Source organism: Lissotriton helveticus, chromosome 11 (genome assembly GCF_964261635.1).
Source record: "Lissotriton helveticus chromosome 11, aLisHel1.1, whole genome shotgun sequence".
NCBI lineage: Eukaryota > Metazoa > Chordata > Amphibia > Caudata > Salamandridae > Lissotriton > Lissotriton helveticus.
The window spans coordinates 736,798,512-736,870,600 of NC_136072.1; positions in this window are offsets into that span (position 1 = coordinate 736,798,512).

Sequence of the window (72,089 nt, forward strand, 5' to 3'; positions counted from 1 at the left end):
ATAGATAGTGGAACTGGCTACGGGCATGTGCGCTCGGCCCCTTTTTATTACTAGAGTCACATGTCCAGTGATGTCTGTGCTGGATGCGTGTGGGGTGAGTGAAAGCCAGCCCTCAGAGAATGGTTGGTGCTGGCAACAACTACAACAGTGATCATCAGATCAGACACAGAGATGCAATCATAAAGGGTCCATGACTTGTGGTGCACTAGGGTAGGGGCACCAGATCTTAAATCACACTCAAAAGATTGTATTTGAAAGGGTCCATGACTTGTGGTGCACTGAAGTAGGGGCAAAAGAGATGAGCAAGCTCATGTGAAGAAATTGTTAATGTCCCTTCGGGATATTCCTGCTGCCTGAGGTGACATTGTTGTGTCCGGTGTCTACTGCACAAAAGTCAATCATAAAGGGTCCATGAGTTGTGATGCACAGAGTTAGTGGCACCCAAAGAGCTCAGCATGTGCGCAGCCAGCAATGATGACATGTCCTTGCAGGACAGGATTGAATTGGATATATATGAGACCTACTGACCACAGTGTAGGCCGGAGGCAGCGGTCAACAAGGGCCCACAACCACGTGGTGTTGACTTGTGGTGCACTGAGTTAGTGGCATCAGAAACATTCAGCGTGTGCTCAGCCAGCGATGATGCATGGTGCGGGCGACTCGATCTGAATTATGAGCCCTGCTGTCCACAGTGTAGATGGAAGGCAGTAGTCAGCACAGACATTGAGGAATGCCTTTTGTCACTTCCTCTTGACAAAATCCGAGGACATAGAGTAAAATTCACTCTGCAATTAATAAATCAAGACTGAATTCAAATTGTGAGCCCTGCTGACCGCAGTATAGGCGTAAGGAACAAAAGATGAAATATGTATGGAATACATTGTCAAATTATGTAGGTTTCAGGGACGTTATAGTTAGTTGCCGGCTGGACTCTGAAATTAATGAATCAAGACTGAATTTGAATTGTGAGCCCTGCTGACCGCAGTGTAGACCAGAGACAGCGGTAAGTAAGGGCCACAGGCACGTGGCATTGAGTTGAACTGCACAGTTAGTGGCACCTGAAGCACTCAGCGTGTGCACAGCCAGCAATGATGCATGCTCTGGGCTGACCGCACTGGTAGCAATGTCTGTAGCCTACTGGACTGCGTCATCTGCAATCGCGACTTGATCTGAATTGTGAGCCCTGCTGTCCGCAGTGTACATCGAAGGCAGTAGTCTGAACTCTGCGGTGCTGTGCCGCTGGGTTCGCAGGGGACCTCTGTTTAGGAGGCTGGTGGTCATGGCGGTGGCCTCATGGCAGGTTGAGGGCTGACTCTATGGCAGATGCGTTGGCCTTACTAGAAATGAACCACACCCAGAGACCTGGCCTATTTATTCACACTCCTATGCTGGAGTGGCGTTCATTAGACCAGCCCACTCCGCTTCCGCATACAGGGGGGCCGACACAGCTACATGACTGAGATCTTCCCCAATGCATGAGGTAACATGGTTGCGTCCACTGCCACAACACTAGAAGCACCAGCAGTATATGCACACATGGAGAGGTCTGTGTTCTACATAGTGAGGTCTGTCTAGCACATTACCGCTACACTTGGCTTTACGTGCATTGTTATTGATGGGTGACTTGCCTCCTTCACACATACTTGGTTCCCACCTCGCCCAACATTCAGCTATCGTGTGGCTGAGGGGCCATGCCGTTTTGGGAAGGTTTGCTGTCCTGATCTGCGCTGGCTTAGCGATAGTGGGGGGTGGTCCGGGGGGAGGTCCTGGGGGTGGTGGCGGTGGGTGTTGTGGACTTCTTGGAGGTCATAGTGGCATGATCAGTAACTCTATGACATGTGTTGGTCTTCAGATGTGTCTCTGGTCTGGGTTCCCTTTCATACTGTAGGTAGTCGTTCTGCTTTACACCAGTAAAAGGCAGACGTTGAATTCTTACTGCTAATACGGTGTATTGCCTGTTTTTGTATCACATCGCAGATTTGGCTGGTCGTTGAAAATATCAGGAAGTTTTGTTTTCATGTTTTTTTTGCACGGGAACGCCTCCCCTGCATATCATTAGCGTCAGTTGTCGCTCTCATTCGTGGCGATATTTTTTGTAGAAGGTATCGCTTGAAACTGACTATATTAGCAGTTTTCACCAGGTTGAAAATGGGATGATAATTCTTTCACAACTTTTAACTCAGTGATAAGTCCTTGAGAATACACCCTATAAGTTTTTTTGTCCAGATTTGTGCAACAAGCCGCTTTAAAAAAATAGTAATGATTTTTGGGCCCTGGGGGTTTTTGTGGGATCCCCTGAGCAGGCCTAGGGGGTCAGGGTGTTTGTACCCTGCCCACTTTTCTTGCTTTTTCATCATTTTTTCTTGGGATTCACATGTAGCTACAACAATGTCCTAATAAACACATGGGCTCATTTTAGAGTCACCCTATAACCCAACAGTGGGGACTTATCGCTGAGTTATCGGCACTTTAGCACAGCAAAAAGTGGCGAAAGAAGTATCGCTCCATTCTCAAGTTGGTGGACACTGCCACATTGCCCACAGGCTTACAGTATCAATACAGAGGACAATCAACATCCTTCCACAGACAAAGCTGCTGGCTGTGCTGCATATGTTGGCTTCTGGTACCTTCCAACTAACAACTGTGAGAGTCGTAGTAGTCTCCTAGCCAGCCTAATTAAACTAAATCACACGTCTTGGATGCATGTCCACAAAAGCAACGTAGGGCCCCTGTATCCTCACCACCCGCTTGTCCCAATTTGTAGTATTCCTGCACAACCAACCCCAACACCAGCGGTTGCTTGACGCTTCTGTGCTCCAGATCCAAGATTGTAGTCACTGAAATGGGGGTGCGCCAAGTCATGAAGTCTAGTAGTCAACAGTAGTGGAAAAACAGTTCTTCATTAGAAAAACATAAATTAACAACACAAAAACATCAAAGATTGAGTGACATTCCCAACATGGAACATCAACTTGTGGATCGAAATCACTGTAGATCGTCCTGGAAAGGCCAAAACTCTGTATTCAGAAACCTGCTGGAAAAGGGAAGACAATGGTCAAGCGAGAGTATGGTCACAAACGTAATATGGTACAATGTATTGCACTTGGACAAACGGGAATGCTTACAGGTATGATCAATCCTGCACAAAATGAAAACACAAACTTCTGTTACGGTCTCATTATGCAGGATTTATCATACCTGTAAGCATCACGGTTTGTTTCAGCTTGATACGCCTGCATGTTTACTTCACCCACACTGCTTACGAACAGCTGGAGACCAAGCAAGGGAACCATGCCATTGCACACTTCCTGCACATGTTGGGGGCAACTGACTGAACACATGTACTACTTGTGTCCCCTGCCAATACTGCACACAATTACCGCAACAGAAACCACAAGCATTCCAACAATATGAAGGCAAACTTGGACCACTGGGGCCTGTACACTACTGTTGTCGCAAACTTTTCAGGCAGTGTGCATGATTCCTACATCTTTCACAAGCATTGCAGCCCTGGTCCCCAGACGAGTCCGTAGTATACCGATGACTGCCTGACGCTGCGCACCCAGACCTCAATGCTCACCTGCCGCTACCGGCGTGTCTCCCAGAGGGCCCACCACTTGCCAGAGCAACTTCCTCAACCGTCGCTGGATTCCGTGGCACAGGCCCCCAGCACATCCTGCTGTACCGCGCCAAGGAGTCATGTCTGTACAGAGAGCTGCCTTTGGCATACACGCAGTCCAGCTGAGCTCACAATTCAAATCGTGTCTTGATTGCCAGGATGGTGTATCAAAACCTATGCATCATCGCAGGCTGCACACCCGCTCAGCTCTGGTGTCGCTAACTCAGTGCAGCTCAAGTCATTGCCAAGTGGCGGGAGGCCTGTGTCAGCCAAAATGCCTCTGCTGCCACCAACTCTGTGCACCTCAAGTCATCGCCACGTGGCAGGAGGCCAGTGTCGGGCAAAGTGCTTGGGCCGCTACCAACTCTGTGCACCTCAAGTCATCGCCACGTTGTGGGAGGCCTGTGTCGGCCAAAGTGCCTCGGCTGCCACCAACATATTAACCACAGGGATACACCCAAATAAAGAGTGGAAATGGCATTGAGAACGTGCACCCTGCCCTTTTTATTGGCAGGGTCACATGTCCTGTGATGCCTGTGCTGCATGGGTGTGGTGTGCGTGTAAACCCGCGGTAAGGGAGTGGCTGTGGCATGCTGACAACTAGACCTGTGATCAGCAGATCACTACAGGGAAGACCTGGGACATGTAGCATTGTAGTTCCCTCCCTGTAAGCGTGAGCATAGTGGGCTGGCTGAAAAGCGCAAACTTCACGACTTTACCAATATGGCGGTTTGAATCTGCACACCCGAGGTACACGATGAGTGTGCGACTCCACTTTTTCTTCCCAAAAAATATATATATTACTATTTAGGAAAATAGAAGACATTATATTATTTTAATAACAAACAAAAAAAATTACAAGAATAATTTTAAGCATATTAAAGTTACAAAATGTCACAAAAAAATTCTACATTACTGAAAAAAACATAGGTTTAATGAACATTACAATACAGAATTAGCATGTAAAAAAAACTTTGAAATTCAATGAAAAAACCATAAGTTTCAGGCACGTTTTATAGTTAGAAATTAGCATTTAGAAAACCTTAGAAATTCACTGAAAAAAGCATAGGTTGCAGGGACGTTATAGTTAGTTGGACATTTCTCTCATACAAAACCATAACAATTCCCCCGTTATAGTAACTCGTGCCCCCACAATGCACTGCTGATGATGAAGTCACATATTCCATCATTCATGACATGGTCATGACCTCACTGATGACGTCACTGATGACATCTCAAATGTAGTCGGTAGTTATAGTTAGGACTTAGTTTCCATAGAAAAAGCGTTTTTTGTTTTCCCAATAACTTTGGCGCTGGTTGACGAATCTTCGCAAATTTTCCAAACTAGTGATCAGCTCCGGTCAGCTCCTGTTTTGACAGTTTTGGGGTGATTCACCAAGCGAGGGGCGAGAAACAAGGGGGGTCCTAAAACGCGTTTTCCCCATGTTATTTTCCATAGGAAACTTTAGACAAAGCTACAGCCCGAACTGCTGAATGGAATTACACCAAATTTGGCAAAAGGCAGCCCTTGGTTCAGAAAGAGTCCTTTTTGTTAAATAGTGTAAATCTGTTCAGTAGTTCCTGAGAAATTTGAAAAAGAAAAAGTTTCGATATCTATGGACGCAGAGGAGTGCGACCCCTCCCGAGCACGAGCTTCACTCTGATTGGCTGCCAACACTCCAAACCAGGAAGTGTTGCTAACCATTTGGTGACTCAGTAGAACCGATTCACAAGAAAACAGTAAAATAAATATTGAAAAGCAAGAGAAGGGGGCAGGGTAGAAACACCCTGACCCACCAAGCCTCTTCAGGGGGTCCCACAAGGACCCCAGGGCCAATAAAAGCATTTATTTTTTTATAATTTTGGCGGACAGCGCAATGGGGCGCAACTCCTGCCGATATGTAAAAAAAAAATTAGGCCCTCGGGTGGGCCAGGTCCTCTATTCAACTACTCATATCTCACTTCAACTGTTCCAAAATCCTGGAAAGGTTCTATTCTGTGTCCAATATACAAGAAGAGTGACCATTCGAACCCTTCCAATTACAGGCTCATAGCCCTGATTGACATTGTAGCAAAGATCTACGCCTGCTTACTATTAAGGGACCTAGAAGACTGGGTGGTCAAAAACGGCATCCTCCCGTCCTATCAAACTGGCTTCAGGGCAAACAGCTCCACTATGGACAACATCTTAGCGCTATCCTACCTCTCGAAGCAAGCGACAACAAGCAACAAGCCCCCCCCTGTTTTGCTGCTTTGTAGTCTATTTCATGGCCTTCAAACGAGTTAACCCCGGTCGATTATGTGCAAAGCTTGAAACCTGGGGGATCCACTCCCCCCTTTTAAAGGCCATAAAACCCCTTTATGAGGGAACATGGGTTTTGGTCAAACTCAGCACAACATCGGTAACCTCAAGAATCGGCACCAACACCGGGCTAAAGCAGGATTGTGTTCTGGCCCCTCTACTATTCAATCTGTACATGGCAGACCTGGGGCCCGCTCTGAAAGACGCCTGCTTAGTACCTCCAAGATTGGGCCACATGACTATGGGCACTCTCCAATATGCAGATGACAGAGTGATCATGGATCACACTAGGGTGGAGCTCCAAAGAGCATTAAAAAGTCTGGCAGTCTACAACCAGGAAAATAGTCTGCAAATCAATGCAAACAAAACAAAGATAATCATCTTTGGTAAATATCCCCATAAAAAGCAAACAACATGGTCCCTTGGCAAGTATTGAATCAGAACATCTACTGCCTATAATTATTTGGGGGTCTGGTTAACAGAGGGGGCCACAACCTACAAACATTTAAGGGAGCGAAGGCCGCAAATCAACAAAATAATTCTGGCTCTTAGACGACTGAGCTATCATCTAGCTAGTCCATTGATGGAGCCCATGTTGACTGTACTCAGGGCCAAACTAATACCCACAATAACTTACGGCCACTTAGCCTTTCCAGTCGCCTTAACGAATGTTATCAACGCAGCTCAGGTAAAAGCATGTAAAACAGTACTGCAGGCACCTAGACATGCTCGAAACACCAGGCCAAGTCCGCAGATAGGCCTAAACAGACCAGACTTGGTTCTTCAGGGGGACCAAATAAAATATTACTTCAGAGCATTGAAAGTGTCAGAAAAGAATCTTACCACTCTTTAAAGCTGATCTTTAGGGCAGAGGGTCCCCTGTGGCATGTGAAGCTGGACCAAGCCATACATTGCTAGAAAATAGAGGTATGGAGCATGCCCCTCCATGAAATCCATTATTCCACTAGGGCCAAAGCCGTGAAGCACCAAGTTCATACTCTCTCCTTCGAACTGGATCAATCCTCACTCTGGTACAATTCTTTCACCTTGCTGTTAAACAACTCATACACCCTTGGGAAAGCTCAAACTTACATGCACGATTGCGCGATCCTCTCTCAGCCCAAGATAGAAGGAAAATTCATTTTTTTCATCTCACCGCCCTCAGGATCCTGTACTTCAACCCAAAATGGGTGTGAAATGACAATAACATCTTTTGTCGGTTATGCAATTACCACATGGAATCCTGGCTACACCTTCTATGCTGTTGCCCAAAACTAGTCACAAACTGTCATCGTCTGTTGCGCCCAGCATTAAAGGACAAGGGCCTGAGAACGTGCAGGGATGCCCCGGAGTGTTGCTTTTCAGAAAAAACTACTTGCCTTCTTGCTAGAGTTGGCAAATTCACTCATCAAATCAGAATAGTACTTGACCCCCAGCAACTGGTTGCAGACCCGGGGATTCAACTTCCCAGTAATTGAATCAGCTGGCGCTCCAGCCCTGGTGGAAGTTATCTAACTTACCTGCCCTCAGTGTGGTCAAACAGACTATAAGAGAGAGCGGGTCCTAGAAGGGGGCTCAATTAGAACTGGCAACAATGACTGATGAATTCTATATAAATAGGAAGCTTTACAGGACAATGATATCATTGGTATGTTCAGGAATGTCTTCATAATTTTAAATTATTGTAACGTAGTCTCTTTCAGGAGCATATTGCTAAAAACTGCGTCCATGCAGGCAGGGTGTACTTTATTTTATCCTATTTAATGTGTTTTACTGTAAAGATTTTAAGTAATCATACGGTTAATAAAGAATTTCAGAATATCTTCAGGCGATGGCTCGGCACCTGAAAAGTTTATTAGTTCTAGATTTACTGATTCATCTATTTGATTTTTATCAAGGTTTCTTTAAACCTATTAAGTGCTCCATGAATGCCGTCTGCCTAAAGTGAAGATAAACTAATTACCAATTTCAATTTGGATACAAATTTCAATTTTGCAACAGCTGTGCACGCTTATATTTGAACATATGCTGGTAGCCGCGTTGGCTTGTCTTTTCCCGGATGAAAAGCCTCCGTAGCAAACCCATCCTAGAGGGTTATTTAAAAAGTGATTTGTAATGTATGTCAACCTGTTAGAGGTAAATTAACTACGTCTTCAATTAGGGGGGAATCTGCTGTTCTTCTAAGGATTCTGCTGCCCTTTCTTTTGTTCCATACTGAAATGTAAGCATGATTTAGCAACAAATAAGGGGTTTAAAAGAGTTTTAGAGTTTAAGTGACGCAACAGCTTTTTACTGAATGCACCCTGTAATTGGCATAGTTGTTTATTTTTGTTTGTTTTAGTTTATAATAAACAAATTCAACGTCTAAAAACCTGCTGATGACAATGGTGCCCCCTTACTCAGATGAATCTTTTCTTTCGTCCGATTATGGTCACATTGGTGAAGCTTCACTTTTTAATTGCATACATTTTAAGTTTGATGTAACGTGTATAAGCACCTGGCATATGCGTAACTTCATGACTGTGTCTAATTACAGACTTTGATCGGAAGATTGTTTTTTAGTTGGTATTACTTCTATCAGGAGAGTCGTTAACCTGGTGCATTTTTCGTCAAGAATAGTTATGCTAATTAGGTCTTCTTCATCATTCAGGGAGTGGTGTGGCGCAGCGGACAGAGCGGTTGCCTCCGGAACGTGGGGCTCACATTTGGATCCCAGGCTCAGCTTGTGACTCCGGGCAATTGCTCAAATAGGGCCTTGTGTCACTTTTATGCTGCTGGTGTGTCACTTTTTGTGACGCACCAGTGGCGTAAAAAATACAGCATGTGGTGCCCTATTTAAAAAGTGACGCATCTAGGCAGATGCGTAACTTTGTAAACCCTTGCGCTACATTATACCTGCATCAGGATTAATGTATGCAGGGTGGGTGTTCCCCCACATAAAGCCATGTAGAAGTGGTACATTAAAACCTATAAGATTTCAGTGCGCCACTTCTAGGACGCTACTGTGTCAATATCTTACGCCTGCCTCATAGCAGGCGTAAGCTGACGCAGGTCCTTTCACATGGGGCTTGCCCCAGGTGAAAGGAACATTGCTGGAGTTGTGTCATGCTTCCATCACAACACCAGCAATGAGTCAGTTTTGCGTCAACATATACGCCAGTAATACTAATGTATCTGTCATTCCTTGCGACATGATGCGTCATACATTAAATATGATGCATCAATCATGTCGCAAGGAGGGCGCACTGAGAAGTGACGCATCGCCGTTTTCATGCAGCGATGCGTCACTTTTTATAAATAAGGCCCTTAATCTCCCCTATGGTCTACAGCACCTTGAGACATTTAGGCGCTTTACAAATACCTGCTTGATGTATTTATTTATAGTTTTCAAAAGGAAACAAGGTCTTTTTCTCCCAGTTTACATTTTATGGAACCTATTCATTGTTCGTAAAAAAATGTTCAATTCAACATACGGAAAATCAATATAAGATATACAAACTCTCATGCAGAAATCATGACAGTAAAAATGTCAGTTTCAGTTTTAAATGCTTTTTTCGGTTTATAAGACATAACCATATAAGCAAGATAAGTACATAACATTTCAATGAATGAATTATTAAAAAAAGTCATCAGTTAACATAAAGTAGATATTTCATTTATAAATCTTTTTAACACGACATTTCATAAACAATTTTCCATTTGATAATCAAAAAGCAATTTATCTCGCGTTAAAACCCTGGAATACATTGAAATTTGTGTCATACAAATGTAAAAAATCCAAGAAATTGCCAAAAGATATACCCTAAATCAAAATGTACATACAATTTAGAATGTACAGACAGTAAACATGTCAAATTAGATAAACGTTGTAGTGCTCAAACAAGTTAAACCGAAAGGCCCGGTTCGCTTCCGACTAAATCAACAGGTGGTAATCATGGCATGAAACTAGACATGATGTACGATCATCGCTGAGATGGGCAAAGAGGACGGATGCAAGTGAAAAGACTTCTGAGGTAAAGAAACATGAGAAAACACTGATATATGGCCAGAAGTTCAAAAGCCGCACAGCCAGTATGGTGCACTGTATCATCAACCAAATTTGGACTTCCAAGAAATATTCTATAACTAGTAAATTGAAGATTCAAAAGTTAAGCTGTCTTCCATGAATGTCCAAAGCAAAAAGTCAAAATGATGAATTGTGGAATAACCACAAATACCAGAGATACAAGTTCTAACTGAAGAGCAAAAAAATCAGATAACTCATGCAAACCAATCTAATCCAACAACACTTAAGACCAATGAATAATTTGAGCCTGTGCTTCCAGTTGGTGTGTATGGACACTAATTTTTGGGGGCGAAATAATGAATCGGCATGATATATGGTAAGATGTTAGAAAGTTAATCTCACTGTGGAAATCCCAGATTTCAAGCGTATTTGACAAAGAGGATAAAGTAAAAATTTGGTTGGAGGGCTAAAAAATTATTTTAGTTGCTAATATCTTTGAATCTGTTTCATGTACAAGTATGAAAAGTGGTAGATCGTATGCATGTTCAGCTTGCAATTAGTATTTTTGGGTTTCACACAAATTAATTAACAGGGGCACAGTTTTGGGGTGCGAAAAAGTGTTCTCTGCCTAATAATTTGGAAAACTACAACAGAGTGGCAACCCCTGGTGCTCACAGCCTTCAAACATTCATAGTACGGGTTGGTCATAGAGCTTGGCACGTGGGCCAGTCAGATATTTTAAAAAATATTTTTCAAGATTTTCTGGACCCTGTTCTAAGGGTTTTTTTGTGCCAAACCTTTGTACAATTGACTTGAAATTGACAAGAGTAGCTAAAAGCTTCTTGCCAAAATGGCGGCTGCTGCAGCGCTCACCCAGAAATATCACCAACCCAGGGTCCAGGTCACTCCGGTGGGGCCCATAACACCAAAGTACAACACACCTAGTCTCACACACACACTTTTACCCCAGACCCTTGCAAATATATATACACAAAATGGGTTGAGTGTATTCTTTCCTATGACGGGATACCTCTAAGCACAGATTTTTAACACCAACATTTGTTTTCATCAATAATCCTACTAAACTAATCTATGCATCAATGTACCCCGCCAATTAGGTCGATGGACCAATTAGTTGAGTAAGTTGATGGTGATTGTCAAGACCAGCTTAACCTCACTACAACAATACATTGATTTCCATAATTAATTGACTCACAAACACCTGAAATCATTTAAAAGATTTTATGTAATTAATTTGCATAAAAGAAAATTAGCATTTATTCTGTCATTATTAATTCTCACTGAGCATTGCTATTATTTCAGGAAATAAATCAAGAAAACTGTTTAATAAAAGACATTTATTTATTTATTTATTTTATTTTATGCAATTTTTAGAGCGCGCAAATACCCTTGCGGGTGTCTCGGCGCTAGTGTTGCGGAACTCTCTCATGTGATGAAAAAATGATAGTGCTTATGCTGGGAACAACCAAGTTTTAAGTTTCTTTCTGAATTGTAGAAGCGTGGGAGCAGTTTTTATATGGAATGGTAGTGTGTTCCAAAGCTTGGCCGTTGATGTGGTGAAACTTCCGTCTCCCCAGTTAAACTTTCTTGTACGTGGGACTTTCAGCAAGTGGGCTGATGCCGAGCGTAGAGTTCTTGAGTACTCAGGCGGAGCAAAAGCTTGTTGTAGGAATAGTGGTCCTTGCTTATTGGTGGCTTTATAGGCTATACATAAAGCTTTGAATTTAATACGGCTCCTGACAGGGAGCCAGTGTAGCTGTCTAATATAGGGGGAGGTCGATGTAAATTTTGGAAAAGTTAGTAGAATCCTGGCTGCGGTATTTTGCACGGTCTGCAATCTATTGAGGACTTTTTCTTGGGAGTTCAGTAGGAGTGAGTTACAGTAGTCTGTTCGTGAGAACACTAGTGTACTCATTAGCATTTTTCCCGCAGATGGAGGCAGGTATGGGAGTAGTTTTTTTATCCGTTTTAGAATAAAGAAAGCTGATGATACCACCGAGTTGGCATGTTGGAGAAAGGTCATCTTGTTGTCAAAGATGACTCCCAAGTTGCGTACCTTAGTTACCGGTTGGGGGTGTGCACCCATCTGTGTTGGCCACCACTGAGGGGACCAGGTGGGTTGCAAGTTCCCGAATGTCATCACCTCTGTTTTGTCAGAGTTTAATTTTAAACAGTTAGATGACATCCAGGAACTTATTGCCAGCAATCCCTCTTGGAAATTTGCTGCGACCGAAATACCGTCATTGTATACCGATAACACCAGTTGGGTGTCGTCAGCATAGGTTGTTAGGGCAATTCCATATGATTTTATAACCCTCGCCAAGTCCGCAACATAGATATTGAAAAGCGTCGGACTTAGCGAGGAGCCCTGTGGTACTCCGCAGGGGAGGAAAAAGGTCTGGGAGGTGTAATTGCCCATTTTAACTGTCTGAGGCCGGTTTGCCAGGAACGAGGTAAGGAGCTCTTTGGCTTTGTTTTTTATTCCTAGTGCCGAGACACGATCGATCAGAGTGACATGATCGACCGTGTCAAAAGCTGCGGAGAGATCCAGAAGTATCAGAACCGCTGATCCTCCCTTGTCCATTGTGGCCCTTATCTCGTCTGCTGCTTTAAGCAGCGCTGTCTCCGTTCCGTGGCCTTTTCTGAACCCGAATTGGGTATCATCCAATAGGTTATTATCATCAATGAATTTTGAAAGTTGCGTATTCATGATTTTTTCAAATATCTTAGCTGGGAAAGGGAGACAGGCAATAGGTCTATAGCTGGCCGGGAGAAGAGGGTCCAAGGAGTTTTTTTTTAAAAGTGGCTTGATAATAGCCTCCTTCCAGACAGATGGATAGATGCCTGTTAGGAACATTGTATTGCAGATTGAAGTTAGGGCAGGTGAAATAGCTTCCGGGATGCAATTCATGATCGTGGGCGGACATGGGTCAAGAGGAGAGCCCGATTTAGTGCAGGCCACAAGTTGTCGAAAATGTTCCTGGGTGGTTGGTTCAAAAGCTACGAAGTTTGATACTTTGTGGGTGGGGAGTACCTTAGGTGAAGGGGCAGGAGAGGGGTGAGAGAAAGTCGAAAAGATGGAACTAACTTTCGCCTCAAAGAAGTTGGCCAAGGAGTCCGAAAGATCCAGAGATCCTTCTAAACGCGGGGCCGGGGGATTAGACAAGCGGGTGACAACCTGAAATAGTTCTCCTACCGAATTTTTCGCCTGGTTGATTTGAGATGTGTAGTATAGGCTTTTTTTCTGATGTAATACGCTTTTTATAGTTGGAGAGAGCGTTTTTATAAGTTATTTTGTCGGCGGGACTAAAACTGCGGCGCCACTGCCTCTCCAGATTCCTGCAGTATTGTCTCTGTATTCGTAAGGGTTCCGTGAACCATTGTGCTGAGGGGCGCTTTCTCTTGCAGTGAAAGGTTTTGACCGGGGCTAATTTGTTGCATGCTGTGTTTAAAATGCTCAGAAAGTTGGAGGATGCTAGTGCCGGATCTTGTGTATCTGGGAGGATGCTATCAAGCAACAGCTCTTCTAGTAGATCAGTGTTAATGTGTTTCCAATCCCTAAACGAGACTGAACTGGGGGAAGTGGCTGGCAGTATGGTGGGAATAATATTGACAGAGAAGCAGACAGCTGCATGATCCGTCCAGATTAGGGAAATTACCTGGGTGACGTAAATATGCGGGTTGCCCATCTAAGGTATGACCCGCTTGATGGGTGGGTTCTTTTACCATTTGTAGAAGACCGGCTGCTTCTAGGTCATTAATTAGGAGTGATGTGTCTGGATCGTTTAGAGCTTCAAGGTGAAAATTGAAATCTCCCAGTATTGTGAAATAAGGGGATCCTATAGAAGCCTCAATTAGGTTGCCTAAGTTCGTAAGAAACTTTGATCTAGACCCGGGGGGGCGGTAGATTAGGATACCCTTGAATGAAGTTTTACCTGAGAGGCCGATGGTGAACAGAAGCGCCTCACACTCAGGGTGTTTTGCTTCTACCATTGTGAGTTTAAAATGGTCTTTGTAGATGATCGCTAACCCTCCACCCTTCTTTTTAGGTCTGTCAAGTCTGCATGCACAGTAATTAGGGGGAGTAGCAGCGCTGAAATCTGGCCCAGAAGATTCGTCACTCCATGTCTCCGTAATAAATAGCAGGTCCAGTTTATGTAGATCGATAAACTCGGATATTTCCACTTTATGTTTGGGAAGTGATCGCACATTTATTAATGCTGCACGAACTTGCTGCGGGGCAGCCGAAGGAGGAGTAGGTCTAACCTCTGTACAAAATGGGCATTCGTGAGGGCCTATACTGGGGTTTGTATAATCGAATCGTGGTGGGGCGTGAGGTACGTCTGCCCGATACCTGAGGTTAAGGAGTTGGGAGAATGTATAGGTGCGATTAGAGATGTTTTGGCTGAGGCAGGGGCCCGATGTGACAGGGGTGGTGGCCCTAGGCCCGGCCTCGGCGCGGACGAGCGCAGACGAGCTTGCCTTATGCGCGCCTTTGGCGCGCAATCGTCGCGCCCGCTGCGCTCGTCCGCTGCGCTTCCGATACCTCAGCATATTTTATTACACCCGAAGGGAGACGTGGCAGGGGGGCATGGCCAGCGTGAGTGGGCGTGTCCGCTGCTGGGTGTGGCGGCGTTTGTCCAATCTGCGCTCTATCGCGTCAGCCTTCACTCGGCTGGGCGGTGAATTGAGCGCGAGGAGACAGTGGCCGTAAGTGGTTTAGTTGTTAAAATACAAGTTATCACACAAATGCTTAAAAAGTTAAGAACTCCCGGCTTTTCGCCTCAGGAGTGAGTTCACAACACAGAACACTGCGCTCGTGTTCAGCGCGCGTTCTTGTAGTGTGGCAGGGGGCGTGGCCAGCGTTGGTGGGAGTGTCCGCTGCTGGGTGTGGCGGCGTTTGTCCAATCTGCGCTCTATCGCGTCAGCCTTGACTCGGCTGGGCGGTGAATTGAGCGCGAGGAGACAGTGGCCGTAAGTGGTTTAGTTGTTAAAATACAAGTTATCACACAAATGCTTAAAAAGTTAAGAACTCCCGGCTTTTCGCCTCAGGAGTGAGGTCACAACACAGAACCACAGACATGAAGAGAAAATTCAGATTTACATTAATTCCATTATTCTCTAAAATAAAACATCAAACCTTGGTCAACTGAAAGTGAAATTCTGAATGAAAGAATCAGAGAAACCATAGTTAAACATGCATTTCATTCTAAAGATTTTTACACTAAAACCTGCCTACCGAGCATCTCTAAAACCCCAACTATACTTACTAACCCAGCCTCCTCGGACGCAGTCTCACCCAGGCTTAGTGTCCCGCCACGAATCTTCAACCTACCGGGATTTATCAGTGAGCTTTTTGGCATAGTTTCAGGCTCCCAGCATCTCTGCAAACAGCTGCAGTGCAAAGAGCATCTCTCTCTGCGTTCAGTTCCAGTGACATTAAACCCCAATTTTGCTCTAATATTTATACTGTATTTTCTAGCTCTCTACCATCAAATGTTTCAACACTTTCCGGTTTCCTTTCTCTGATTGGTCATGACATTGCAATTATTAGCTTTCAGGATGTTCGTTAATCGACAATGTATTTGTTAATTTTCAGGATGTCCATGAATAACTTGCTGATTAAAAAGCTGACAGATACTAATTTGACTGTCCATGCATTTCTCAAACTTCCAGGATGTCTGTGAATAACTTTGTTTGCAAACTGATAAATAAACGTTCGACAGTTCCTGTTCCTCACAGGCCTTTTTAAATGTTAATTTTCAGTGATTCAGTTGTTTCTACGTGGTCCTTTTTGAAAAGGCACTATTCTTTTGTCCTTGGCAGACATTCAGCTGTTCTCGTGGTTATCACTTTGGCCCTCAGCCACTTCACCAGCATTCATATCAAGTGGCCTCGAATCATAGCTAGCTGAGGTTGCAAAGTGTTCTCAGTGAAGACAGAGCATGGACGAGTTTCTTTCAGCAAAATGATTTAAGCTTTTTGTACTGTGCAGAACCGGGAAAAACGAAGCCATTTTGGAATTGGCAACCCACCAAAACTACGATAAACAGAAAAAGAAAATGTAAATACACAGAATATATGTGGTTTCTGTCCCCCCAACCACCAGTGCTAATATTTACCCTTTAAAACTGTTACCTAGCAGAAAAGCATCACACTGCAAGCCATTAAAAATAAAGCAGAGAAGCAACATGCAAATGCACAATGCACATTACAACACAGACATGCATTATTACACCTCTTAAATGCACAAAATAGATCAAACATGCGTTTTACATCACCAATTAATATGTTATTCAAACCTGTTAGTGCAAAGCATTTCCCACATGTAATGTGTGTGATTTGGTTAATACACAGCAATCAAAATTAATATATTACTTTGTTATGGGGTGATTGATCTGAATGAGGTACACACAAAATCTTCTGTATCTCGCTCCATCACGGCTACTATTTTTCAATCTAGAATCCCGGAAAGGCTGCAAATCTGAGTTTGAGGGCCTGATTTACAGTTCTGTCGATGTGATACATAATATTTTGCAAGTACATTATATCCTATGTCAATGGAAGTACAGAGGATCCATGTAATTGTACCATTGCATGATGTCCTCAAAGATGTCATCAATGATGTCCTTGGGATGGTATAATTGATGTCATCAATTTAGTCATTAAAAATGTCAATAGTGATATTAATCTGTAAGGCGTGAGTGAGTGATGTAATATGTGTGGTTTTCTAAATAATATTCCACCACCTTCCTTGCTGCTCAAGGCCAAAAGCTGCAGGCGCCCAACCTCCCACTGCACAGTCTCCTGTAAGGGCTGCAGAAACATTTTCTCTGGGTTGCAATCAATCAATCCGATGTTTGGTGCTGCAGGACTAGTATTGAATGGACGGACGGGAGAAAAAGCTCCCTTGGCCAATCAGAAGGCCCTGTGTTTTCAGTATTCGGTACTATGGAACTACCTCAAGAGTCCAATCAAACAGATATACCTATTTTGTACCCACTTCATAAATACCTATGGCAATTCTTTGAAACCACATTTGCTGAAAAGACCTCAACAGATTTACACCATATTACACAATACAAGCTTTCTGAATAAACATTTAGCATTTAGGCATATTGGGTGCAATTTCATTCAGTCGTTATTTCTACTTCAGCAACAAACTATTAACAGGGAAACTTAATGTTCTGGGACCTCCCCCATTTTTCTTGACCCCCATGTGGCAGATCACCCCAAAACAATCCAGGAAGGTGGATCCATTTGTTTGGGGGGGAGTTTTGTGAAGATTTGTGAAACACCCCAAAAGTTATTCTAAAAGAAGAGACACACTTCCAATGGAAACTTTGACCTAACTGTACCTAAGATATGTATATATAACTATTACCCAGTGGCAACCGTTATAGGTAGGTCAGCATTTCCATGGGAACTACGTTTATTGTGTTGCTAATAACTGTTGCACTATTTTACAAATCTCCCAAAAACATTCTAAATAAGTCATCCTTTTTGCCCAGTTTGTATATGGAAAGTTTCGAGATGAACAGTCGAGTGGGGGCTGAAAAAAAGAGGGTCCCAAAATGTAAAATCCCCATGCATTTTCCATAGACTTCTTTAAGCAAGGCTACAGAGAAAACTGCTGAATGGAATTACACTAAATTTAGCAGGAAGCTCTATTTTTTTCTGACGATTATTCTTTTTGTGATATAGTGTAAATCTGTTCAGTAGTTTTCTTGGAATTAGTGTTAAAAAAATGTGTTAAGCTAGCAGACTTCAAGTTATACGAAACAGCATTTTTAGCTAAACAGGGTTCGTACTGGCCAGCAGAGTATGCACTTGTCTCACTGGAAATTGAAAAATCCTTGATTAACAATCTTGCTCAAGCAACCCTTCTTACATCCAACGTCTCCAACGTCGAATGCGCAAAAAATCCATATTCAAGCATACAAAATCTGCCCTATTGAAATTAGACAAAAAATTAGACATCAGTATAAAATGACCTAATCTTGAATCACTGTGGGACAATTATAAAATATTATATAAAGGGAAAACCCTTCATAACAAGCCCTGGATCGATACAGGGATGTCCTACCCACACCAACTATTTGTTATACCCCTTTACATTCAAAGACTTACAGGCTAAATATAATCTAGACTCTTCGGAATTTTATTACTTTTTAAAAATAAAGGCAGTAATTTTGAAAGCTAATTTATTGCCCTCACCTCAGTCCCTCCGACAATATGTAGGAAAGATAAATAAATTGGGTCACCAGGTTTTTTGGATCTACAAATTACTCCTGCCACAACAATCTGCCCTTAATAAGAATTTTATTTCTTTTTGGGACTCACACTTTTCCTCCCTGATCTCTGATACTGATTGGAACAAAACTTGGAACTCTGGGGCATATTATCAACAAATAGCGATATTTATCGCTAAGTAGGGTTAGCGGCAATTTTTTTATCGCTGCGCATCGTGGGATTTTATCGCTGAGATAACGTGATATTAGCAACGTTTATCTCAAAAGCGATAAAATTCCCGGCGATAGCGGCAAAATCCGTGAATATTGCTGAGAATACAGCGATATTCACACATTATCGCTAACAGGGTCTTAGCCATTATATCCACCTCCCATTGGATATAATGGCTAAGAACTGGTCTGAGCAGGTGTTAGTTTTTGGAGATATTCACACTTAGCGTGAATATTTCCATCGCTACGCCTGTGTTGGTAATGGGCGATAGCGATGTTAGAGACTGCTTTCAGTCGCTAACAGGATGGGTACGCCCACTTTGCATGTCATTTGCGATAAATATCGCTGACATGTAAAGCGGGCCCCTAACTGCTTGCTATCGCCTACAAGCTGTCGCTAACTGCTGTTAGCGACAGCTTGCTAATAGGGCGATATTATTATCGCCGCTTACGCTAAAGCAGCGAAAATTGCCTATCGCCCCCCCTTGATAATATGCCCCTCTGTCTCCAGGAAAAAAATATCTCCAGAACTCTCACAGATGAAATTCTGGCTCTTACATAAAGCTTACTGGACACCAGCCCGCTTACACTTACATTAGATACGTGAAGATCCTAACTGCTGGAACTATGAGGAAGAGGCTGGAGACCTTGCACATCTGTTATTATTTTGTAATTGTGTGGAACCGTTCTGGGACAGGTTTTTCAACTTTTTCCCCAATCTATTCCCATGATCACTCAAAAGGGAACTCACTACACTGTCATTTGACTTCCTTAGAGTATACTCACTGAACGATAAGGACAGTGCCCTCCTGGACCTGCTCCTGACGGCAGCGGTTAAGGTTGTCTTGAGTAATTGGACGGACACAAGGAAGGTGTCCTATAAATGTTGGCTTAACTGGGTCTCTAACCATAGGAAGGCTGATAATATTGCTCTACATAACTCACCATGGAAACTCCCCCATAGACACATGTGGGACAGCCTGGACCTATTTTTCAAATCACATTAGCCACCATGAATCATGAATCTTAGAGAAGGAAATAGGACCTCTGGCTGTATGCAGCATAGTACACAGGTTAGCTAATTTTTCTCCGATAGGGTCATACCTGGCCAACGCTGTGGTGTAACATTAATAGATGGATACTATTATTAGATTAATGTATTATGGTATTATATGTATTATGGTTTATTAGTGCATTATGGTATGTTTTATTTTAGGCTGGTCATATAGCCATTTTGGTATCACATCTAAGAAATATTACAGTATCTAGGAACGCAATATATAGAATAGCGTGATGCCACCTTATCCATATTATCAGTGTATTCTTCTTGTTTATTATTTATTATTTAATGTTTTGTATATATTTTAATTTGAATATATTTCTTATTGTTTATGGAAACAACTAATAAAACTTATTTGAACACCAAAAAATGTGTACAGCTGGATAATTAGGTCTGCAAAAGTCTTGCAGGACTCTCACGGGAGCGCAAACTAAAAAAAAGGAAAGTTCAGACTGGCCTAGGTAGCTTTGTTGGGGGGTGCGCAAGCACTCTGATAAAGCGGCCAGCAACAGCAGAAAAACTATGCTGGCCGTCATTACAGGACTCACTGACTTAGTCCCCCAAGCTGTAGTTTGAAATAAAAAGAAATAATGGGGCAGGGTAGGGATGCACTTACCCCTGTAGACCCAGCGAGATGCCTTTGGGGCTAAAATTGAAAAAATATGGCAATTTTTGCTGCGATCCAGCATGACTCCTGCGGTATCGTAAAAAACAAAACATGTTTTTTTAAAGCAGAGGGTGCGGGCCCCCTCCCCTAGCCGTGAAAGGCCCCAGGGCCCGATCCCTGAGGCCAATTTATTTAACGGGGAGTGAGGACGTGGGCCCCCTTTCCCAAGCCTTTATAGCCCTGGGAAGCCCACCTCCAAGGTCAAAACTTCCAATAATGGAGGGGGAAGCCAGCTGACTTCTGTGAGCCTTTAAAACGCCGTAGGCTGCCCATCGCCCAGGACTGCTACTTTAATTAAAAAGGACGGAGAGTCATGCACCCCCCCTCCCTGAGCCTTTCATGGCCCTGCAGACCCCATCCTTTGGGGCCATCTCACATACTGTGTCCCAGAGAGGCCCCCTTGGGACAGAGCAGTTTCCATGCCCGCACCTGCATGGGCAGAGAAACTTGTGTTTGCTCCTGCCTGACAGGGGCATTTTTAAATCTCTAGGAAAACGGGAGCAAACACTGAGTCTTCTCCCAACTGTCGGGTGCTTTTAAAATGCTCCGGCTGGCTGGGAGCAGATTTGAGATCGATTTCCCTGCCTGCACTGATTCGAGTAGGGAAAGAGATCAACAGATTGCTTCAGCAAGGAAGGAGCAACACAAATAACTACTCACTGTGGGCAATGTTATCTCTGGTATCATACTGGGAGCCAGTTGGAGATGCAGGGGGGCCTGGGTCTCCCGCCACTGACCCCAATGTGTTCTGTTTGGGTGCCAAAGGTGAGCTCTGTGGCAACAGCCTTGAAATAATGCAGACCCGGGTACGGAGTCTGGGGATCAGATTAGGCTTGGGGAAGGGGGCTGCAAAACCCCTCCTCTTTAAGGCTCATGGAAGGGGGCACGTGACTCTCCTCCCCTTTAAAGTACATAGGGCCCTGGGGAATTAAGTCCCCATTGCTTAATAATGCTCAGGGAGTGGGCCACTCAGCGGCTTGAGGAGGGGGCACCCAGCCCACCTCCCCTTTAAAAGAAATATGGCCATGGGATCCCTGGCCTAATGAGGCTTGAGGGAAGAGCCCATGTAGCACCCTTCCCATTAAAATACATGGGGACATGGAGTCCCCAGGGCCTATTACGGCTCATGGAGGGGGGAATTCATGCCTCCCCTTTGAGAAAAAAAAGTCCCTGGGGGATTGGGTCACTGAGGCTCACTGAGGCCCAATAAGTCTCAGGAAGAGGGGCCATGCAGCCCTCTCTAAAAAAATGGCCCTGGGAGATGGGGTCCCCAGGCCATCATAAGGCTTGGCGAGGGGGGCCACGTGGCCTCCTTCCTTTTTTTATTGACTTGGCCCCAGGGCATGATACAGCTTGGGATGGAGGACTTTGTGGCCCCACTCTGCTTTTTGCTATATTTTGCTACAGGAATAAGGTCGCCAGATAAGGCTCGGGAGGGGGTTAGATGCCCCCTCACCTTAGGTTTTTGTGCCAGTGGATGGGGTTACCGGGGGCCAAGAATCCTTGGGGAGGGTGGCCGCTCAGCCCTCCTCCAATTTTATTTTGAAATTGGTCCTGGGGATGTCGTTCCTGGGGCATATTAAGGCTTGGCAAGCAGTTCAGCATACCATTCTCTCTTGTTTCATTGTATTTGACCCCAAGGGGTTGGTTCCCCAGGGCCAATTGAGGGTCAGGAACTGGGCTGCACACCTTCTTCCCCTTAATATAAATGTTTCGACCCAGGGATACAGGGATTTCCTACCCACAACAACTATTTGTTATACCCCTTTACATTCAAAGACTTACAGGCTAAATATAATCTAGTCTCTTCGGAGTTTTATTACTTTTTAAAAATAAAGTCAGTGATTTTGAAAGCTAATTTATTGCCCTCACCTCAGTCCCTCCGACAATATGTAGGAAAGATAAATAAATTGGGTCACCAGGTTTTTTGGATCTACAAATTACTCCTGCCACAACAATCTGCCCTTAATAAGAATCTTATTTCTTTTTGGGACTCACGCTTTTCCTCCCTGATCTCTGATACTGATTGGAACAAAACTTGGAACTCTGGGGCATATTATCAACAAATAGCGATATTTATTGCTAAGTAGGGTTAGCGGCAATTTTTTTATCGCCGCGCATCGCGGGATTTTATCGCTGAGATAACGTGATATTAGCAACGTTTATCTCAAAAGCGATAAAATTCCCGGCGATAGCGGCAAAATCCGTGAATATTGCTGAGAATACAGCGATATTCACACATTATCGCTAACAGGGTCTTAGCCATTATATCCACCTCCCATTGGATATAATGGCTAAGAACTGGTCTGAGCAGGTGTTAGTTTTTGGAGATATTCACACTTAGCGTGAATATTTCCATCGCTACGCCTGTGTTGGTAGTGGGCGATAGCGATGTTAGAGACTGCTTTCAGTCGCTAACAGGTTGGGTACGCCCACTTTGCATGTCATTAGCGATAAATATCGCTGACATGTAAAGCGGGCCCCAAACTGCTTGCTATCGCCTACAAGCTGTTGCTAACTGCTGTTAGCGACAGCTTGCTAATAGGGCGATATTATTATCGCCGCTTAGCGGCCGAAAACGGCCGCTAAAGTGGCGAAAATTGCCTATCGCCCCCCCTTGATAATATGCCCCTCCGTCTCCAGGAAAAAAATATCTCCAGAACTCTCACAGATGAAATTCTGGCTCTTACATAAAGCTTACTGGACACCAGCCCGCTTACACTTACATTAGATACGTGAAGATCCTAACTGCTGGAACTATGAGGAAGAGGCTGGAGACCTTGCACATCTGTTATTATTTTGTAATTGTGTGGAACCGTTCTGGGACAGGTTTTTCAACTTTTTCCCCAATCTATTCCCATGATCACTCAAAAGGGAACTCACTACACTGTCATTTGACTTCCTTAGAGTATACTCACTGAACGATAAGGAAAGTGCCCTCCTGGACCTGCTCCTGACGGCAGCGGTTAAGGTTGTCTTGAGTAATTGGACGGACACAAGGAAGGTGTCCTATAAATGTTGGCTTAACTGGGTCTCTAACCATAGGAAGGCTGATAATATTGCTCTACATGGGCAGAGAATCTTGTGTTTGCTCCTGGCTGACAGGGGCATTTTTAAATCTCCAGGAAAACGGGAGCAAACACTGAGTCTTCTCCCAACGTTCGGGTGCTTTTAAAATGCTCCGGCTGGCTGGGAGCAGATTTGAGATCGATTTCCCTGCCTGCACTGATTCGAGTAGGGAAAGAGATCAACAGATTGCTTCAGCAAGGAAGGAGCAACACAAATAACTACTCACTGTGGGCAATGTTATCTCTGGTAGCATACTGGGAGCCAGTTGGAGATGCAGGGGGGCCTGGGTCTCCCGCCACTGACCCCAATGTGTTCTGTTTGGGTGCCAAAGGTGAGCTCTGTGGCAACAGCCTTGAAATAATGCAGACCCGGGTACGGAGTCTGGGGATCAGATTAGGCTTGGGGAAGGGGGCTGCACAACCCCTCCTCTTTAAGGCTCATGGAAGGGGGCACGTGACTCTCCTCCCCTTTAAAATACATAGGGCCCTGGGGAATTAAGTCCCCATTGCTTAATAATGCTCAGGGAGTGGGCCACTCGGCGGCTTGAGGAGGGGGCACCCAGGCCACCTCCCCTTTAAAAGAAATATGGCCATGGGATCCCCGGCCTAATGAGGCTTGAGGAAAGAGCCCATGTAGCCCCCTTCCCATTAAAATACATGGGGATATTGAGTCCCCATGGCCTATTACGGCTCATGGAGGGGGGAATTCAAGCCTCCCTTTGAGAAAAAAGAGTCCCTGGGGGATTGGGTCACTGAGGCTCACTGAGGCCCAATAAGTCTCAGGAAGAGGGGTCATGCAGCCCTCTCTAAAAAAATGGCCCTGGGAGATGGGGTCCCCAGGCCATCATAAGGCTTGGCGAGGGGGGCCACGTGGCCTCCTTCCTTTTTTTATTGACTTGGCCCCAGGGCATGATACAGCTTGGGATGGAGGACTTTGTGGCCCCACTCTGCTTTTTGCTATATTTTGCTACAGGAATAAGGTCACCAGAGCCAAATAAGGCTCGGGAGGGGGTTAGATGCCCCCTCACCTTAGGTTTTTGCGCCAGTGGATGGGGTTACCGGGGGCCAAGAATCCTTGTGGAGGGTGGCCGCTCAGCCCTCCTCCAATTTTATTTTGAAATTGGTCCTGGGGATGTCGTTCCTGGGGCATATTAAGGCTTGGCAAGCAGTTCAGCATACCATTCTCTCTTGTTTCATTGTATTTGACCCCAAGGGGTTGGTTCCCCAGGGCCAATTGAGGGTCAGGAACTGGGCTGCACACCTTCTTCCCCTTAATATAAATGTTTCGACCCCAGAGGGTTGGGGCACCAGGGCCCAAATCCCAGCCATACTCTCTGCACACAAAGGCTGTGCATGGTGTAGGATTGGCAGCCTTCTTGGGGTGTGGCCACAGGGCATGGTGGCAGATCAAGCCCTGTGATCAACCTCCTGCTGCTCACAACCAAAGGCTGTGTGAAGCATGGGGCTGGCTGCATGCTAGGAGTTGAAAGCAGGGTCTTGATGCATCACAGGTGCTGTGGCTAACCCCATGGCAAGCATGAGCAAAGGCTGTGCACAGTGTGGGGTTGGCTTCCCTCCAAATAACTGCCTGCAGGGTGTTGGACAAAGGGCATGGCTACGAGCCAGGCCCTGCGGCCACTCCCATTCTATGCACAAAGAAAGGCCATGCTCAGCTTAGTGTTGGCTGCCTGAAGGATGTCTGCTGTCTTCAGGACAGCAAACAGGACAGGAACTGCAGTCAACTCCCCGCTATTCAAGGCTGAAACCTGTGTATGTTGGAGTGTTGGCTTTACTTATGGTAATAAACTATTACTTTATATTAAAAGAAATCACTGAAAAAAACATTGTAAAGGTTGAGGTAACGTTTTTGTTAGCTGTGAAAAGAAGATCCATTTTTATTATCAAAAGAAACCTTAGACATTCACTGAAAAAACAATGACTAAAGTAATATTATAGTTAAGTGAATATTTCAGTGACATTAACATTTTGAACTCAAAAAGTACAGTAAATTCACTAGATATAGTTAGCCGAGCTCACTTGCACTTGCATCCACTACTTATGACCTCACATATTACAACACTCAAGACATGTTCTGTGAAATAATGTATGACATCATTGATGACATCTCAAATGACGTAATTGATGACATTACTGTAACATTGTTTAATTCAGTGAATATACATACATAAATATATGGTTACATGATTGCCACTTTGTTTTCTTAGGAAATTGAAGTTTTGTTTGCTAATAACTTTGGCACTATTTGTCGAATCTCCACAAAACATTCCACAAATGTGTTAAGCCAACACAGCTCCTTCATGAAAAGGTTTGAAGTGGTCTATCAAGTGGGGGGTGACAAACCAAGGAGGGCCCCAAAGCACATTTTCCCTATACAAATTCTCTTAGGAAAAAGTTAACAAACTACTGCCAAATCGGCTGAGCGGAAATACATCAAATTCAGACGAAACTTAGATCTTTACCCAGAAAGCATGTTTTTGTGATTTTGTGTAAATCTGTTTAGTACTTTTTGAGAAATGAAGCTGTTAAATGTATGTTTGTGAAGCAACATAGTACCACTGTGGAGTAACACGAAAAAGTGAGCTTAAAACACGCAATATTTCTGACTGGTCACAACATGAAGAGAAAGTTGCAGATCCTATTTTATGATTCAGTCACTCGGGTGCTGTGTCACAGAATACTAACAAAAATAAGCAATGAAATTGTAGGGTAGAAGTACCCTGGCCATTGTAGGGCATCCCAGATTAATATATATTACTTGTTCTTGTCTTTTAAGGAAATCAGAAGAATGGAATTATAATTTGGAAATATACTGAAAAATGCATTAGAAAGTCTACAGTTTCTATGAAATAGAAAACACCTCTGATCTAGGACTGAAAGTATCTCGGGTAACTGCATACATCTGGAGACGTTGTTGGGATCACTGATCTCAACCTCCAGCCTATCATTCAATTTTTCTTGCGAAACTAACAAGGTGCTTCTTAGTAATTTTCCTTGTAGTAATTTTCCTTTCTGTCTCACAATAGACAGTCGCCTTTCTGTAAATCGCCATAATTGTCGACGTTTAGACAGGAGTAATTACAGTGCTGTGCTTTCTGCATTGCAGTGATCCAGAGTGCAATTATGTGCAGAAGTGTTTTTACAGCTCCTTCCATACACATTTCACAAACTTCAGCAACACAGCTGTCAGGATTAAATCCTTAGCTAATCAGTTTATGAATACATTCAAAAACGTGTCCAAACAAATTATGTGATTTTGAAAAGTCAGTGAGCAGTTGGAGCAGCCAGCGAAGAGGTTGTCCCTGGAGGTAATTGGAGTAGAATTGATTATAAGAGATGGTATCTTCCTCTCTTGTCAAATACCCATGGTTTTATCAGCTTGCTGCTAAAGTAGTTTTTCACTGTATTTGCATCTCTGGAGCCTGGGAAATAGTGTTCTTCTAATCAAAGCCCTCAAGTCATAATAGATAAAGGGGAAATAAATCGACATTTAAATTTCCTACCAAGCCTACTCAAATCATATAATTGACTATTTTTTAGCTCCATTCATTCTCTTCGGTGCTTTATCTAGGTCACCTTTCATTCCTTGTGAAATCCATTTCGATGTTTTTAAACCCAAGCATAGTTTTATAAAACATTTCCTGTTCACGCAGCATAAATTCCTGGTACTTAAAAATTCCATATTCTGAAATTACACTTTACCTGATTTGCTTAATATTCATAACTTGGATGGATTGTGCTTGTACTAGAATCAAATTTTTTGACATAAACATAACTGCTTGGTTGGTGATGATTTTAAGCAAAAATCAATGGGGCATTGTTAGAAATGGGGTCTCTAGGTGGCAGGGGTAGGTACCACTGTCCAAATAGGGACCCTTGCTTCTAGTCAGGGTAAGGAGGAAACCCTCTGAGATAACCCCTGCTCACCTTCTAGATAGCTTGGCACGAGCAGTCTAGGCTAATCAGAGGCAATGTGTAAAGTATTTGTACCAACACTCACAGTAACTCAGTGAAAACACCACAAACTGACTCAACAACAGTTTAGAAAAAGAAAGGTATTTAATCTAAACTACACAAGACCAAAACGACAAAAATCCAACATACACAGTTCAAGAATATGTTTTCAATAGATTTCTTAAGGGTGCGATAAAGTTCTTTAGGTTGCGAAAAAATTCTTTAGGTTGCGATAAAATAATCTACAGTTACGTGAAAAGTTCACAGTTGCGTCACGTTTAGCTCACAGAACCTTTAGGTGCGATGAAGTTCCAAAAGCGGAAGCTGCTGCGGTGGAAAACAAGCGATGCGTTGCTCCTGAGACCCTGGGTAGGCGATGCGACGGCCCCGCTGCAGCAGCGGGCGTGTTGCGACGAATCCGGTCTGTATGGGGAGGAAGGCCACTTGTTTGGATTCCGGTGCGTAGGTTCCGTAAGAAGTTTGCTCTCGCAAAGGCACGATGCGACGATCTTTGGAGTTGCGCCGATCTCCGTGGCGACAATGCGCGGACAAGCGGTGATCTTCTCTTTCGCAGCTCCTCGATGCGATGGCTTCGGCGATGACTCTCGCAGCGGTTTGATGCGGTCCGCAAGTAGGCGGTGCGACGATCTCACCCAGCGACGACAGGCTCTACGACGACACTCGCAGCGATGTTAGGCTTCCCGCACCAATCGGGTGCGTCTCGCAAGCGAAGGGTGTGACGGCGATGAGAGCGGCAACAGGCGCTGCAACAATCTCGAATTTCGTAGCGGCGGGAATTTCCTCGCACTGTCGGGGATGCGCTCCGCAGCGAGAGATGCAATTAATTTTCTGTAGCAAAGTCTCTCAATCTTAGTTTCCAGCTTCCCAACACAGGTACAACTTTCAGAGGCACCACACATGGGCCAAGCACTCCATGAAGGACAGAACTCTCTCAGTAGGGCTCAGGGGAAGCTGGGGGTGAAGTCCTTTTGTTCCTGGGACTTCAGAACAGGGAGCCAGCTCTTCTCAGGCCCTTGGAGATTCCTTCAAGCAAGGGGACACAGCACAAAGCACAGTCCTTTCCCTCTCCTTGGCAGCAAAGCAACAGCAGGGCAATCCAGCAGAGCAACAGCTGGACAATCTTCCTTCTTCAGTTTCAGCTTTCTCCTTGGCAGAGGTTCCTTCGTGATTCCAGGATGATCTAATTTTCTGTTGTCAGGGGTCCTGTACTTATACCTCTAAAAGTCTCAACCAGTTCTGGGTGTTTCTTGAACACTTTGTTTTCCTGGCTTCTCCTTTCCTTTCAGAGTGAGGGGCAGGGTCGTCAGCCGCCCAGCAGGAGGTGGAGCCAGCATTGTGGAAGGCAGGCACAGCCCTATTCAGGCCCAGGTGCTATCTCCTCCCACCACTCAAGTTGCAAATGCAGTCATTCAGCCTAGGGCTGACTCGGTCAGCCTCCTGGGGAATCCCCAGCCCCTGTCACTCTCAAACCAGACAGTCAATACACAAACAGGCCAAGGCACACAGGGAGGTCAGACAAGAGAACAGCAACTTTCTAAAAGTGCTGTTCTCAAACACAGGATTAAAAAACAACCTTTCCTAAAAGATGTGTTATTAGATTCTGAGTTCAGGGATACTAGACTCTTATGTCCTATCTTTTCCTATGGGAAGAAATGCTGGTAGCCACTGTAGCCAGCATCCCCTATTTTAACCTATGGAGCAAGATAGCCTTACAATAGTGAAAAACGAAAATGGCTGTAATTCACTACCAGAGTATGTCACCTGCACCAGTACATGCTCTACCTTTCACATACACTGCACCCTGCCCAAGGGGGTACCTTGGGCCTTCCATAGGGGTGACCAATGTGCAAAAAAAGGGAAGGGTTAGGCCTGGTCAGTGGGGACACTGACCAGGAGGACATAGCAGTTCACAGACTGCACACAGACACTGGGGTGGCAGGCCTGAGACACCATTTTAGGGCTACTCATGTGGGTGGCACAATCAGTGCTGCAGGCCCACTAGTAGCATTTGAATCACCAGCCCTGGCACACCCAGTGCACTTTACTAGGGACTCCATGGTGATACAAATATGCCAATCATGTAGATCCAATCATAATAAAAAATTACATAGGGAGCACTTACACTCTGGTACTGATCAGCAGTGGCAGAGTGTCCAAAGTTTCTAAACCAGCAAAAACGAAATCCAGCACAGCATCAAAAATACAGGAGGTAGAGGCAAAAAGATAGGGGGAAACCACACCAAAGATGCCAGGTCTAACATGTGTACCCTCCAGCTGAAAGTGGGGAGAACTACCCACCCTCTGGGGAGTCCTCTTCACTAAGGCGGAAAAATCTGGACAGACCACCAGCATTGGCGTGTTCTGTACCAGGGCTGTGTTCCACCGTAAAGTTCATTCCCTGTAGGGAGATGGGCCATCTCAACAGTTTTGGGTTCTCACCCCTCATCTGCATTAACCATCTGAGGGGCTTGTGGTCTGTCTGAACACGGAAGTGGGTCCCAAACAGGTAGGGCCTCAGTTTCTTCAGAGCCCAGACCACAGCAAAAGCTTCCCTTTCAATCGCACCTCTGTTCCCTGGGGAGTAGCCTCCTACTAATGAAAGCTGCTGGCTGGTCTCCACCATCCTCAGTGACCTGTGAGAGTACTGCTCCCACTCCATGCTCTGAAGCGTCTGTCTGCACTATGAACTCACTGGAAAAGTCAGGTGCCTTGAGCACCGGTGCTGTGGACATGGCAGTCTTCAGGGCATCAAAAGCAGTTTGGCAGGCTTTGGTCCAGTTCACTCTTCTGGGCTGCTTCTTAGAAGTCAGTTCTGTCAAGGGGGCAACGATGGTGCCATATCCCTTGACAAACCGTCTGTAAGACCTAAGAAGGCTCTAACCTCTGTCCGGGTCTTGGGAGGCTCCCAAGCCAGAATGGTATCAGTCTTTGCTTGTAGGGGCGCCACCTGGCTGCTCCCCACCTGGTGTCCCAGATACACCACACACCCCTGCCCTATCTGGCACTTGCTGGGCTTGATAGTGAGGCCTGCCATTTGCAGAGCCTTCAACACTTCACAGAGGTGTTGCAAGTGTTCCTCCCAGGTGGAGCTGAACACAGCAATGTCATCCAGGTATGCGGCGTTGAATTCCTCCAGCCCGGTCAGTACCTGGTTAACCAGTCTCTGGAAGGTGGCAGGGGCATTCTTCAACCCAAAGGGCATGACTCGGAACTGGAAGTGCCCCTCTGGTGTTGAGAATGCAGACCTCTCTTTGGCTCCATCAGTTAAGGCAATCTGCCAGTACCCAGATGTTAGATCAAACGTACTGAGGTACTGGGCAGCTCCCAACTGATCCCTGAGCTCATCAGCTCTGGGGATGGAGTGCGCATCAGTTTTCGTGACCGCATTGAGCCCACGGTAGTCCACGCAAAACCTGAGTTCTGGGGAGGCACCGGGCGCAGCAGCTTTTGGTACTAAGACCGCTGGGCTAGCCCAGGGGCTGCTGAAGGGCTCAATCACCCCTAGCGCCAACATCTTGGAAACCTCTTCCTTGATGCTGGCCCTGACCTTGTCAGATACCCAGTAAACTTTCTGTTTCACAGGTAAACTATCTCCAGTGTCCACATCATGGATGCACCAATTGGTGATACCTGGGGTCAGGGAGAACAGGGGGGCAAGCTGACCCAGCACTTGGCTACAGTCCCTCTTCTGTTCTGGGGTCATGGTGGACGAGAGGACCACACCACTACTGACCCGTCTTGTTCCTTAGCTGCCAGGAGGTCAGGGACAGGATCACTATTCTCTTCCCCTCCAGCATCTGTAGCCAGGAGCATTGTCATCTCAGACCTCTCAAAGTGTGGTTTGAGGCGGTTCACATGCAAGACTCTCAGGGGTTGCCTGGGGGTCCTCAAGTTAACCAGGTAGGTTACCGCACTCTTCCTTTCCACCACCTCATAAGGCCCAGTCCACTTGTCCTGGAGCGCACAAGGCTCCACTGGCGCCCTTACCCACACTTTCTGCCCAGGTTGAAATTCGACCAGAGTGGTATTCTGGTCGTACCATCTTTTCATTTCTTCCTGGCTAGCTTCAAGGTTCTCCTGAGCGAGCTTCCTGAAGCGCCTTGTCTGGTTGCGAATGGCCAACACGTAGCTGAAGACATCCTGGGGGGTTTTCCCACGGGATTTCTCCCACCCCTCCTTCACCAGTGCGTGAGGTCCTCTAACAGGGTGGCCCTACAGGAGTTCAAAGGGACTGAACCCCTTGGACTTCTGAGGCACCTCTCTGTAGGCAAACAGCAGGCATGGTAACAAGACGTCCCACTTCCATCTCATGGGTTCTTCCAGGCCCATGATCATGCCCTTCAGGGTGCGGTTGAACCTTTCAACTAACCCATTTCCTTGAGGGTGGTAAGGAGTGGTGAACTTATAAGTTACCCCACACTCCTCCCACAGAGACTTCATGTACCTAGAGATGAAGTCGGTACCCCGGTCGGAGACCACCTCTCTGGGGAACCCCACAGGGGAAAAGATCCCCATCAATGCATGGCCCACCACGGGTGCTGTGATTGTCCTGAGAGGGACTGCTTCCGGGTACCGGGTGGCATGGTCCACCAAGACCAGGATTAACCTGTTGCCTAAGGCTGTCTTGGGGTCCAGGGGCCCCACGATGTCAATGCCCACCCGCTTGAAGGGGGTGCTCACCACATGAAAGGGTTGGAGGGGTGCCTTGCACTTCATTCCAGTCTTACCACTGGCCTGACATGTTTGGCAAGACCTACAAAAGGAACCAACGTGCTTCCTCATCTGGGGCCAGTGGAAGTGGGTGACAAGCCGGTTTAGGGTCTTGTCTTGCCCCATATGTCCTGCGAGAGGCACGTCATGAGCCAGACCCATTAGGAAGTCCCTGAAACGCGCGGGTACCACCAGCACACGGGCTGCACCGGGCTCAGCAAACTTAGGCTCGCTATATAACAAGTCATCTTCCCAGTAAATTAAGTGATCTCTGGCTGCTCCACCTGCTGCCTGGTCTGCAGCCTGTTGCCGCATAGCCACGAGAGAAGGGCACTCTTTCTGTTCTTTGCAGAACTCCTCACTCGAGGGCCCACCTTCTTGCTGCTAATGGGTCAGCTCAGGCAGGTTGCCCAGTTCAGCCACCTGCTCCCCTGTAGGTTCCAGGGCACCCCCCTCAGGGACCACCTCTTCCTGGACCGTGGGAATGGCTGGGGCTGGTGTCCCGCGCCCTCTGCCCCTTCCTCTCCTGGCAGGTCTCTGGGCCACTGTTTCAGGCTCCAGTTCTGCTGAATCACCCCTACTGGCTGCCATAGCACGCGTGGTCACACAGATCCAAACAGGCAACCCTAACATCTCCAAGTGAGTTCGGTGTTCTACATCCTTCCATGGAGAACTCTCCAGGTCATTACCTAGCAGACAGTCTACAGGCAAGGCATCACTGACAACAACTTCCAAAAGACCAGAGACTCCCCCCCACTCAAAGGGAACACGTGCCACTTTGCAGAGGCGCACTGAACTGTCAGCTGCTATTATGGGGCGGAGTACATTGGGGAGACTCTGCTCTTCAGACACCCATTGGCACCTCACGGATGTCACGCTGGCCCCTATGTCTCTCAGAGCCTCTATCTCCCTCCCATTGATGGTCACCTTCTGCCCATATTTCTTAGTGTTCATGGGCAGTAAGGTTTCCTGGACCATCTCTTGAACTCCTAAAGAAACAAGGGACATAACTGCTAGCCCAACCTCCCCACTAGAAACCAAATCCCCTCCCAAAGCTACACTTGCTAACACTGGGGCTGGAGCACCAGTGGGTGCTGGGGGTCGCTTGGGGCACCGGCTGATAACATGTCCCACCTCATTGCAGTGAAAGCAGGTAGGGGGAACTCTGTTGTCCCTGGGGTCTCTGTAGTCCCACCTGCCCCTAGGGGGGCATGGCTGTCTAGGTCTGGGGGGTTGGAATTCCTTCTCCTGGGAACTATTTTGGGGCCCTTGTGTGGACTCCTTTTGATTGCCCTTGTCCCCCCACTCATCTGCTGGGGACCCTGCCCACCTTTTGCTGTGGTACCCACAATTCCTCTGTGGACCCTGGTACTGGTCCAGCGGTCCGCCTCCTTAGCAAGCTCAATGGGGTCTGTCAGCTTGCTGTCTAAAAGATGCTGGCGCAGCTCTGAAACACAAAGACTACTCAAGTGCTCCCAACTGATTAAATGCAACAACCCCTTAAAATCAGTTACTTTGCTGCCCTTCATCCAACCTTCCAGTGCACGCGAGTACAAATTCACACACTCCATCCAAGTCTCAGATTCTATCATCTTAGAATTTCTAAACTGCAGTCTGTACTGCTCTGGAATAAATCCATACCTGAGACATAAGGCCTCCTTCATATTGGGGTAGGTCATGGCACCTGCTAATTCTAAGGGCTCTAGAGCACTCCTCCCAGAAGCCTCAAAATGTTTCCACGGGCCCGCCCCCAATGCTATTCAGGCACACCATTCATCCTCAATGCAATCTCATAGGAAGTAAACCAGGCATAAATATCCTCACTCCTATTGTAATTCTGTACCAGATCCTTGGGAATATATACTTTACCCCCATGCACTGGCTGCGCACTGCCACCATTTGAACTGGCATCCACCTCCTTGTCTTTAAGATCCAGTTCTCTCATGCTCAACTCATGAGCCAAAAGCAATTTCTTCTCCTCCAAGGCACGGGCAGTTTTGCTCTCCTCCGCCGCCTTTTCTACCTCCAATTGCTTCATTTTCATTTTCATGACTTCCAAGTCATATTCTCTTACTCTCTGATTTTCTTGTAACTCTTCTTGGGTGAAGCCCCTACCCGTTGCTGCCAGCCCCCTGAGCCTCCTCTGCCCATGGGTAGATCTGTGGTTTGAAAACCATTCCCTGTATTCACATCATCATTTCCCACTTGTGCCTCCCAATGGGCCTTCAAGATTCTCTGTAGCTCCTCCTTCCTGTAGGCGTTTTTTATGGGGCACTCAAACTCGTGGCAGAATTTCCTAAGGTCATCAACTTTGTAGGAATACAAATCCTCAATGACAAATTCCAACTCTACTTCTGCCTCCCTACTGGGTGCCTTTCCTTTTGTAGACATGATGCTTTGAAGAGTTACTCAAAAATAGAATCAAAAAATCAAAACCAGTAGTATGCGGTGGCGTAGTGGTCTGCACTCACTAGTGATGTCACCAATCACTGAGGGTCTAGTACAAATACAAGTTCAAATCCCCACCGCTGACCAACAATGTTAGAAATGGGGGACTCCAGTTGGCAGGGGTAGGTACCACTGTCCAAATAGGGACCCTTGCTTCTAGTCAGGGTAAGGAGGAAACCCTCTGAGATAACCCCTGCTCACCCTCTAGGTAGCTTGGCACGAGCAGTCTAGGCTAACCAGAGGCAATGTGTAAAGTATTTGTACCAACACTCACAGTAACACAGTGAAAACACCACAAACTGACTCCACAACAGTTTAGAAAAAAAAAGGTATTTAATCTAAACTACACAAGACCAAAACGACAAAAATCCAACATACACAGTTCAAGAATGTGGTTTCAATAGAGTTCTTAAGGTTGCGATAAAGTTCTTTAGGTTGCGATAAAATTCTTTAGGTTGCGATAAAATAATCCACAGTTATGTGAAAAGTTCACAGTTGTGTCACGTTTAGCTTACAGTACCTTTAGTTGCGACAAAGTTTCAAAAGCAGAAGCTGGTGCGGTGAAAAGCAAGCGATGCGTTGCTTCTGAGTAAGCATGGGCGGATTTTGCGAATCTGGCGTTCGCGAATGTGCGTATTTACAGATTCGCAATCCGCAGAATCCGCGAACTCTCGCGAATTTGAGGATTTTTTTTTTGTGTTCGCAAGGGTTTCTGCCAGTTCGCGAAGTTTGTGTACCAGTTCGCAATTGCGAACTTACTTGTCGGCTCGCAACGGCCGCGACTATGTTGTTTCTACGTCTGGTTCATCATCACAGGTTCACAGCACCCTCTGTTTCACCACTGCCACCCTCTGGTACACCCATGCCACCCTCTGGTACATCACTGCCACCCTCTGGTTGGTTTATCACTGTAGATTATGGGGGTGAAAAAAAGCAAGCACACCTGCCCTGCTTTAACTGACATGAATTAATTTGGGTTTGATTAATGTGTCACTGAATGTAAACTTCCAGTCTGGCTGGCATCTGCTTCCTTATCTGTAATTTGCTTTCTGTTGCAGTGCAATTTTTTTTCACAGGACCTTTGTGGCCTACTTGTAGCTATTCTATGAGCCTGCTGTGAGGGTCAGAGCAGGGTCATAGAATAGTTGCAAGTAGGCAACTGAACTCTGGAGGGGCCCCTCAGGAAGCACTAGAGGGAATGGTTACTAATGATAAGATTGAACTTTTGCACCTGCTGAGTGCTTTCAGTTTTGCAAAAATCGTTTTTCTGCAATTTCGCGCGATTCGGGGTCGCGAATTCGTGCGAGATCGATTTTGGAAGCCGCGAATTTGTGCGAATACACGATTTGTTTTTTTTGCGGCGTGTTTGTTCGCGTGATTTTTTGCGTGTTCGCAAGCCGCTTGTAGCGCAACGTTTGCGAAGTTACCCTAGCAGTCGTACATGGGCGCGGCCATCTTGTTTGCGTGACGTAATTCCGTTTCCGGGCGCTATGTGTAATCTCGCAAAGTGTGCAGCTCGCTAGTACAATTTCGCCTGTGATTGCGAGAAAAATCTCGCGCGAACTTACCCACGCGGTCGTGAACGGGCGCGGCCATCTTGTTTCTCATTCATTGCTATGGTTCTGGGCATGCTTTCTGTATCCTCTCTGAATCTCTGCCATCCTTTGCTTGTTTGAAGTTTTTTTTATCTATTTTACTTATTATCTATCCCTCTATTTTTCTAGCTCTATATTTTTGTGTTTTCTGCTACTTTTTGTTAATTTTAAACTACTTTTCTAAACTCTTTTCTTTTCTTCTTCCCTATTCTTTTTCTTCTTTAATATTTAGCTTCCTTTCTGCCCAGACCATGGTAAAGGGAGCCGGGAAGCATCCTGAGAAGGGGAAGGGTCCCGCACCCCGTGCCCAGCTCCCGTGCGGGCGTTTGAGGGGGGAGAATGTCCAAGCCCGTGAGATCTTCAGCGCGGAGGAGGTGGGCGCCCTAGTTTTTTATGTTCAGCGCCGCCTCCCCAGGACCATCATGGCAGGCGACAAGATCGCTAGCGGGTACGGGATCCGGGAGCGCCGGAAGCGGTGGGAGAAGGTGTGCCTGGCCATGTACCAACAATCTCGGGTTCGGCGCACCTACAACCAAGTCACCCACCGTTGGACGGATATCCTGGACCGGGAACGCAATCTGCTGGACCTGCTCGGCCTTGAGATCCCCGGGCTTGGTGAGTAGTAGTAGCTATTTCTTTACTACTCTGTTTTCTCCTGCTCTGTGTGTTATTATCTTGCAAATGTTTGTTTTTTACCAAGAGCAATAATGCTGCTGATTACATTGTAGGTAAATTATATTTCAAAATCTTCTGTGCATTTCAGGTGCACTGCTCTCCTTCTCAGTAGCGCTGCTACTATGCTTATTTGTTTTCGATTTTGTGTTAATTTCATTGGCCTGTGAAATTATGCATGAGTGTAGTTTAAAGAACTGCGTAATGCTAGACACTAAGGGTCAGATTTTTAATTACCGGCGCATCCCTGCAAAGTAGCAGGGATGCGCCAGTAATTGTGCGTCACGCCACCACCACCCATGGTGCGCCATATTTATAATGCGGCGCACCATGTGCCCAAAACGTCACCGATGCGTTACGCTTCTGTGCCGTAAAGGCGGCGCATTGCTGGAGTTGTGTCGCAACGATGGTGCAGCTCCAGCAATGCTCTGGGGTGCCCTATCTCCCCAATGCTGCGTCAAGCCGTACGTCTGCTTCAAGCAGGCGCAGGGTTTGAGTCACGCATCATTGTCCTCAAAGTGACCGATTAAAATCTTGTAGATGTCCCTCAGCCACTTTTAGGATGCGTTCCTGCGCAGGAACGCCCTCCCTTGCGCCGGAACGCCCCCTGATGGCGCAGGGCTTTACAACGTGATGCATCTCCCATATGCGTCACGTTGTTAATATACGCCGCACCATGGTGCCTCTTTTGTTCTGCCGCTACGTCACAAAAGTCATGCAACAATGCAGCAAAAGAGCCGCAAGGGGCTATTAAATCAGCCCCTACAGACTCAAGTCCAGTCCTTCCTTTGTACACATGGCGATAAGAAGAAATAGTGGTGGTGGATTGATAGTTTGAGTATTTTAATGACTGGTTAATGTAGTAGGAAACTTTTTAGTGTTGTCGCTGATCTGCAATCACGATGGACTTTGTGTGTCACTTTGCGTGCTGCGGACTGCTGCCTGCCAGTCCTAGGCGAACATTTTTAGTAGTTTGTTTAGTGAGTTACATAAGAACTTTCCAAGTCGACGGTCCGCAAATCAAGCAATACTAATAACGTAGTAGACAACATGAGATCGGTCAATATATCCCGTGGAATAGTTGTGTATTTGCTATTTCGCCAAAATATTTTGTTATTGTTCTTTTGAAATGTTTGATTTGGTTGACAAATATCATCCATGTTTTGTGGTCTTTCTTTCTTTCATGTTGTACATCAGCTCCCCCCAGGGGCAAGAGGGCATTGGAGGAGGCTGCTGCTGAACAGGATCGGTCAGGCGAGGGCTCCATTGCTGGCCCCGGTAAGTTTTAATTTTAATATAGAGTACCTATTTTTTCCTAGCGTTCCTCATTCGATTTTTTCTAAATCGTCTTTGATCTTCTTGTAGACTGTATCTAAATTCTTATCCTGCCTCGACTATGACTCCCTGTGGTATTACTAGATTATTCTTATTAGTCTGCCTGTGTAGCTAACTAAGATTGCACATTTGACAATTCCATTGGACTCCCATTCTAGTCAGCAATAGCTCTATGCACTGAGCCTTCCCTGGAAAAAGGGACATTTTTACTTTAGATTAGACAGTCACAAATTATTACATTGTTTTCTGTTTTTTTTTCCACATTTCTTTATTCCTAGACCAAATATTATATAGTAGTGAGTGGTGTATTCTAACATTCTTAAATGTACTTTGTAGGTGGAACATCTGGTGGCGGGGCCAGCGCGGAGGTGGTGGTGCTGGATGAGGAGAACACTTCTGGGGAGGAGGTGGTGCAAGTGCCGGACGACACCAATGTGCCTGTGAGGGTTCACACGGTGGTGGCGGGCAGAGGTAAGCTATATATTCCTTACTTATTGAGATTGAAGACTGCAGAGTGTGCTTTCTGCACGGGTGTATTATAAATCAACCGGGTAGTAGCCTCCTCTAAATGTACTTCGACTTAGCTGTGAAGTTTTTGCCGAGAAGAATCCCAATCAGATCTGAGATGAACTTGATGGATGGGATGAATGAAAAGCGAAAGAAGGGTGTAAGTAAGTGTGGAAGGACGAGAAATTTAATGATGACTGGCAAAGAAGAATGATATGTGTTTGCTTGGTCCCCGAGGTGGCTGGGAAGGAAAGAATATGGTATGGTGCATGGCTGGGTGAATGATGAAGCAAGGATGGGTGGAAGGAGAACAGCCTGGGTGGGTGAAACAGAAACTGTATGTGTGCATATACTTTGAATGGATGGATGCCTGGATCATGGTACTATCTGACTCTTAGATAGCATATGTGTATCTAGAGAGAGTAGACGGTCACTGGATGTACTAAGTGTTACTTTGAAGAGCATGTAACACCGCACCCGCACGTCCGTTCCAGTGTAGGAAAGGCAAGGAAAAGAAGTTGTAATTTTGTCCAAATACTACCATGAATAGTAGCAGTAGTTTGTATTGCAACTGCAAGCACAGCATATATCCGGTTATTACGGTGGACATTCCCTACCTCTCCTAATAAGTTTAGTTCAGTAGTAGTACGTCCTTCATGTGTGGGTGTATCACTGTTCACTCAATAAAAAGCAAAGCACCTAAAGTCATCCCAAATGTAATCAAATACATCCCATGTGAAATGATAGATAATCAGATTATTTAGCTTCTTCATTTTCCTTTTCTAGTACTCATTTGCACTGTAGGGTGAAAGTTAAATTAATTAAGCAGTAGCCCTTTTAACATAGTATTCTCAGTGCAACCCATAATAGAAAAGTAAGAGCTTCACCACCTGCATGTACTGGACCGGTACAGTAACGCAAGTCTGTCTCCTTATCATGGTGTGCGTCTGTTTTTCTCGGGTGCAAGTTCACTGCGCTGGCATTATGCCGGCTTGCAGAAGATAACGTACCAATTTTCCTAAACAAGAGAGAAGAAGAAGAATAAGACTGGTGTACTGTCATAGTCGACTGTAATGGAAGTCCATAGTGCTCGTAGAATTTGTTCCTTAAACTCCCACTAATGTTAGAGCAAGGATGAAGAAGTGGGAGGTTAGATAGATACTGGCCTCAATAGTTATGTACTGTGCTTTCAAGTTGCTAGTTGTACTGTGACACAACTTTCTGCTCAATCATTTTGTGTTAATCTTAAGGAGCATTGGTTACAGACTATGTCTTTCTTTCTTCATATAATTGCTCCTTCCAAATCAAAAAAAGCAACAAGGAAGGAGCAGGCTCGAATGGCCCGGCAACAGAGGCTGGATGCCACTGTCGCAGAATATCGGCGGCTGCTGGCCCTGGAGGAGGAGGGCACGCAGTCTACTGGTACATCCACTGCGACAGCTGCATCCTCCTCCGGGCCCACACGGGCTGCCAGCCAGCGCAGTGCTCCAGTGGTATGGAGCCGGGCTACCAAAGCCAACCGCCACCGCCGAGCAGCAAAGACAGCAGCTGCCCCCCACAGGAGTTGCAAGGCACGCCAGCGCCGCTTATGCCTCAGAGTGTCCTACCTGGAGCAGGAGATCTTAACATATAAGAACTTGGTGGAGGGCCTCCGCTCCGACCATGCCACCCTCCGCAAGGAGTATGATGCCCTGGCCGCTAAAGTGAACAGCATCCTGCCGTAGTGTCCCTTGCCCCTTTTTTAGAGACTTTTGGGGGGTGGGAATTGGGAGTTGGGTTGTTTTGGGGACTTTTGAAGGACAATCGTTGGGGTTAGGGAGGGTCTTGCGGGAGATTATTTTGTTAGGGCTACACAAATATACTTTTTGAAACTTTATCTGAGCATACCTGTTTTTTACTGCTTTTGAGTCTGGTGGGTGGGGGTTTAACAGTAAGTTTGTTTTCCTGAAACTTAAGTCTGTGTCATTTTCTTCCTTTAAGTGTAAATGGCTAAATGTTTTCAACACTAAGTGCCCCCACTACTTAAGTGATCCCCCCTTTCCCACCATGGATTTTCTTCAAATCACTTGCAACCAAAATTACACATTCCCACGAGTGCTCTAAGACCCCAGAACTCAGTTGCAAAAATCAAGAACACCCCGAAACACATGCAATCCTGCTGCTAGGGCTAACCCTAACCCTAAGTTACAAAAAGTGCCAAAAGGCTTTTCCGCATGGATTATGTCCAAACCAGTTTTATCCGATATTAGACCTTCCCAGCAATGGCCCCAGAGCCGTCAACCCAGGCGGAAACAAGTAGAAGACCCCCAAACAGCCAAAAAGCAAAAGTACAAAAATGGGGACTTGGTCACTTTTGTGAAAATTTCCAAAATCACTCAGCGCGCGCTCTGCAGCTAGGCCCTAACTCCCCTCTGCCTCCATGGAATTCCTTCAAACCCCTTGCTATCAAAACTATCCATACCCAGCAGTGCTCCCAGACCCTGAAACCCACCCACAAACACCAGGAAGCCCCCCAAACAGGCCCCAGAAAACACTACATTGAGCGAAATGTCAGAAAATGCAAAAACTTTTCCTTCATGGACTTTGTCCAAACCAGTTTTATCCGGTATTAGACCTTCCCAGCAATGGCCCCAGAGCCGTCAACCCAGGCGAAAACAAGTAGAAGACCCCAAACAGCCAAAAAGCAAAAGTACAAAAATGGGGACTGTCACTTTTGTGAAAATTTCCAAAATCACTCAGCGCGCGCTCTGCAGCTAGGCCCTAACTTCCCTCTGCCTCCATGGAATTCCTTCAAACCCCTTGCTATCAAAACTATCCATACCCAGCAGTGCTCCCAGACCCCGAAACCCACCCACAAACACCAGGAAGCCCCCCAAACAGGCCCCCGAAAACGCTACATTGAGCGAAATGTCAGAAAATGCAAAAACTTTTCCCTCATGGATTTTGTCCAAGCCAGTTTTATCCGGTATTAGACCTTCCCAGCAATGGCCCCAGAGCCGTCAACCCAGGCGAAAACAAGTAGAAGACCCCCAAACAGCCAAAAAGCAAAAGTACAAGTGATTAAAGTTGTAATTATATTAACTGTGCAAAACAAAGAAAGACAGACACACAGGAATAAAAGTGAATAAGTACGAAAAAGAAAGTTATTGATTCATTCGCTCATTTTCAGGGCTCGGTGTCAGGGAAGAAGAGTTCATCCTCATACTCTGCGAATTCAGGCAGGAGTAGGTCAGTGTCACCTAACACAGAAGAAATTCCCTCATCTAAGTTGCTGTCCTCGTCTTCTTCCGTCGTGTAATCTGGTACCTTGTAATCTGGTGGTACGAGGTGCTGATTCATCTTGATCATTGTTAACCTCTCCACATTTTTGGGCAAGAGGCGGGTCCGTTTGCAAGTTACAATGCCACCAGCAGCTCTGAAAACACATTCAGAAGACACGCTTGCGAGTGGGCAAGACAAGTAATTAAAAGCCAGGTTGGTGATCTCTGGCCACAATTCTTTTTTCCCCTTGCCAATACGCCAGTGGGTCATCGTGAAGAGAGACCTCTGTTGAGTCATTCAGATAGTCCTGCACCATCGACTCAAGGTTCTCCACGGTTCCTCCATTTTGCTTACTTTTTGCTCGGACCTTTTGAGAACCAAACCCAAGCTCAGCTAGCCAATCCTCTTCACCATCATCACCCGATATTTCTGTTGTGTCTGGTGCAGATGATTCGGTTGCCGGTGTCTTTAACGGCTGAGAGGTCACTTCTGCCACAGCCACAGGTGCAGAAGTGGAGTCTTTTGACTGGGGATGGCCTGCTGATGCTGATGTACTGCCTTTTCCTTGAATTTGCTGCCGTTCTCTTTCAAACCTCATGGCTGACAAGGCTAGCCAATGTTTGTACTTTATAACATCTTCATCACCAAAAGGAAATAATGCCAGCGCCTTTTTGTACCTGGATGCAGAATAGTAGCACAATGTAATGCTGTTCTGAGTGGATCTTTTGAAGACGTTCATCGCCAAGTAGGCGCTCTAATAATTTCTCCGCCAAAACAAAAGCTTCTTGCTTTTCTTCATCTTTTTGAAACTTAGAAGACACCGCCTTCAGTTTGTGCTCCAGCATGCACAACAATGGGATAGCTTTTCCCAAATTACAGTCCTCCCTGCAGACTGCACGTGTGAAGACCACAAAAGGACTAAGCATGTCTGTCAGGCTTTTAACTAGCTCCCATTCCGCCGCATCTAGCCTCAGGTCCTTCTGAGCTGTACCCAGTGTTAAGAAATATTGATCGAGTACCGTAAACTGCTCATACAGACGCTCAAGCATGTAGAAGGTTGAGTTCCAACGTGTTGGCACCTCATGGATGAGTGCTTTCACTGGCATTCGACGTTCATGTAGCAGGCTCCTCAAATGCTTCCGGGCCTTAAAAGAATGGCTGAAATGGTTGCACATTTTTCGGCAGGTGGCCACTAACTCGCACGCTGGACTGTCTTTATCCAAGAATTTTTTAACAACCAGGTTTATACAGTGCGCCAAACACGGCACTCTGAAATAGTGACCCAAATCCATGGCCTTAACTACATTGGCGCCATTATCCGTGGAAACATAACCAATCTCGCGTTTTTTTGGGGACAGCCAGTGAAAGACCTTTGTATTAAACTCATTCAAAATGTTTTCTGCTGTATGACGTTTCTCCAAGCCAAACATGGCTAGTGTTGCATGTTTCCGAGCAGCTTTATAAACTTGGTCCAGGTCAACACCTGCGTTTAGCTTTGCTTTAACCCATGAAAAAGAGACCCAGTGTGCAGTGATGCACATGTAATCAGTGCCTGCGCCACTGGTCCACAATTCTGTTGTCAGATGTATAGTGTGAACAGCACTCTTCTGCAAAGCTGCCCCAATCACCTCCAGCACATCTTCATGTAGTGCTGGAACCGCAACTCGGGCAAAATAGAACCGGCTAGGAACCTTCCATTTAGGGCAGAGCGCTGCCACTAATTCTAGAAAACCAACCCCTTCTACAAAAGAAAAAGGGAGAAGATCCAGCGCTAGCATTTTAGCCAGCTTAGTGTTATACAGACGCGCCGTTGGGTGGTTGCGTTCATATGGCGCGTCTGAAAACAACATGGTTCTAATGTTGCCCTGGACCATTTTATGGGATGATGATGACTTCTTCGACCCAGTTACGCTCGCTGATGAACTTTTTCGCATTGGTGTCTCACTCTGTCCCACACTCTTAGTGTGGCTCACAGGGGGTGTGCTGACAGGGGTACTGGGTGTAAGTGAAGTGTGTGACGCTTCTTCCTCCTCGTCATCATCAGATGGAACATCAACGTTTTCTTGACTTGCAATTCGGGCTTCCTTGATCTCCTTTAGGTGCGCAAGCCATTGGACAAGGTGCTGTCTCTTAAGATGACCTCTCTGGCCTCCAGTCCCATAGTTGGTACCAAGCTTACCACGACTAACTGCAAGCTTACAAATGCTACAAATGGCTAGGTTTTCCTTTTTTGGGCAAATACTAAAGAAGTCCCAAACTGCGGACTTGAAATGTCTGGGGGGGCCGGAGGAGGCGATACTGGTGGTGGTCATGCTGCTAATGCCAGATGAAGTAGAGGATGCGTATTGCTGAACTTTACTACGTTGTGCACGTTGCCCACCACTAATTGAGGTCGAGGTGGATGGAGGTCCCTTCTGGCGAGGAAGAAATATGGAAGCGGTAGGTGGTGGTGTACTAGTTAACTTCAATGATTGTGGTGTTCCCATTGCCTCCTCGTCGACTTCATCATCACGCTCAGCAGCTTGTCGGGCTAGGGTTAAAATGTCTGTTTGCTGCATGCCCGCTGAGGCTGGAGTCCAGCCTGTGATGACTGCGTCGTCGTCGTGAGAGTCTTCAGCAGCAGGAGTATACGCCACTTCTTGTTGAGCGTCATCACACTCCATAACTATGAGAGTTTCGACGACCTTCCTTTTACGCTTAGCTACCTTTGTCAGATCATGGTGTGCCTCAGCCTCACTCTCAGACGGCAGTGGTGCTGGTTCCCAAGTAAGATCCATATCATCAGAAGGAGGTGGGCTTGAAGAAAATGTAGACACCACCCTTGATCTTTTCCTTGCTCGGGATGTGGAAGACAATGAATGATCATCAGGAGGAGTGGCTTCCTCGAATGATACCTCGGCTTGATTGTCGATTTCCAGATGTGCCCCTACTTCTGGAGGAACAACTATTGTGGGCACTTGTTGTGCCCCTCCATGCACCTCTGCTTGTGCATCTCCTTGCGCTGCCTCTCCTTCAACATGTACTTGGGCTTGTACTTGCACATGTGGTTGTTGTTGCAGCTGTGGTTGTTCAACACTCGTCAGATGAGTTACAACAACCTGTGTTGATTGAGGGACATTGCTGCTGCTTTCTTGCTATGAGCCAACATCACTGGTCGATGGTGATTGAACAAGTAGACTGGCTGCCTCTGCAGCACTCAAGGGCTTGGACTTAAGTTGGCGTGGGGGTGGTGGCACTGAGCCCAATGGAGCGGGGGTGCTGCTCCCAGCTTGGTCCCCAGCAGATCCCGCTGCTGCTGCAGGCGTACTTTTTTTTTTATTCCCAAAAAATGTGCCGGGCGGCACACCAGTCTGCTTGGTAACTTGCTTCTTCTGCTCCTTTCTGGCAACTTTCTTGCTAGAGGAGCTACGGGGAACTTTTTTTGGGGCCATCTTCATCAGATGTTACTCAGAACAGCAGGCCGCAGTTGCACAAGTTGCAGAGTTGTCTGTGGCCACACGTGACGTTGTGCTGCACACACCGCAGCAGGACTTCTTCCTGGCACTGGTGGTTCTCTTGTGCACCTAAAAGCAATGGTAGACAGAGGAACATCAGTTATACACCCCAAAAAGTCGAAAAAACCACAAAATTCAGCACAATCCCAGGCCATCCATGCCCTCAATGATGTTTAAATTCAAGAAGACACCCCACAGAAAGACTAGGCCCATGCACCACTCACTACCCCTGGGCATAATGGATGAAAGCTATGCAAAATGGGTGCACCCCAAGCACATGTTGCCTGTACCAGCACTCAAGATGGCCACCACCACCCACATGGCCAGTCCACATCAACAGTACACCCCAAAAAAACGAAAAACACACAGAAATCACCACAATCCAATGCCATCCAGGATGTTTACATTAAAGAGAGTGAGAGCCCACAGGCAGACTCAGTCCATGCACCACTCACTAGTACTACCCCTGGGCAAAAGGCCCCACCAGCAGCCCCAAAAAATCGACAAAAACCACAAAATTCTGCACAATCCAAGCCCATCCATGGCCTCAATGATGTTTAAATTCAAGAAGACACCCCACAGAAAGACTAGGCCCATGCACCACTCACTACCCCTGGGCATAATGGATGAAAGCTAGGCAAAATGGGTGCAGGCCTCAGACACAGCCTGTCTTCAAAATGGCCCCTTGCACCCCAAGCACATGTGGAGGGCCTGCCTGTACAAGCACTCAAAATGGCCACCACCACCCACATGGCCAGTCCACATCAACAGTACATCCCAAAAAAACGAAAAACACACAAAAATCACCACAATCCAATGCCATCCAGGATGTTTACATTAAAGAGACCCCACAGGAAGACTCAGTCCATGCACCACTCACTACCCCTGGGCAAAAGGCCACAACAGCAGCCCCAAAAAATCGTCAAAAACCACAAAATTCAGCACAATCCAGCCCATCCATGGCCTCAATGATGTTTAAATTCAAGAAGACACCCCACAGAAAGACAAGGCCCATGCACCACTCACTACCCCTGGGCATAATCGATGAAAGCTAGGCAAAATGGGTGCAGGCCTCAGACACTGCCTGTCTTCAAAATGGCCCCTTGCACCCCAAGCACATGTGGAGGGCCTGCCTGTACAAGCACTCAAAATGGCCACCACCACCCACATGGCCAGTCCACATCAACAGTACACCCCAAAAAAACGAAAAACACACAAAAATCACCACAATCCAATGCCATCCAGGATGTTTATATTAAAGAGACCCCAAAGGCAGACTTAGTCCATGCACCACTCACTACCCCTGGGCAAAAGGCCACAACAGCAGCCCCAAAAAATCGACAAAAAACACAAAATTCAGCACAATCCCAGCCCATCCATGGCCTCAATGATGTTTAAATTCAACAAAACAGTTGTATCATTCACCCATAACTAACCCTGGTCCTACTGGATACTGTGGCTACCCACAATATATTTTATTTAATGTTCTCAAAAAGTTCCAAAATTGTAGTTGCAGCAACTGTAATGCCCCAAACAAACTTACTTGTGAAAGTTGATTTCTAATCCAAAAGTGATCCAAAGAAAGTCAAAAAGGCCTCAAATCCAAATATCCAGCAGCATCCACAAAGAGTAATCCTTCCAGGTCAAGGTCCAAATGAAAGTGACCAGCACATGAAGAAAGCACTGGGAGGAGCCTGCTGGACAGGAACAGGAAGTTGGAGACTGTGGGGCACTGCCTTCCTCCCCCCCCCCAAAATGGACTCCTTGCTAAAAAAAAGTGCAGGCAAATGTCAACCTGAGGAGTGATTCTGATAAAAATCATCATTTTCTGAAGGTTTATGCTGTTTGCTGGTGGATTTCTTGTGCAGAATTGCAAAATCTGCATTTCGCGAGTGCGAGATTGTTGCTGCCCGCCGCACCTACGTGTTCGCAATTGCGAACTCTCGCGATGCGTCCTGTGCAAGGTGGCAAGCCGCGATGACGTAATCGCGGTCGCCAAACTCCCGCGGGATCCCGCAGTAAGATCCAAAATGGCGCAGCACTCGCAAAATATCGAGAAAAACAACTCGGCAAACGCTGAATGACGGTAAGTGAACGCCGCGCGCTGCAATATTGCATCACCAAGCAAAAAAATTCCGCTGCGTACGAATTTACGAATTTTTGGCAAATTTGCAAGAGTTCATGGATTGCGAATTTACCGAAAATCCGCAAAATCCGCGAGCGGAACGGATTTTACGCCCATGCTTACTCCTGAGACCCTGGGGAGGCGATGCGACAGCCCCTCTGCAGCAGCGGGCGTGTTGCGACGAATTCGGTCTGTATGGGGAGGAAGGCCACTTGTAAGGATTCCGGTGCTTAGGTTGCGTAAGAAGTTTGCTCTCGCAAAGGCACGATGCAACGATCTTTGGAGTTGTGACGATCTCCAGGGCGACGATGGTTATCTTCTCTCTTGCAGCTCCTCGATGTGATGGCTTCGGCGATGACCCTCGCAGCGACGTGATGCAGTCCGCAAGCAGGCGGTGCGGCGATCTCACCCAGCAACGACAGGCTCTGCGACGACACTCGCAGCGATGTTAGGCTTCCCGCACCGATCGGGTGCGTCCCGCAAGCGAAGGATGCGACGGCTCTGACAGCGGCAACAGGCGCTGCGACGATCTCAACCTTCGTAGTGGCGGGAATTTCCTCACACTGTCAGGGATGCGCTCCGCAGCGAGCAATGCGATAACTTTTCTGTAGCAAAGTGTCTCAAGCTTAGTTTCCAGCTTCCCAACACAAGTACAACTTCCAGAGGCACCACACATTAGCCAAGCACTCCAGGAAGGACAGAACTCTCTCAGTAGAGATCAGAGGAAGCTGGGGGTAAAGTCCTTTTGTTCCTGGGACTTCATAACAGGGAGCCAGCTCTTCTCAGGCCCTTGGAGATTCCTTCAAGCAAGGGGACACAGCACAAAGCAAAGTCCTTCCCCTCTCCTTGGCAGCAAAGCAACAGCAGGGAAATCCAGGAGAGCAACAGCTGGACAATCTTCCTTCTTCAGTTTCAGCTTTCTCCTTGGCAGAGGTTCCTTCTTGATTCCAGGATGATCTAATTTTCTATTGTCAGGGGTCCTGTACTTATACCCCTAAAAGTCTTTGTTCTCTTTGTGCAAGTGGGCCCTGAGCCCGGTCTGAACCTGTTCTGGGTGTTTCTTGAGCACTTTGTTTTCCTGGCTTCTCCTTTCCTTTCAGAGTGAGGGGCAGGGTTGTCAGCCGCCGAGCAGGAGGTGGAGCTAGCATTGTGGAAGGCAGGCACAGCCCTATTCAGGCCCAGGTGCTATCTCCTCCCCCCACTCAAGTTGCAAATCCAGTCATTCAGCCTAGGGCTGACTCAGCCAGCCAACTGGGGAATCCCAGCCCCTGTCACTCTCAAACCAGACAGTCAATACACAAACAGGCCAAGGCACACAGGAAGGTCAGACAAGAGAACAGCAACTTTCTAAAAGTGCTGCTCTCAAACACAGGATTCAAAAACAACCTTTCCTAAAAGATGTGTTATTAAATTCTGGGTTCAGGGATACTAGACTCTTATGTCCTATCTTGTTCCTATGGGAAGAAATGCTGGTAGCCACTGTAGCCAGCATCCCTCATGTTAACCTATGGAGCAAGATAGCCTTACAAAAGTGAAAAACGAAAATGGCTGTAGTTCACTACCAGAGCATGTCACCTGCACCAGTACATGCTCTACCTTTCACATACACTGCACCCTGCCCAGGGGGGTACCTTGGGCCTTCCATAGGGGTGACCAATGTGCACAAAAAGGGAAGGGTTAGGCCTGGTCAGTGGAGACACTGACCAGGAGGACATGGCAGTTTACAGACTGCACACAGGCACTGCGGTGGCAGGCCTGAGACACCATTTTAGGGCTACTCATGTGGGTGGCACAATCATTGCTGCAGGCCCACTAGTAGCATTTGTTATCACCAGCCCTGGCACACCCAGTGCACTTTACTAGGGACTTCAAGGTGATACAAATTTGCCAATCATGTATATCCAATCATAATAACAATTTACATAGGGAGCACTTATACTCTGGCACTGATCAGCAGTGGCAGGGTGTCCAAAGCATCTAAACCAGCAAAAACAGCATCAAAAATACATGAGGTACAGGCAAAAAGATAGGGGGAAACCACGCCAAAGATGCCAGCTCTAACAGGCATATTAGCAACTAATAGCGATAATTATTGCTAAATGCGCTTTGCGCATTTTTTTATCGCCGCCTATTGCCGGATATTATCGCAGAGATAACGTGCTATTAGCAATGTTTATCTCTAAATCGATAAAATATCCGGCGATAGCGGCTCCATGCATGTATAATGAATATAGCTGGAAATCTAGCGATATTCAGGCATTATCGCTAATGGGGACTTAACCTGAATATCCACCTTCCATTGGATATACAGGTTAAGTCATGGTCTGAGCAGGCGTTAGGTTCTGGCGATATTCGCGCTTAGCGTGATTTTTTAATCGCTTCTCCTGCCTTGCTATTAGGCGATAGCTATGTTAGCGACTGCTTTCAGTCGCTATCAGGTTGGGTACGCCCACTTTGCATGTCATTAGCGATAAATATCGCTGACATGCAAAGTGGGTCCCAGACCTGTAGCTATCGCCTAAAAGCTGTCGCTAATTGCTATTAGCTCCAGCTTGCTAATAGGGCGATAAAAATATTGCCACTTTAGTGGGAAAAAGTCTCACTAAGGCGGCGCTATCGCCCTTGCTAATATGCCCCAATGTTCCTATTTTTCAGACATAAAAGGTTTATTGGTTAGGTTAGCTACAGACAGCTTTAACTGACTGCTGACATAGTCTTACCAATTCTTTAACCTTTTCACTGCAGGGCAATTGACACACCTCCACCCTAAAGTTTTTTCATAATATCAGTGTTCGTGTTCCCTTACAAAGTATATGCTTTTATTTTCAGCATGTTCTGGTGAGATTTATTGATGCAACCTCTGCATCAACATCTCAATGTACCATACCCATATAATAAAACGTATGAATATTTTTCATTTTAAAAATGTGGTTCAAAATGTTCCTTTTCTGAAACCGGCAAACATAAATCTGAGAATGCTGAACTCCAACCATGAACATGTACCCTGAATGTGTGAGTTCTTTCTGAAAATACAAACATATTTGGGTTTTCCTAATGGATGTGGTCTGCACAGGCAATTATCTAATGTTAACTTGGATCATTGAATTGTGGCATAATCAGTGTTTAAAGGGCACTCTTCATTTGATGACATTCATCAAACAGATATCAAAGTAGATGAAAAGTCCTGGACAACCTACGGTATCTGCTAATGCAAGCGAGACCATCCTCCCTCTGGTGAGAATATTCATTGAGCATGCCATTTGTCATATTTTCAGTAATTTGTTCCCCAAAATATGGTAATTCCCATCAGCACTTGATAAAAACAGTACTCGTCATGTCTAAGTTGGTCTATTGCATGGAACAGGAATAGTCCAAACATGTGACCGTGGCCAGATTACCTTGATGTTATATTGACAGTTTTGGCCCTTTCCTCTCTGTTATGATCAACCCACACCTGTGAGTTACTGTTTTATTGGTAGATGCCTGGGCACATAGCATGGTGAAACCTTTTCTTCTACCAATAATGTTTTCAAATAATTGTAAAGATATTTTTTTATCCAAGTTAGAAATTTGTTGTGCATTCAGAGTAAGAAATAATTGTGACATTCATAAGCGTCACACATCTATGGACTCCCAAATTATCAAGTTTTCAGAAATGTCTAGGGTTGGTAGGTTTCCCTCGAACTACCAACTGTGGCCCCACAAATTTCCCCTATCCATATCCCAAAAAAGCCTAATTCCAAGCTTTCTGTTGCGTTTTCCAGAATCACGTTCTTGAGCCTTTCCTGTCATGAGCGAAAGACCCACCCATACTTGTGATGTATAATTTGAAATGAGAGAAGCATGCAGGTGTGAAAGAAATGCGCTCAAATAGGATGAATGTCTCTAAATCGTGGCATCGTTATGTGCGTCTGTGTCCACATTTTGTTTCAAGAACTATGGGCAATCCCAAATTCAAATGGAATAAAGTATCTCTATCCCTGAACTCACAAAAAAAATGCTTTAATTTACTACAAAATTCTAGTAATAGGAGCTTCCCTTGTAAATTGGCGCATGGTTGAGGTAATGAAAAAATGTGTAAGTTATCTCTGCAACCAGAAGAGTCTGTCAAGGGTATTGATTCATGTTTTTTGTGAGTCAGTGTTCTGTGAAATGGTTACAGGCCAAACAATTATCACCGATTTATTTATTTTCCATTGGCATTCACTATTTTTATTCAACATTTTTTTCTTTGAGAAATCCTAGAGCTATCTGATTTCCAGCTGAATTCAGAAAAGTGTCTACTTTTCAGTGCTCTGTCGCTTTCTGGCATTTTCCATGGGTTACACACCACTTTCCCACTCAAGTTGCAGGTAGGACTAAAGCATTAAAATAGGAAATGTGTGTTTTCCTATGCAAAGAAAAAATCTAAACTGCTGGTTCCCCGCAGTGAAACAGATATAAGATCCTTCCGCTGATAATGAAAACCATTGTGAGATGCTGAAGATGCTATTTTGTTCTGATGTGCATGTGTCTGTGTGTGCGTGTGTGTGTGTGGGTGTGTGTGTGTGTGTGTGTGTGTGTGTGTGTGCGTGTGTGTCTACCACAGCAAGTAGCCAGATGCTCTTTAGATTGTTTCCTAGCCTAACAAAAAATCCAAACTGCATCTGACTCAGAGACATAACAGAGAAAATAATTGTGCCTGCATCCCAGCAGGAGCCAGATACTGTGTGGAGTTCTAAATTTGTAGGCCTCGACTAGGCAGCACTTGCGCTCTCTCTTCGAGACTCCTATATCCATTGTATGGGGTTAGAGCATATCCATTGTTTCTGATGTGTTCCTTTCTGTGCCCCTCAAAAATCCTTTCTTTTCTGTGGTGCATCACTTACATTTGTCAGGCCTCTTGGTGTATTGTTAATGCCCATGGCTACTGTCTCTGTTATGTGTAGGCTCTAACATCTAGGCATTTATATGTTTCTGCACACAATTTGATCATTTTGCTTCAGCTCATGGTATAGGATTGTCACAAAACACGCTCAACCTACCATGTAAGTCTCCTTATCTTGTTTCTTGTTTTCCTTCTCCCGTCTTCGGTGTCCTTAATATTTCCCATCTTCCACATGGTCCCTCCTCCCTCATTTTTTTTTGTTGCAGTGATGTATACAGCGCAAATACTACCCAAATGTATTGTAGGGCTTTACATGAGCACCAGTTACATTACAAAAGGACACATTTAGTTTTAGTAGGGATGTTGAGCCTAAGCTGAGACTGGAACCAGGATCCCCTGATCAAAAGTCAGCAGCCAGAGCCGTTCGACCACATCCTTTACCCAAGTTCTTCTAGATTGTGTGCATCTCACATTTCAATGGAATGCAATTACCATCATTAAAATTTGGTCACTGAGCACCAAAAGAGATTTGAGCTTCTTTCTAACTTCTCTCGAATCTGATGAGCTCAGCGGTCCTGGTGCCAAAGTTCAGGTAGGTTAGCAAGTGTCCCCTGCTGCAGCCCTTGCTTATCAGCCCATCTTGTGCCCTGTTCATTCATAGTGTGTAGTTCTAGTCTCTGCCTCTATTCTGTTATATGTGGTGATGCTTGTTCATCTACGAAGGACTGCGTGTAAAGGGGCAGGTTTGATCCGATATGATCAGGAGACAGCCGCACACCACAATAAAGACCGAACCTATGCCTGAAACTTCTAGCTGTTACTCGTCATTGCCATTTACAACACCAATAGCTCTAACTTTCAAAAATGCGAGACCGATTGCATTGCAAATAAATGTTTAGTCTTGTTTATGGTGTAAACAAAGCAGCTTCAGCCTATCGTTTCTGGTGGCTGCTCTCTTCTCTGTGCTGTCTTTGTAAACATAATCTGTAACACACTGCCTCAGCTCACACATGCCGGGTACTGCTGCAACTGTCCAGGTGCAGGGAGCATCATCATCTCAGAGGGTGGAAAACGCACCATGTACCAGTGAGCCTCAACAGTCCCAGTATGCCCACCCATCTAACACAGAGTAATTGACTTTAAAAATTCCTGTGTTTTTACTGTAGAAGATTCCAAGGGTACTTGAATTTCTAGGCTTCCCCCAAAAACCATAAATGCATAAAAGAAATACGTTTAACAATACAAGGATGGTATAACTTGGTAAAGTCCTCTAAAACATGGGACAGTGCTTAGTGGCAACTGGAAGAGTCATACAATAATATTTCTGCCTGTCTGTGCCCCCGATGTCTGCCCCTCTTTCTATCGCTCCCCTACCCCTGAGGCAATATTTCAAACTCACTGTTTGCCCCTCAAACTCACTTTATCTGTCTCATGTGTAGTCCCTTTAAACCCAGCATCTGTCCCTCCACCCTAACACTTGCCTGTCTCTCTCTCCTAAAGATTCTCATGTTCCACAACTCCAAACTCTGTCTCTGTTCTTTAAACCCTCTCTCTCAAATACACACTCCCCCGCCTACCCCTCCATACAAAACTCTGTCCCTCTCTTTCGTCTATTTTTTCCTCTCCCTCACTCCTAATTCTCTGCTTATCTCTTTTAAACTGACTCCTCTCCTCCAAACTCTCTCTTGGTCTATAATCTATTCTATCCCATTGCCCCCACTCACACTCAGCGGAACTCTCTCCTCTCCCTCTGTCACACTGCCCCAAACTGCCCCAAACACTGTCCTTAAAGTCTACCCAAACTGTATTAGCTTTTATTCAACAAAGCTGGTCTCCCCATTTCATGACCCTGCCCTAAATGTGCTGAATTGCTAAATACGTATAAGAGCCCAAAGGTGAGACCAATTGCATTGCAAATGCTTGTTTGTTTCTCTTGCCTTTATAAAGCAAACACCATTCCTGTGCATCTCCACCTTTTTAGCAAAAAGGTTTATTACACTTGTATTGTTTGCTGATTTTGGGGGTTATGTATTATGTTAGATGTGCATCATTGTCATACAGTTTGCTTTTAATTTTTTTGTTTAGGTTTTCCCATTGTAAATAGAGGATTGTGAGTATCAGAATACAGAAAAAAAATCTGAATGATTAACCGACATCAATCAGTCTTTAAAAATATTATACATTCAAAATGTAGTTCCCTTAAGCATTCAAAATGTCAAAATACTTAAAGTAATAGATCATAAAAATAATGATGAAATACTTACAGAGATGAAAAAAATATAGGTTTTTGTTTCCTTGCGATAGTGTAGTTGAAATTTTCCCAACGCTTGGCAATTTGACATAAACTCACCCGTTTTTTTTTTTTAGTTTACATTTTTTCATTGAGTTTTAGAGAAAAGAACATTAACAATAATATAAATACAATAACGATAGTATATAACAACCAGTATAGAGAAATAAAGCATAGTCAAATATTTAGGAAAAAAACAGCAAAATATTGGTCAATAAATGAATATATATAACATGTTGTAAAAATATGAAGTATGTTTGATGAGGGAAAGAAGAGGAAAAAAGAAAGAAAGAAAGGAAAAGTAAATAAAAATAAATTTAATGAATTAATTAATAAAAAATAAAAAAACAATATAATAGTTAAGATGTAGGTGTATGTATAGAGATATATGAAGTACAAGGTAGCCACAATAGATCAGATTTAATTTCCTGAGATAATGAGAGAAAAGAAACATTAGCAATTCTGTGTTCATCACATATATAATTCCACCATGTTAATGTTGATATTTTAGAGGTATCTTTCCAACAGGATAGGGTCACTTTAAATGCAATAGCGATGAAAAGATCTAATAACATAGATTTGGGTGAAATATTGTCAAAATCTGGTGAAGCAGTGCCAAGGAAAACAATTAACATTGATAATGGAATATTACATTGAAATATTCCCAGACATTTTGCCCAAGTAGATCCCCAAAATTTCAACACATTAGAACATTCATATAATTGGTGAATTAAAGTCCCTGTAAAAGCTGAGCAAGAGCAGCATAAGGGAGCGGAGGTAGGAGAAAAAGTGGATATACATTCCGGAGTAATAAGAGCTCTATTGTAAATTAGAAATAAGGATTGAGTAAAACGAGCTGCTCTAGATGTTTTGAATAACTTAATCCAAAATTTATCCCAAGTAGGGATATCAAGTGAAATGAACAAATCAGCTTCCCAGAGTGACTCTTTAGGGGTGTTAGATCTTTTAGTGATAAGTGACAACAACGTCTTATAAATAAATGCTGCCCTGGCTATAAAGTTATGTGAAATGTTGTATAATGGGTTAGTTGGGATAAGTCAGGGAGAAGTTGGGGAAAGTTATTAGTTGTTAAGTAAGACTGCAAAGAAGATGATATTAAAAGGTACTCATTACGAAACGAAATTGGTAAGTTATACTGTGATTGTAATTGGGAGAAGAGAATAACAGAGTTATGCTGGACAAGCTGATAAGTGAACAGTTTTTGTTTAGTAAAACAATTTACGCCTACATTTAATAAATTTATTATACCAAATAGAGGAGGTCAAAAAACATTGACAATGGTCAAAACCTATTGACAATATATTATGTAGCAATTGTTGGGTGATTTCAGTATAGGGTTCTTTGATATAAAAGTGCAACTAGGCATATAAATTATATTTTCAAATTAAAAATATTTCAATAAGGAGCATTCAAATATAATTCATCGTGAGATGGGAGTATCATCAAATTCATGAGTTAAGGCAAACAATTGTCTAATTAAAAATGCATGTTGATATCATTTAAAATCAGGAAAACGCACACAACCTTCATTCTTGGGACGTTTGAGTTTTGCTAGGGCAATACGGGGATGTTTATTATTCCATAAAAATGTGGTGCCAATGGAATTAATTTGAGAAAAATAAGAAACATGAATCCGAAAAGGTAACATAGACAGTGTGTAAAGGACATGGGGAACAATCATCATCTTAATAGTATCCAGTCGACCCCACCATGATAAATGGAGAGGCGACCAAGTGAGAAGTAATCTCTGGAGTGTGGTTATTAAGGCAAAACAACTAATTGTGTTGGAAACAGTGGAAGAGAACTATATTCCGAGACATTTTATTTTGGTAGGACACCAAGTGAAATTGGTGTTAGCGAACATATGTTGGTAACATAAGGAGTTTAAGAGTAATACTTCTATATTGGAAAAATTCAATTTATATCCAGAGATGTTAGAGTATAACTGAATTTCGTGTAAAAAGTGAGGAAGGGAGGACAGGTGGTTAGGCTTATAAAACAAAATATCATCAGCATAAGCTGACAATTTAGTTTCAGTAGAGTTATGTACAAAGCCTGAAATAAGTGAATTAACACAGATGCATTCAAGAAAAGGTTCTAAACACAAAACAAATAACAAAGTTGAGAGAAGACATCCTTGCAGTGTACCTCTATGCAGGTGAAAATATTTGGAAACATGGGTATTGCCAAAAATGTTGGCATGTGAGGCAGAAGATAATAATTTAACAAATGAAATGAAATTTGGTCTGAACCAATACTATTGAAAAGTAGTAAACATGCATTGCCAATTAATAGAGTCAAAAGCCTTTTCGGCATTGAGAGACACTGCAGCAAGACGAGACCGGAATTTTTTTTTTGTTAATGAAAGGCGATGCCATTAGACAATATTCTAGCATTATCAGCAGCCAGTATGCCCTTAACAAAACCAGATTGATTGGTGTTATCAAGTAATGGGACAATAGTCTCAAGATGGGAGGCAAGGATTTTGGCAAATATCTTGCAATCATAATTTATTAATGAAATAGGACGATAGTTTTTACAAAGAGAGTGATCTTTATCGGGTTTGCGAATAAAGACATTCAGGGCTTCCATAAAGGAACCAGAGGTCTTAGAGTCGGCGAGGAAGGAGTTAAAAAGTTTGAGAAGTTTAGGGGCAAAAATGTAGGAAAAAGCAGAAAAATGTCAACAGAAAGGCCATCAAGACCAGGGGCCTTAGATTTTTTAAGGATCTGATGGCATCCGTTATCATTTGGAGAGTTATCTCAGCTTCCAATAAATCACACTTTTCTGATAAAGATGGGTGTGTTAAGTAGACCATTAAAAATAGTGTGCTTTTTCTGAGTAAAGGGATTTGTGTCATCAGAGTACAATAACTAACAATACTCTTGAAAAGTGGTAGAAATGTCTGTATCAGAGGACACCATTTTGTTTACAAGCTCATTTCGAATAGGACCAATATTTTTACGTTGAGATTTGATTTAAAAAAAAAATGCCCAGCATCTTGCCTGCTTTATTTTGACCTCTGTGATATGTAGATTTAACTTTGAGAAGAATATTGCAGGCATCAATGGTGGCAAGTTTGTTAAGAGCAGACTTGACTGTAATTAACTCATGGAGTATCAGGGAGGATTTAGATGAAAAGTAAGTATGCTCCAGTGTTTTGAGTTGTAATAGAGTTGTATATTTGGCCTTGTTGGTTTTTTTCTTTCTTGCTGAGTATGCTACAGTGAAGGCATGGAAGGAAGCCTTAGACATCCCAAGTATTAGAGATAGATATGTCTGAAGGTTTATTAATTAAAAAAAAATTGTTGATAAAAGTATTAGTTTCAGATATGAAGTTATTATCAGATAAGAGAAAATTATTAAATTTCCATCTGCCAATTTTCGGATTGTTCAAGGTGAGGTCAAATGAGGAAAAGACAGGAACATAGTCAGAAATAAAAATAGAACCAATAATGGAAGATTGGATGGAGGGGAGTAAAGGTTTACTGACCAAAATATAATCAATTCTAGATGGTGGACGTTGGAAAAGTATGTGAATTCAAAAGAGTCAGGATTACAGGTTTTCCATAAATCAAATAATGGACGGGTAGCAATGGCAGATTGAAATGTTCTGTGAGATCTGTCTGGATTGAATTTACATTTAGATTGTCTTTCTGTAAATGGATCCAACCACTGATTGAAATCACCAGCAACAATGATGTTAGATTTATCAAAAGAATTTAGTAAAATCCTGGTGTTATTCCAAACATCATGATCCGGTTTAACAGGAACGTAAATATTAAATAAAACGATTTTCCTATTATGAATGACAACCTTAGCCATTACCCAACGTCCATCACTATCATATTGAGTAGATAGAATGTGTACATGCAACGATCTATGAAAAAGAATAGCAACATCACCTTTATGATTGGAAGCTGGGGAATAAACAACTTAGCCTACCCACTGTTGTTTGAATTTAAGAGATTCTACATCATTGCAATGTGTTTCCTGCAAAAAACAAACATGTGATTTCAACCTGGATAAATCAGAGAGTACCTTTTGTCGTTTAACAGGAAGGATGTCTCAGACTACGAACATTCCACGAGACAACGTTACACATATTAGGAAGTGGCATGAGGAATAGATGGATACAGGTGATACACTGCATAAAGACTGCTGAAAACAGAAAGTCACCATTTATTAAAAACATATGGAACACAATATAAACAACAAGTAAAAAAGAGAAGAACATTCATCATACACAATGGAAAATATAGAACAAACAACTAATAACATAGGAAGAAAAAGTGATAGTAAGAAAAAGAGATAGATCAAGGAAAGAGATCCCGAACTAAGATGAAGTGTAGAAGAAATAAGCATGGGGCATAACAGCACAGAGAACAAGAAAAGTGACCGAAGGAGAGAAACTAAGATATAAAAGAGATAACAGCCACATAGAACATTATAGAAACAAATGAAGAAAAAATATAAAAGTGATAGAACTTAGTTAAAATAAGTTGGGTAGAAGTATTCACTGAATTTGGAGAGAGACTTTGGAGAAAGGACTTTAGTTTGACAGGATCGTCAAAAGAAAGTGTAGGGCCCTCATGAGTAATTTTACACAGATGTGGATGTAAAATTCCATAACGAATATGCACCTGTTTCATCAGAGTGTGAAGTCAAGAAATTCCTTCGTTCTGGCATTGGTGGCATTAGAGAGATCCTGAGAAAGATAAACCAAATGGCCAGACCATATAAGACTCTTTTTGCTACCTTTAGGACACGGATGAGATCTGTGAATTCCCAATATACCATTATAATTCCTCTAGGCCTAGTAGAATGAGGTTGAAAGCGACCAAGACGGTGTGCAGGCTGAATGTTTAGTTGAGGCTCAAATGGAAGAACTAGGAGCTCTGGTAGGAACTTCTTCAAGAAGAGGAGAAGGTCCGGGCCCTTCAATTTTTCTGGTAAGCCATATAGATGGAGGCTATTACGTCTATTATGATTTTCAAGTTCCTCAGTATGTAACTTGAGTTGTTGAATATCATGCTCCAGGATAGGAATCTTGGTGGTAGCATCATGCAAGTCACTTATACATTGCTCTATATCGAACACCTTCTTTTCCATATTAATCCATCTGTCCTCAATTTGTTGGAGTTTCTCATTAGTAGAGGACAAAAAAGACTTTAATCCTCTCACCTCATCAAGGAAAGTGTCAAGAACAGGGTTGCGAGATGAAAAAATGGGCGAGGGGGTCATTTTTTACAGTCTTTTTTTGCCAGAAGACGAAGGCTTGACAGAGGCTAAAATGTCACTGACCATAGTACCGGGATGAAGAGGACGATGTACCTACTTTAGTGACGGTCTGATCTTGCCCATATGGTGCTGTATACGAAATATGTAGAGGAATGCAAACATGAAGAAAACATATTTATAGTCTTATGTGACCAATGTCCAGAAAGGAAATCTTTTTTTTTTTAAAGGAGTAAAATATTCAGAAACCCAGCATTCGACAATTAGGCAATGACAATGTACAAAATGCTGTGAGAAAACAGCATACGGAAAAAGAAGGAAATAAAGCCTTAGTATGGCAGGAGAAAGAAAAACATTCTGATGAAGTGGCATAATAAGCACAGAAATAGTGAAGCTTAAGTACAGTAGACCTACGCTGCAGAACATATGGAGAGTTGGGAGTGACATGCCTGAGGAGAGGGTAGGGTGGGGGTAGGTTTTGGGAGTTTAGAATAGAGTTACAATTGCAAGTAAGACTAGGATGAGCGTTGTGTGCTTGCAACACAATGTGGGAGTTGTTTTTTCTCCTTTCTCCTTTTGCTTTGGAGGGCGGGAGGGAGGACTGGTGCCAGACATAGAAGATATTAAATGACTGTGTATTTCATGATTGTGTCATTGTCTTTTTTTGGTATGTATCTTGGTATGACATTCTACAGAGTATGTGTTTGTGCAGATCAGAAAAACTCAATAAATATTGTTTACAAAAATAAAATAAAAATAATAAGCACAGCAAATTTGTTGAAATACAAGTCAAGTCAAGTCAAGTCAAAATTTGTATAGCGCACTACTCACCCATAGGGTCTCAAGGTGCATGTGGTGGGGGCGTTAGTTACTTATCAAATAGCCAGGTTTTGAGTTGTTTTCTGAAGGAAATGTGGTTCTGTGTGAGGCGGAGGTGAGTGGGGAGAGAATTCCAGGTTTTGGCCGCTAAGTAGGAGAATGATCTTCCTCCCATGGTGGCTCTTCGGATACGTGGAATTGTGGCGAGGGCTTGATTGGCTGATCATAGTTGGCGGGTGGGGGTGTAAAACGTCATGCGCGTGTTGAGGTATTTGGGTCCTAGGTTGTAGAGGGATTTGTGTGCGTGGGTGAGGAGACAAAACATTATTCTCTTGTTGACGGGGAGCCAGTGAAGGTCTCTCAGGTGACCGGATATGTGATTGTGGCGGGGTATCTAGGATGAGTCGGGCGGAGGCGTTCTGAATGCATTGGAGTTTTTTCTGTAATTTGGCTGTGGTTCCGGCGTAGAGGGTGTTTCCATAGTCTAGTTGGCTTGTGACAAGTGCTTGGGTGACCGTCTTTCTTGTTTCGGTGGGGATCCATCGGAAGATCTTTCTGAGCATACGTAAGATGTTGAAGCATGATGATGAGATGGCGTTGACTTGTCTGGTCACCGAGAGGGAGGAGTCTAGAATGACTCCCAGGTTGCAGGCATGGTCCGTTGGTTTGGGTCCTAGGTTGTAGAGGGATTTGTGTGCGTGGGTGAGGAGACAAAACATTATTCTCTTGTTGACGGGGAGCCAGTGAAGGTCTCTCAGGTGACCGGATATGTGATTGTGGCGGGGTATCTAGGATGAGTCGGGCGGAGGCGTTCTGAATGCGTTGGAGTTTTTTCTGTAATTTGGCTGTGGTTCCGGCGTAGAGGGTGTTTCCATAGTCTAGTTGGCTTGTGACAAGTGCTTGGGTGACCGTCTTTCTTGTTTCGGTCGGGATCCATCGGAAGATCTTTCTGAGCATACGTAAGATGTTGAAGCATGATGATGAGATGGCGTTGACTTGTCTGGTCATCGAGAGGGAGGAGTCTAGAATGACTCCCAGGTTGCGGGCATGGTCCGTTGGTTTGGGTGCGCTGCCCAGGGCCGGTGGCCACCATGAGTCATCCCATGCAGAGGGGGATGATCCTAGGATGAGGACTTCCATCTTGTCTGAATTCAGTTTTAAGTGGCTGTTCTTCATCCACTCGGCTACGTCTTTCATCCCTTCGTGTAGGTTGGTTTTGGCGGTGTTTGGGTCTTTGGTTAGGGAGAGGATCAGCTGTGTGTCGTCAGCGTAGGAGATGATGTTGAGGTTGTGCTGGCGTGCGATGGATGCGAGGAGGCTCATGTAGATGTTGAAGAGGGTGGGGCTGAGCGATGATCCTTGTGGTACGCCGCAGATGACTTCGGTGGCCTCTGATCTGAAAGGGGGGAGGCGGACTCTCTGGGTTCTTCCGGCGAGGAACGAGATGATCCAATCCAGTGCTTTTCCTTGTATCCCAACGTTGCTGAGGCGTTGTACAAGGGTGGGGTGGCAGACCGTGTCAAACGCTGCGGAGAGGTCCAGGAGGATGAGGGCAGCTGTTTCCCCTTTGTCGAGTAGTGTTTGGATGTCGTCTGTGGCTGCAATGAGGGCGGTCTCGGTGCTGTGTTTGGCTCGGAAGCCGGACTCTGTGGGGTCGAGGGAGCCGTTAGACTCGAGGAAGGCGGCAAGCTGATTGTTGACGGTCTTCTCTATGACTTTGGCGGGGAAAGGGAGAAGCGAGATGGGGCGGTAGTTCTTAAGTTCAGTGGGATCTGCTGTAGGTTTCTTCAGGAGGGCACTGAGTTCGGCATGTTTCCAGCTTTCCGGGAAGGTAGCGGTGTTGAGGGAGCAGTTGATGATGTCACGGAGATGGGGTGCGACGATGGAGTCGGCCTTGTTGAAGATGTGGTGGGGGCATGGAAGAGAGGAATATGAAACTTTGCTCAGCGTTAATTGATGAGATGCCAGTAGTAGCTTACCAGGAGGCCATGGAGCATGAACGGCAGGCTTGTGTAATAGCCGCCATGCGTCTGAGGGGAGGAATTGCACCGTCGCTGCTCCGTGTCAACCAGGATGTCAAACAGAGTCGGAACAGCTCAAAATGCCGCTCCGACCTTCAGGAACTCCATAGATGAATCCAACCACACCCAAAAATGACAAAAACAGTCTGGAAACAATGAAAGGAGCTCTGCGCTAGAGCAGAGCTCAGCCGAGTGCCGCCATCTTTCCCTGACGCAACCACGCCCCACCCAGTTGCTTTTTATCTGTAGGTTGTCAACACCATGGGGCAGTAAACCAGTCGCTTTGTTCTTTCACATGTTTTGCCAAAGGATATTCAATGCTTTGAAAGTATTGAGATGAAGCATGCACCTTACATTTTTAGCCATTTCGCAACCCTCATGGTATCAAAATAATTCATATTTGAAATCATATTTATTTATTTTTCAGTAAGCCCTCTTCATTCGGTGGTCTATTCAAGTGTCATTGACACACCTAATTCTACAGACTGGGGTAATGGGTTCCTTCATATGCCTGATCCCAACAGGCAAGCCATGCTGAAACAGAGGTTGTTCACAGATTGGCCTTGATCCCATTCCTTATCACTAGAGTCCGCGTATGCTTCTCACAGGTTACTGGCTTGGCGTCCCCGACATACAGCAGCCCACTGAAATATGCCACTCTGATTTGAGACCGCTCTGCTGCGTGAACATTTCAAACGCCTCCTTTAAGCTGTTACAGCCTTTATTAGGTCGACTCTGACCGAGCATCCAACTGCACAGACCGTGGCTGTTTGCATCCTTTACTCTCCTTGTACTTGGCCTTGACTTAAACTCAGACTTTGCCTTAAACAAACCTCCTCCAAGTCACTCTGACCTGGATCTAGCAACAGTTGTCCGTTGCCTGATGCCTACAGCCTTGAGGAAGAAGGACGAACAAGACTATCGGTCCCAGCCCCCCTGCGGCCATCGCCGCCAATGTCCCTTTGTCTGCACCTGGGGCGCATACAGAGGATTGCGGGCTCCCACCGCACCGTCTGCGCCCCTCAGAGCCCGGACGAGGCTGGGCTGGGCCCTTTCCCTAACATGTATGGTTCAGTGGAACAAGAGGCCCTGGCCCAATTCACAAGATGGGGAAACGGAAAACGATAACTACAAGCAATGGAGGTGAGCCACAAACACTTTAGACTCCTTTCTCATAAGAGTTACTGATGCACTTGATAAGGAGATTTCATCTGTTGAACCAAGGTTATCTATGGGGGGTACAAGCTTGTTGATTGCTGGGATTAAGCCCATATATAGGGAGGAACACAGGTTAGCAACAGATCCGCAAGTCATAGACGCAGAGCCTCCTACTACTCGGCCCAAACGCATGATTTCCCACATAACCACCACCTTACTCTCCCCTCCAGGCACATCAGAACCACCCACGAAGAAAAAGAAAGGCGGGGGGAGGCAAATAAAAGAAAAAATTGCTACACCACAAGAAACAAATGTTTCCCACCCATTTTCTATGGATGCATTCATTTTAAAGATAGAGCAGTCCATTACTCTTGTACTGCAACTGCTGATAGACAGATTGTCTAGAATTGAGACAAAAATAGAATCAAGCCCATTTGTAGTGGGTAAATCGAAATGAAGACAATACTGGTTGTAGCCTTAACTATCTTGCTAATCAGGACTTACCGACATCTGGCAGAAATATGATCTTCGATGTCGCTCACCCAAGAGAAATTCAACAGACCCTATCCAGCCGTTACTTGTTGCTCAAAACACCAATTCTACGGCTTCGAAAGCAAGTATCACCAATATTACTGGTAACCTACTGCAAGGAACATTTAAGGACACAACCCGCCCCCGATAGACTTGAGACAAGATTACACCGAAGGACTGTACTAGACAAATGTTGCCCAAATGTTGATCACACAACACTGGCACTCCCCCCGGCAGCGTACCCTTATGTTTTAATATTAACAAATATCCCGAAATTACGCAATGCCCAAGTGGAGACAACTGAACAATTGATGTCTAAAGCAATTTATTGGTTTAAACAATTTGTTGGGGGCCATAAAGCAATGTTGCCACATATTCTAATGGCCAGAAGAGTGGGTTGGGTGGGAGACTCGGAGAAAGTTATTGAAGGTGATTGTGTGGAGGTCAATTTTAACTCGTCCCAATTGGTTCAGCAGTTATTTCGAATATTACATAAGAAGGCATTTAGGAGTCCTAAAGTTAGGAGTCCTAATTTTAGGACTCCTAAATGCCTTCTGTGAATATTCTGTGAATACCGAAAGTCTTAAAGTTAGGATTTTTTTCTGTTTAGGAGTAGTAAAGTTAGTAGTCCTAACTTTAGGACTCTTAAATGACTTCTGTGAGTACCGAAACGAGTAAGTGCCTTCTGTAAATACCAAAATGAATAAGTGCCTTCTGTGAATACCAAAATGGTAGTAAGTTTAGGATTTTGTCTTAAGTTAGTTCTGTGAATCGGGCCCATAGACTATACCTGGCGTTCATGGATTTGTCTGCAGCTTTCGACTGCTTGGCAAATGAACACCTATGGATAATATTGGTGGAAATGGGCATAGATGGGGCGATCATATTATTTATAAGGCAGCTTTATTCATCAGGTAGGGCCAGCATCAGATGCAGGGGAGAAGGAGAGTGCACCAGGGCATTTCCAATTAACAGAGGAGTACGCCGGGGTTGCGTACATGCCCCATTTCTTTTTTCTATTTACACCAACCTGATGTATTCTACACTAGAAGTCCCAAAAATTAACACTGTTCGCACCCCAATCCTCCTGTATCCTAACGATGCAGTGCTAATTGCCCGTACGGGCCTGGCCCTACAAAAGTTATTAAACATCTATGTAACCTATATGCAAAAACTTGTTCTGAAAACTAATGAGTCAATATCCATTATTTTAACCCCAGGAAGGAAGAATAGGAAAGTCCTGAGTTTTTATATTTCTTGGAAATAAATAGCCCACACCGATACCTTTTCTTACCTAGGCGTAACATTCGATAGGCAGCTATCATGGTCCCGTATGCACTCCATTAGGGGGCTATCATTAGAGAGAAGAATCTTCGCTCTCCATTCCTTTATTAAAGAACTGAGGGCGAAGCCTATCGATATGGTAAGAAAGGTTTACACAGTTAAATCAGTGTCGGTATCAACTTACCGGGCAGGTATATGGGATCATACTAATCAATCCCCCCTCCAGAGGACACCGTCTGGAAAAAGCTAATGGGCCTTCCCTTAGGCTGTTCCAACTTTAATACCCACACAGAATTGGAGGTCCCATATCTGTCTGATACAATCTCTGTGGCACCAATAATTTTGTGGCACTCCATCTGGAGAAGGAGTCTATTCAGACTACCCAAAACCTAATTGAAGATTGTTTATCCATGGAAAATGTACATAGAATTCCATAGATTTCATATATCAAATCTCCCTTCTCCGCTTTAGGTTTGGAGAGCCTACTTACTACCCCCAGGGATTGCATGAGTATCTCAAGGTGGGAGGTAAAAGCCTGTTTTCTTAAACAAAGAGCGGATGCCAGATTACAAACAAACTGTACAAAGGCATTGGTAAACTGTATCTCGAAGGTCCGAAGCCCCAAGAAGGGATAAAGTCAACCCTGTTCACTGTGTCAAATGTGCATCATAGGTTCTTTTTAATTAGATTCCGACTGAATCTTATCCCGTGCATGTTGGCACACCCTGCAGGTATTTACTCTATAAATGACTTACCCTTCTATCCCTGTGACAGTTCTTCTGCACAATCAAATTTATTTATTTTTTTCTTCTGTAAATTAACGGCCGAAAAGCGGTAAATTTGCCGTTACCGACCGGTATTTCGCTTTTTCCAATGTAGGTGGGTATAAATAAGGATTCGGTAATTTACCGATTCGGTAATTTAAGGAATCAGTAAATTACTGAGTCCTTAAGATACCGAATCGGTAAATTACCGAATCCTCAATGTAGGGAGCTCTCAAGTGAGTGCATTTGTGATCAGAGGATTCGTTATTTACCACCACCTACAAGTTGGTGGCAAATATCGAAAACCATTCAAAATGCAAATTTGTGCTTTTTGAAAAGTGCGATGTGGCAGACATACATGCCCTTAGGCATGTATGTCTGCCACATGTGCACAAATGCACGATTCAGGGGTGCAACAGGGTGTCAATGTGACACCCTGCCACCCTTGAATAAGTTCCCCCTATTACCGATTCGGTATTTACCAAATCGGTAATAGTGAATGGCTTCCCATTCATTCCTATGGGCCTCAAGGCCCATGGGGATGAATTGGAATTACCGATTCGGTATTTACCGAATCGGTAATACCGAATATTACCGAATCGGTAAAATGTAACAAATTTTTATCTACATACTATTTACCGATTCTGAAATACCGAATCGGTAAAATTCAGTATTTTAGAATCGGTAAATAGGGATTACCTACATATGGCCCTTATTCTCCCCCTGATGTGCAAATTTCTTTTTAAACAATTTCATATTGCAAAGTTCTTTTTACAATCCCTGCCTAACACCATGGTTTGCTCGTGTCTTTTTTAACTCAATCATCGAAGATCGAGCGGCAGCATAACACCACTTAAGGAATTTTCAAATAGTTCCTAATTATCGTTGCTATCACTTTGTTACTTCTACTTTCATACTGATATGGATAGCATTCTCTTTTTGTACTGATTGATTGATGATTTTTAAATTGTATTTATCTCTATTTTGTTGTTTTTAAATTGTATTCATCTGTATTTTTATGATCTTATATTATAAGTATTGAATAAAGTAATTGACTGACTGAGGTAATGTGTCTGCCCACTTCAGTAATCCACTTTGTTCACTTTGAGTTACGGCATTTTGCTTCTGCACATATGCCCATCTGCCTAAAAAGAAAATCATTTCAATGTCAGTCATGGCAGTGCAATAATTGCTTTAATGTTGGCTTTAATTTCATGTGTCTTTCACTTTCCATTGCTACAGTACATTTTTTACTTCTATTTTTCAAACATATACATGTTCCTTTTAGTTTGCAGAATCTTTACATTTTATTATTTTTATATTCTTACTGTCAATTGCATATGTTTGAAAAAAAATGTATATTTTAGGCTGGAACAATCAGCTTTACCAGTGCTTGTTAAACATTTGTTATCTGGCTCCTTCAAAATATAAATGACACACTTGCCTACCATCATATCTTAAAACGTATGCATTCCAAGGAAACAAACTGCCACCCGAAACTAGATGTGCTAGTACATTTCTTTATTTCATGTACCAGTTTCCTGTTCCCTTAGCCCCAAACCATTCATTTGGCACAATCCTTTCCTCTTGTCCAAAGAGCAAAACAAGCTTAGTGACTCAATCCCCTTCACACACTTAGATCTGCAGTCTTTCACTTGTCCACTTTTGAATAAGCAGGCATAAGTAAATGTATTAGGTTTGCCTATGTGATTAGGATTTTTTTTGTTGTCGTAAGATTTAGCTTGGTGGGCAGTTGTGCAATATGAGTTACTGAAACTCCATAAAAGTGTTATGACTTGTTAATTGAGACAGTAAATATATTGTCCAGCAACTGGTCGAAATATAATGCAGGAAATTAGGTAAATGGTGGAGGACAAAGAAAAAAAACATGCAAAGACCAAGCACTTTGATATGAGCCATACTCCAGCAAGCTCATGACCTAAACTTGCAAAGAGTGGTGAAATGCTCTCACCCCACCTCAAGAAGAGGACAGGAAAAAAGAGCAAAGGATATAAGACATATAATATTCCATACAATGAACTTGGTCATTAGGACAGGGCACAAAGGTGTTCAGAATGCATTATCATCCAGTCCTTGGCCTCTATTCATATTGCCTTGTGACACCATCCCTTGTAACTCCACCTCCTTCCCGCTTCAACCCTAGGTCACAAATGCCAATTGTAATTATGATTATGTGCAAAAGTGTGCGAAGGAGGAACACAGCTCTCAACATATTTACAGTGCTAAAGAATATGAAAACTCAGGGCTTGCAGGTGTGTGGGTCAATTGTGTATGTAAAGAAGTGAAGTGAAGAAGATGCAAGTAAGTACATGCAGGAAAGAGTGATAAAAAGGTGCAAACGAGTAAAGAGATGATGATGTTTGAAATTCAGAGAGGAATTTTTTCTTAAAAAGTTGGGAGTAGGGAAAAGTATACATTTCTCAGAGGGCAAATATAGTGGGAAGGGGATTAAGTCTGCGATTGTAAAACTCTGAAGACCTCTACCCCAGATCTGAGTAACAGAAAGCTCATAGAAGAACCACAATAGTGGTCAGGTGGTACGCAATGAAAAGCACAAGATTTCAGTTGAGCCATACCCTCAATTGCACAAGCCTAACCTCTGGAAAAGTATGAGCTTTTATGGCCAAGCCCCTTTTAGAACACGCCCACACACACAAAAAAACACCGTTAAACACCCTTTTAAAGTCCTTGGCGTAACAGTTGCTTTATGTAGACAGAAATTAAAACTGATGTCAGCAACACATAACGTACTGTAAAAAGGCAAAAACTGCACAATAATGATAGTGGAGAATGAATTCTATGGCAAAATCTTTACCCAGTGATTACAGGGTTGTTGTTGTGTCTTTCAGCTGTGGAGACCACATGCTAAAGTAGCGAAGTAATTGTAGATATAAGTAGAACTGTAAACGGCAGCGGTGCATAGACTTACTGAAAAGATGGGCATGTCACAGCAGCGTAGGGATCTTACACTCACATTAATGACAGCAGTGCAATTAACCTATTTGCAAGCATCAGGTCAGATAAGAGCAGGAAAGGTCCATTCCTAGCAACTACACTTGGCAAACGACTGTCAAAATACAGTTGTTCCCTGCTCCCAACTTACGGTGCCACCTACACCGGCTGTCACAGCCAGGGGAACATACGCACCTTAAACTCAAAAGCGGTAGGTCTTTTCACAGTACAAGAAGAGGCGAGACGGAAGTGCTCACAAATGCTGGGTTTCCCTTGGAGAAAGAGTTGCTTCTGAAACTGCTTGGTAAAGTCCTTTTCATACCTTACAGGTAACGGGGTGTCAGGCAATGCAGAGAGGCTGACAACGCGGCTATGTGCACCTCTGTGGAATGTTCACTGTCAGCTGCTTCTCCCATCTCACATAGAAGTACATGCCTGCACCAGCCACCCAACAGATGTAAACATGGGGAAAGGACTGCGGAAGACATTTCCTCAAAGCAACCCAACTAAGGCTGTGGTCCTAAAATGTTATTCCCAGATTTCCAGTCTTCAGCAGCAACATAAGGGCAGCATTTGTTGGTGCCAACTATCTCTTTAGCATTTACAATTAATTTAGTCCAAAATATTACATTTTATTTTAAATAGATCCGTGTTTCTTATTTTCAATAGTTTAAAAGTAATATATATATATTTTTTTTTCAATAACTTTATTCGGTTATTATACAAAAAACAACCATAAATGTACAATTATTCATAACAATTTAAGATATAAAAACATTCATATTACAGCAAAATAGGCTTATTAAATTTCATGCATGTATTGATTTTCATTACCTAAAAACATTTTTAAAAAACGCAGAGACAGATGCAATAGTTAATATATTATCTAGCTTCTGGATAGCTAAAAAAGCAGGGCGACACTGTCTAAAATCCATCTACTTTAATATGGACAAGATCCATCTTTTCCTAGTAACTGTGTAAAATTTGCAAAATAAAAGATATGCACATCTGATTGGTTGGACAAATCATCACATGGGCATTTCCACTCATTGATGTTAGGAAAACTTAAAAATCTAAATAGAATATTTAATCTAAAATGTGTAATAAAAACCTTTCAAAGTCTCTCATGTGTAACTTAATATACGGTTGGTTATTACTTGTAACCATTGTTAAATGATGGGCAACCACTGTATTTTTTGACATTTCCAAGTTGGTTCTAAGTTCCCAAAGGGACGTTAGACAAAGATTTTTCAATTCTTTCCTAGGGATATGGCACATCAGTAAGGGATCTTCATAATAGTCTCGGTGGCCTATTTGTATGAGTAACATCTTTACATAACATAACCATTTCAGCCTATTAACATTATCGAGGCTCATCGCATCCCTCAAAATGGAACGGTTGAAAGCACACTCCTCGGTGGTCCATACCCTATGCTACAGAAGAACTGGTTGTAATTTAATGACATCTTCTAGGTATGGTTGTCCAAGTTCAGCGTGGCAAATATAGGTAAATACACTACCTGGGACTGCTAAAAGATGTCTCATAAAACAGTTTTCTGCCACATGCAATTCTTTCACATTTGCATATCCCCAAATACTCGCACCGTATATAGCAATTGCTACACAAGTTGCATTATAAACACATAGGAGTTCCCCAATCGTTTTTTTGCCCATTTTTCTACTAAAGGTTATCAGGGCCATTATAGATTTAGAAAATAGCAATCTCCTTGTTTTTATTGCTGTGTTCTATAGGCCAGATTGATCAAACAAAATACCTAAATACGGAAAGGTTGGGGCAAAATCCAAAGGTTTAGAATTAATGTACATTACTTTTTTCTTTTTATCTGCCCCTGAACCACAGTTCATACAGAACGTTTTCGTAAATTTGGTACAGATCGATTAGATACCAAAGGCATGTCCCAGCATTCCTGCAGCAATGTTCTTTCCAGGTCATTAATGTAGATTGTAAATAAGAAGGGGGGAGGACACATCCTTGCCGCACTCCTCTTGCAATACTAAAAGGCTTAGTGTAAAGGTCCCTGAGGAAAAAGATTATATTTTCCTCAACCCCCAATCTTTCCAGTATCAGCCAGAGCTTGCTATGGGTGACGCAATTAAAAGCGGATTTTAAATCAACAAAGGTTAAAAACATCCGCCCACCCTTATCTTTAGTATATTTTTCTAAAAGAATATACAGGTTAAGGCCCTGGTCAATAGTGCCAAGGCCCTTCCTGAATCCATATTGAAGGTCACTAATTATTAAGTGTTTGTCTGCCCATATTTGCAATCTATTTAAAATCATGCGTCCAAACATCTTAATGGTTGAGTCCAATAATGATATTGGGCGATAGCACGCACAACTTGTTCTATCGCCCTTTTTAAAAATAGGTATGATAATAGACTCAAACCATGACGATAACAGTCCATTCGAACAGGAAGCGTTGAAAAGTTGCGTGAGGAGTGGACCCCATAAGGCCATGTTATTTTTATAGGGGTCAACCGGAACCCTTTCAGGGCCCGGGGCATTTCCTCGAAACTAGCTTTAATACCCAAGGTCACTTCGTTCAGGGTGATACCCAAATTCATTTTCTTATTATTGTATGCAGTCTCTTCCTCCTCTGCATTCACGGTGGGTATTTGCTCCAATAGATTGGTGCACTGTATAGATTTCATTACAAGACAGGAGGCTACATTATGCATTAATCCTTTAATGCAGCTCTCACACAGCCACTTACGTCACAAAGAAAGAACAAGAACTATATGACATCACAGTGTCCA